The sequence below is a fragment of the Mercurialis annua genome, linkage group LG1-X, assembly GCF_937616625.2.
Source record: "Mercurialis annua linkage group LG1-X, ddMerAnnu1.2, whole genome shotgun sequence".
NCBI classification, from domain to species: Eukaryota; Viridiplantae; Streptophyta; class Magnoliopsida; order Malpighiales; family Euphorbiaceae; genus Mercurialis; species Mercurialis annua.
The window spans coordinates 39,979,756-40,051,844 of record NC_065570.1 but is presented as its reverse complement, the minus strand read 5'-3'; the positions used below and the strand labels follow the sequence as shown (position 1 = coordinate 40,051,844).

Sequence of the window (72,089 nt, the reverse complement as noted above, 5' to 3'; positions counted from 1 at the left end):
ATTCTGGCTCAATCTACGATGGAGTCAGAAATAATAGCGCTAGCTGCTGCTAGTGAAGAAGCAGGATGGCTAAGAAGCCTGCTAGCTGAGATTCCCTTGTGGGAAAACTGATACTAGCTGGGTTGATCCATTGTGATAGTACTGTGCCTATTGTAAAAATTGAGAACCGTTATTATAACGGTAAGAAACGACAGATACATCGTAAGCACAACACTGTTAGAGAATTCATCTCAATAGGAGCTGATAGAGTGGATCATGTACGCACTAATGATAACTTAGCAGATCCTTTGACGAAAGAATTAGCTAGAGAGAAAGTCCATAAAACTTCAAAAGGAAAGGGACTATTGCCTATAGAATGAATCATTCATAATGGTAACCCGACCTAATTGACTAGAGATCCCAAGAAATAGGTTCAATGGGTAATAACAAGTTATGAATGATATGAGCCAGAATATGTAAAGTGAACGCATGATTCCTAAAGCGGTTAGAGGATGAATTAATAGAATCTCTTAATGAAGTCTATACTCCATTTGGAGTGGAGTACCTAGCTACAGGAGTACTCTTGATAGCTTCACCTTTGTGAATGTGAAAGTGGGGCCGCTTCCTATGAATATTTTGAGGCAAATTTCTATAGCGTTTACTAAACCAGGATAGACGTGCAGGGCCATAAATGCACAGGCTTTAGAAAAACACTTATGAAAAGAACGTGTGCGGTTTGATGTCCGAGATAGAGTTCAAGACTACGAGTCACTCTTGTTGAATCAGAATCAAACACACTACACAAACGTTCAAATCGAAAGATACCTTTGTTTATGCACAATCTTAACAGAATTACTCGAGAAACTAATTTTAAAATTCAAAGTGGGGGATTGTTGAAATAAATTGAATTTGGAAAATAAAATAAAAGAAAGTGCCTTGTTATTTGAAATGAGAATATGGAGAGTTTATGTGTTGTCCCACATTGCTTAAGAGAACTCAAGTTATTGGGTTTATTAACTTGAAATTTCTCATTTGGGTTTGGACCCCAAAGGGTACCCAGTTTTTGAACGAGCAAGTAGTTACATCCTACCGTATTTACCACACACGCGCGTGCCGTCCGTCCGGTCGGCCCAGTCAGGGTTGGGTGGGTGGTTCGGTTCGGTTGGCACTATTATTTTTTGATACGTAAATATTTTTTTATGTAACAGATTTTTATTTTTCAAATAAAACAAGAAAGAAAGAATAATACAAACAAGACAGAAATAAAGAAAGAAAAAACGAGTAATACATAAGTATTTTCAGAGCTGCTTTCACAGTGCAGTGAGTGTAGTATATACAGCTGTTTTATCCTAAAGACACCGCGGTTGATAGCCAGCTTTGCACCACCGAGCTGTGCCGCGATACGTCTAAACGAGAGCGACCCAGTCCGCGACTCAGCCTTATTGTAATTCTTTTCAGTTTCAACAATTGTTCCAACATATTTAATATAAAAATTAATATATTATGTAATCATATATATCTTCATCATATTAATCTAATCGCAATTACAAAATAAATTATTGAAAGTTTTTCATGTAAGCTGAAACCAAAAGTGTACTATGTTCCCAATCAAATTCATCATTCAAATGTTAAATATTCTTTAACTAAATTTAAATTTGTGCCATTTAATTCTTAGAGGAGAATAACGAAATTCTATCAATTATAGAATGCCCATTTCAAGAAATATTTATTGAAATAATAAAAACAATTATCCATAATATTTCAACAATCATAAAATAGTTATAAAACATTTATACACACCATAACTCAAAAAATAATCACCAAAATAAAACTTTATTTTATCAGAGTATAAATTAAGTCTAGAAAATTCAATAAATTATTGCTAATTTTCTAACACTTAAATACAATTTCTATGAGTTTTCCAATTGAAAATTCTTTAAAAATTGCATTTTTAATCAATTAAATAATTCATAAAATTCAAAATATATAGGTAGCAAAATAATTTTCTTCCACTGAAATTCAACATTATTTAAAATAATTTCTAAAATTAAATATTATTTTCATATTTAACTTTTGTCAAAATACTTTTATTCTAAATTTATAATTAATTATAGCTATAAATTCAAAAATTATTATTTTTATTTTGAAAAAATATATAAAATAATACCAAAAATTCAGAAATTAATTTTACAATTTGTCAATGGTGTTTTACATAAATTTGGACCTCGGCAGGAGTAGGCACGCGCCACCTATGCGCATGGGGAATATTACTGCACGACTGCTTCTGCAGTCAGTGTGACGCGCACCGGCAACGCATGTACTTTACCATCCTTATGCACCTCCGTCAATTTTCCTACTTCCCAATTTGTGGCTATTCTGATTATCAGATTTAAATTCCAACATCGTTAGTTGGATGTTTGAATTACAAACTCAATTGAAGATAGTATGAAATATTTTTTATCTTCAATAATCACACCCCCTAATCTGAAAACTTTTCAGATGTTTCATTTCATGTGGGCATGTTGTGAGCGGAGCAGGATTCAGGGGCCGCTCGTCCAAGGCTTATTGCTGACTTCTCGATCTGGAAATGGTTTGAAAAATGGAGTCACCACCTAGTTTAACTAGGAAATTATAATACCTCAAATATTTTAAAGTAATTAAGTCGTGCCACATGTCATAGGATTACGATAAATTAAATTAAGAAGGATTTAATTAAATTATAACGGGAATTTGGAATAATTTTTACTAAGCGAATTAGCAGGATTTAAGGAAATAACTTCAAAAATTAATATAAAATAGAATATAAATCCCGAGTTAATAATTATTTCGCCAAAGTCCGCGAAATATTTTATAATATTTATGGTAAAAGTCTCGAGTCAATCGGAGACCGTTTAAAATTTAGACGCGGATAAGTTTTGAACTAAATTACAACTTTTGAAAGTTTCAAGGACCAAAGTGCAATTTAGCCAAATATATATAAGAAATGAAATGAGAAAGAATGGTCCAGAAGCTCATATTCCTATCCTTCATTATCACCATCATCAGATCATCGTTTCTTCGCCTAATCTCCGTTTCTCGTCCGTTTTCGACGTTCTATAGCTCGAATCGATCGTATTTCAACGGGGAATCACAGTAAGCATGACGTTTTGCCTCTTTAATGGATGAATTTGATTAATATCAAGTTAAAGTTTTAGCCTATCGAGCAGTTTTATCGTTTTAACGATTTAGGTTCGATTTTTAGCATTTTGAGATTGGATTCCGCGTCATAGATGACGTAGAGCGTTGTTTAGATGTCGGAAATGCAAAATTAGGTCGGAAGCACGTCGGAATCGAGTTCGGGGTTAAAAATACCCGTTCTGTGCGTAGCATAGTTCCACTGTCCGAACGCACAGCACACTGTGCGCTCGCACAGGTGTTGTGCGATCGCACAGTGAGACCTGCGCTCGCACAACAGTTCGCCTGGCCGTTTTATTTTCAAATCGCATCCTATTTTCGCGTAGTGTTATCGGAATTGATTAGTTTATCGATTAATTATCGATTAGTTTGAGTTAATTAACCTAACAAGGCTAACTGAGAATCGTTTCGGAAAAGAGATACGAACCGTAAACGAGTTAGATACCGTTTATCGGAATATACACGTGAGAAGCACGACGGTTAATAAGAGTAATGTGTCGTTTCTTGAGTCTAGAATCAATCTTAGAATAAGATTCCGATCAAATGTTTTGAAATCATTTTAGATCCGGCGAGGCAAGAAGCAGCTGGACCAGGAGCTCGAGAAGCTTGACGTTTCTGAGCACCATAGTATTTTTGGATAGCGTTTTTAGTGAGTTTATACTAATTTACTTTTAAAGTATTTACACAAGCAAATATTTTATATTGCTTTACATTTGAATTGAATGCTTTCAATGCAATGTTTTTACATGAAATACGTATATATTTGGTTTGAAACCAATATTAATCCGATGGAACGTGCTACCTATTGGGCGGCAATAGGACTGCGTGATCACCAGTTTTAATTTAGGGTTAATGTCATAAAAATTCACTAACTTTACACATTTTCTCATTTTAATCACGTAGTTTAAATTTTCTCATTTTCATGCACGAACTACCACTTTTTCTCAAATTCATGCACGGTGCTGAGGTGTCACGACTCCATTGGTGTAATTCGCTGAGGTGGAGGTTATTTTACACCAATGAATGAGTGCCACCTCAGCGCCGTGTATGAATTTGGGAAAAAGTGGTAGTTCGTGCATGAAAATGAGAAAATTTAAAAAGCGTGATTAAAATGAAAAAACGTGTAAAGTTCGTGATTTTTTTTGACATTAACCCTTTAATTTATTACAGTTGTACATTTGATTATGAATACGAGTATAGAAGTTGGATATATGAATGTGGAAACGAGAGTGAACTCGGTTGAGATAACCTGAGCCCCGTATCTAGTGGGTTGAACTCGGTTGAGTTATCCCGGGGCCCACAATTTGGGATTAAGAGGTTGGTCGTGGCTGACGTGGTTGAGTTATCCCGGGGCCGGACCATTTGGGTCATTTTGATTTGATTATATATGTTTCTCATGTTTGAGGATTAGGGTTTCAATCGAATCTTGTACTTGGCTACATGTGATTTGAACGCTATTGCATTGTTTATGTTTTATATGAATACTTACTAGTAAATATATGAACTCACTCAGTATATTCCCGTATACTGACCCCTCACAGCTTTCCCTCTCAGGTGAAAGAAGTTTTTGAAGCAACGGACTTCTATCTTTGTTCCAGAAGTCTGATATTTTTAAAAGTATGTAAAGATACAATACTTTGCGTCTAGAGCTGCAGTAGATAGATGTTTGTGTTTTATTTGGTATCAAACGGTTTTCGGTAAATGTAATTCTGATGTTTCAAATATATGTATATATTATGTTTTCTGCGCTGTGACCGTTTGTGGCTGCCAGATGACATGTATAGCCTGGCATGTGTACTGCATGACACGTGTATGAGTATGTCATGCATGACGTATGTTATTTGCAAAAAATTTATTTACGTTTTTAGGCTTGTTACGGGTTTTGTAGCTACCACTCCCATTCCCTAGCGCCGGTCTCGGCCCCATGAGATTGGGTCGTGACAATGTTGGTATCAGAGCATGGTCCAGTTACCATTGCTTATGTCGGATGAGTGATCGATTTTCCTAGGATTCTATTGCACCAGATAGGATTCGAGTGTTGTCTTTTTTATATATTCTTTTGATTTTCAAACTTTCAGCCTTCCCTCTAGGATGTGAGTCTGCCGTAAGTCTGTTTGTTTGCATGTGATGAGATGCGCACTATATACGATTACGTTTATGATGATATGTGTTTATGCGACTATGTAACGATGTTTGTCTTGGTCAGGATGTCTGACCAACGACAAGAAGAAGAACGAGCTGCCGCTGCAGCACGAAATGTTATAGAAGGGGCACAAGATGTACAGCCAGAAGCTCAAGATGAGTCTTCTGTTCACGGAGGAGGTGGAGGCCAAGAGGCCCATGCTCAGGCACCTGAGGTGCAAGCACAAGCTCAACAACCTAACGTCGTAGGTTTTGACCAAAATCAATTTCTTACTGGATTTGCGGCTACGCAAACCAATCAGGCTGAAGTGTAGAATATGCATCGTGAACAACTACAGCAGCAACAGTTATGTAATGTTTCTTTCACTGATCGAGATATCGTATTGGCTTACATGCGCCTTAAGCCAACTAAGTTTGACGGCTCAAATGCTCTAGACTTTCTGGAGGAAGTAGAACGTAACGCTCGACGTCTGCAAGCTAACGAGAGGCAGTCCATCATTATGGTGGAAATGTCAATGCGAGGACCTGCAAAGGACTGGTTTCAGCGCCATATCCAGCCAACAATGGATACGATGACCTGGACTGAGTTTGTGAATCATTATAGGGAGTATTTTCTACCGTTTGCAGTAACAGAGAGCTATCGAGGTAAGTGGCTAACTCTGAGTAGAGGCAATTGATCCGTGCAAGAATATGTAACTGAGTTTACTAGGGCGAGTAGATTTGCACCTGATCTGACTGCAGATCTAGTAAGGGTGAATTCGAGGTTTGTAGAGGGTTTAGGACCCGAGTTTGTGAGTCTGACATCTAATATCGGAAGAACTCTGGTGCAACTGATCGACAGCTCTAGGCTGATGGAAGTTTCTCTAATCCGGTTTGGGAGGATTCCCGATCCTTCCAATGTTGCGCCTATAAGAAGTAATACGTTTTGCAGTGTACAAAGCGCACCTACCCAGTCATACGTTGGGAGTTACTCTCGACCTACATCACATCAGCGGGAACGCAAGAGGACTCGACAGGGATCTCGGGTTAGTGCATCTGGCACAGGATTTGGTGCCAAATCCATGAGTGACATGGGAGGCGGAGCAGCTATCTGTCTGAATTGCAACAAGAGGCACTATGGAATGTGCCGCAGTGTCTCTGGAGCGTGTTTTAAATGTGGCCAACAAGGTCATTTTGCTTGAGATTGTCCGAGGCAGATGTCTCAAGGCTCCATGACTACAGTAGTGCAACCTTCCTATCAGCAGTAGAGAACTGTACATCTGGCAACGTCAGGTTATGATCAGACGGGAAGCACATTCACTGGCCAGAGAGGCCGTGGTTATGGGAATCGAGGAGGAAGAAACGGTGGAGGCCGTGGTACTGGCTAGACTTCACAGGCTGGTGGAAGTCAGGCCATGGTTTTTGCTCTGAATCCTCAAGAGGCTCAGGCTTCCAATGCTGTTGTGCAAGGTACCTTTCCTATCGCTTCTCAAGATGCATTAGTTTTGTTTGATCTGGGCGCTACACATTCATTTGTTTTACCTAGCTTTGCCGGTAAGTTAGGAGTTCAACCAACATATCTTAAGAATTCGTTGTCAGTAGCCACCCCTGTAGGAGATGGTGTGGAGGTTAGTATCGTTTATCCATCTTGTCCCGTGAAAGTTCAAGGACGAGATTTACTGGTGGACTTGATATTACTTGAAGTATTAGCTTTTGACGTCATACTTGGAATGGATTGGCTAGCTCAGCACTATGCCAATGTGGATTGCCGAAAGAAGACGATAACGTTCAATACGCCTGAAATTGAACCAATTTCAATCTAGGGTGATGAGATGGAATCTCCTACGAACACTATTTTTGCTCTTAAAGCTTGTCGTATGTTAAAGAAGGGATGTCAAGGATTCTTAGCTATAGTGCGAGATGTGGAGAAGAAAAGCGTAAACTTAAACGATGTACTAGTAGTATTTGAATATCCAGACGTTTTTCCAGAAGAATTACCTGGACTACCCCCAGATCGCGAGATTGAATTCTGTATCGAATTGGCTCCCGGCACGAAGCCAATATCGATACCTCCTTATCGTATGGCACCTGCAGAGCTCAAAGAGTTGAAAGATCAATTAGAAGAGTTAATTGATCGTGGTTTTATCAGACCAGTGTATCCCTGTGGGGTGCACCAATATTATTCGTGAAAAAGAAAGATGGATCGCTTCGACTTTGCAACGATTATCGACAACTGAACAAGGTAACGATCAAGAACAAGTATCCATTACCTAGAATCGATGATTTGTTCGACCAATTACAAGGAGCGAAGTACTTTTCCAAAATTGACTTAAGGTCAGGATATCATCAGTTGAAGATTCGCGATGATGACATCCAGAAGACTGCTTTTCGGACTCGATACGGTCATTATGAGTTTCTCGTTATGTCGTTCGGACTAACCAATGCGCCAGCAGCCTTCATGGATTTGATGAATAGAGTGTTCAAACCGTACTTGGATCAATTCGCGACCGTGTTTATCGATGATATTTTGATATACCCACGTACGGAAGAAGAGCATGCACATCATTTGCGGATAGTACTACAGACGTTAAGAAAGCATCAGTTGTATGCCAAGTTCTCTAAATGTGAATTTTGGCTAACATAAGTAGCTTTCTTGGGTCATGTGGTATCTCAGAGTGGTATTAAAGTTGACCTAAAGACGATCGAGGCCGTAATGGAATGGAAACAACCTGACTCAGTTACGGAAGTTCGAAGTTTCCTCGGTTTAGCGGGATATTATAGACGATTCATACATGATTTCTCAAAGATTGCTGCACCTTTGACGAAGTTAACCCAGAAGAATGCCAAATTTAATTAGAGAGACCAGTGTGAACTCAGTTTTCTGAAACTAAAAGAGCGTCTAACGACGACACCAATTCTAGCACTACCAGAAGAAACAGAAGGATTCACAGTTTATTGTGATACATCAAGAGTTGGACTAGGATGTGTCCTAATGCAACATGGTCGAGTAATCGCGTACGCCTCGCGAAAACTTAAGAAGCACGAAATGAACTATCCTACTCATGACTTAAAGTTAGCGGCGGTGAATTTCGCGCTGAAGATTTGGAGACATTATTTGTACGGCGTCACGTGCGAGATATTTATAGATCACAAGAGCTTAAAACATATTTTCGATCAACGAGAATTGAATCTTAGACAACAAAGATGGATGGAGTTATTGAAAGATTATGATTGTACGATACAATACCATCCGGGTAAGGCCAACGTAGTGGCAGATGCGTTAAGCAGAAAGTCGGCAGGAAGTCTCGCGCATATCGCGAGAAACGTGGCGGAGACCATTAATCAAAAAATTCATACGATGTTCAACCAAGGAGTCAAATTCGAGGTTTCATCCCTCGGAAACCTGGTGGCTCAGTTAACTATACGATCGACGTTGATAGATCGATTAAAGAATTGCAAGGAGACGACCCTCAATTAAAACATCTAATTGAGGAAGTGCAACAAGAAAAATGTCAAGATTTCAGTATCGTTAATGGAATATTGAAATATGGCAATCGATTGTGCATACCAGATATGGAAGATTTGAGATAGAAGATCAGGGAAGAGACTCATGGAACAATTTGCAGCGTTCATCCTGGTTCCACAAAGATGTACCATGATATTAAGACAACTTACTGGTGGAGTGGAATGAAGAAAGACATCGCAGAGTTTGTAGCAAAATGCCCGACTTGTCAGAAAGTCAAGTTGGAGCATCAACGACCTTATGGATTTCTGCAACCGTTACCTATTTCAGAATGGAAATGGGAACAAATCACGATGGATTTTGTGGTCGGATTGCCCAAGACGCTGAAAGGTTTTGATTCCATTTGGGTAATCGTGGATCGTTTGACGAAGTCAACGCACTTAATACCCATCAAGACGACTTATTCTGCGGCGAGGTTAGCTCAAGAATACTTCGATAAGATCGTGAGCCTACAAGAAGTACCAGTATCAATCGTGTCAGACAGAGGTTCCGTATTTACCTCTCATTTCTGGAAGAGCTTACAAGAAGCGTTAGTGGCGCGATTAAACTTCAGCACCGCTTTTCATCCTCATACAGACGGCCAGTTTGAGCGGACGATTCAAACGTTAGAAGATATGCTTCAACTATGCGTGCTAGACTTCATAGGTAGTTGGGATATGTATCTACCTTTAGTCGAAATCGCCTACAATAACAGCTACCACTCGAGCATCGAGATGGCTCCGTATGAAGCATTATACGGGCGTAAATGTCGATCCCCTATCTGTTGGGATGAAGTCGGTGAGCGAAAGCTAACTGGAGCAGAGATAATCCAGATTACGTCATAGAAAGTACCGTTGATCAAGCAACATCTGAACACTGCATCCAGTCAACAGAAGAGCTATGTGGACCCCAAGAGGAAAGACATTGAATTTCAGACCGGAGACTACATTTTCCTCAAAGTATCACCGATGAAAGGAGTGATTCTTTTCGGAAAGAAGGGTAAGTTGGCTCCGAGATACGTCAGACCTTATCAGATCATAGAACGCATAGGCTCAGTTGTCTATAAGCTAGACTTGCCACCAGAGATGTCGCAAGTTCATCCTGTCTTCCATATTTCCATGCTTCAGAAATATGTATCAGATCCTTCTCGAATAATCCAACCGCAAGTGGTGGATGTAAGTGAAGAATTAACCTACGAGGAAAACCAGTGCAAATCGTTGACACGCAAATACGACAATTGCGGACAAAGAAGATTCTGATGGTGAAAGTTCTTTGGAGGAGTCAGTTCGTAGAAGAATGCACGTGGGAAATAGAAGAGGACATGAGACAAAATTATCCATACTTATTCACTCAAGGTACGTGGCTAAAGTTTTAAATTCGAAGACGAATTTATTTTAGGGGGGGTGAATGTAATACCCCAAATATTTTAAAGTAATTAAGTCGTGCCACGTGTTGTAGGATTCCGATAAAGTAAATTAAGAACGATTTAATTTAATTATATCGGGAATTTGGAATAATTTTTACTAAGCGAATTAGCAGGATTTAAGGAAATAACTTTGAAAATTAATATAAAATAGAATATAAATCCCGAGCTAATAATTATTTCGCCAAAGTCCGCAAAATATTTTATAGTATTTATGGTAAAAGTCTAGAGTCAATCAGAGACCGTTAAAAATTTGGCCGCGGATAAGTTTTGGACTAAATTGCAACTTTTGAAAGTTTCAAGGACCAAAGTGCAATTTAGCCAAATATATATAAGAAATTAAATGAGAAAGAATGATCCGGAAGCTCATATTCCTATCCTTCATTATCACCATCATCAGATCATTGTTTCTTCGCCTAATCTCCGTTTCTCGTCCGTTTTCGACGTTCTATAGCTCGAATCGATCGTATTTCAACAGGGAACCACGGTAAGCTTGACGTTTCGCCTTTTTAATGGATGAATTTGATTATATATCGAGTTAAAGTTTAGCCTATCGAGCAATTTTATCGTTTTAACGATTTAGGATCGATTTTTAGCGTTTGAGATTGGATTCCGTGTTATAGATGTCGTAGAGCGTTGTTTGGATGTCGGAAATGCAAAATTAGGTCGAAAGCACGTCGGAATTGAGTTCGGGGTTGACAAACCCGTACTGTGTGTAGCACTGTTCCACTGTGCGAACGCACAGTCTGCTGTGCGAACTTACAGTCTGCTGTGCGAACGCACAGTGAGACGTGCGCTCCCACAACAGTTCGCCCGTCCGTTTTATTTTCAAATCGCATCCTGTTTTTGCATAGTGTTATCGGAATTGATTAGTTTATCGATTAATTATCGATTAGTTCGAGTTAATTAACCTAACGAGCTAACTGAGAATCGTTTCGGAAAAGAGATACGAACTGTAAACGAGTTAGATACCGTTTATCGAAGTATACACGTGAGAAGCACGACGGTTAATAAGAGTACTGTGTCGTGTCTTGAGTCTAGAATCAATTTTAGAATAGGATTCTGATGTGAGTCAAATATTTTGAAATCATTTTAGATCCGGCGAGGCAAGAAGCAGCTGGACCAGGAGCTCGGGAAGCTTGACGTTTCTGAGCACCGAAGTATTTTTGGATAGCGTTTTAAGTGAGTTTACACTAATTTACTTTTAAAGTATTTACACAAGCAAATATTTTATATTGCTTTACATTGAATTGAATGCTTTCAATGCAATGTTTTTACATGAAATACGTATATGTTTGGTTTGAAACCAGTATTGATCCGATGGAACGTGCTACCTATTGGGCGGCAATAGGATTGGGTGATCACCATTTTTGATTTATTATAGCTGTACATTTGATTATGAATACGAGTATAGAAGTTGGATATATGAATGTGGATACGAGAGTGAACTCGGTTGAGACAATTTGGGATTAAGAGGTTGGTCGCGGCTGACGCGGTTGAGTTATCCCGGGGCCGGACCATTTGGGTCATTTTGATTTGATTATATATGTTTGGCATGTTTGAGGATTAGGGTTTCAATCGGATCTTGTACTTGGCTACACGTGATTTGAACGCTATTGCATTGTTTATGTTTTATATGAATACTTACTAGTAAATATATGAACTCACTCAGTATATTCCCGTATACTGACCCCTCACAGCTTTCCCTCTCAGGTGAAAGAAGTTTTTGAAGCAGCGGACTTCTATCTTTGTTCCAGAAGTCTGATATTTTTGAAAGTATGTAAAGATACAGTACTTTACTTCTAGAGCTGCAGTAGATAGATGTTTGTGTTTTATTTGGTGTCAAACGGTTTTCGGTAAATATAACTCTGATATTTCAAATATATGTGTATATTATATTTTCTGCGCTGTGACCGTTTGTGGATGCCAGATGACATGTATAGCCTAGCATGTGTACTGCATGACACGTGTATGAGTATGTCATGTATAACGTATGTGATTTGCGAAAAATTTATTTACGTTTTTAGGCTTGTTACGGGTTTCGGAGCTACCATTCCATTCCCTAGCGCCGGCCTCGGTCCATGAGATTGGGTCGTGACAGAAATGCCTTTTAACCGACTAGATAGCCTTACTCGTCTCCGGTAAGACTATTGTGCATCAGACCAAAGACTAGGGTTCGTGGACATCCCCGAGACTCTTGTGCTTGGCTTATCTATTACCGTCTTTATTTACTAGACATATTCGCATTTTATCTCATCTTAACAGTATATGCAGTTCACATGATATGAAAGCTGTAATAAACGGGTAAGAAAGCAGTAAACACGTTTGACGCGCATATGACTCGATCTGGACTGACATTTGAGGCAAGTATCACGTACTCCTAAACATACATACATCTAACCTTTGAGGTTTTTAGCAAATAACATAAGTCTATCTCGTCTGAATTAATTACATGCACAAAGCCTACACTGGATGTATAAATGTGATTGATTGATTTTATTAGGTGATCTTGAAAAACCTATACAGCCGTTACTACTTTTTTGTATTAGTCCTATGATGTCTAAGTGATGGACTGGAATTGCATTAATGGGCCAATTTTAGGTGATTAGTCCTTTAGCCGGTTATTATTTGATTTGGAATGGAAAGCGGTAAATAGTGTTGGCATGCTCAGGGGCAGTTTGATATACATACAAGGTTAGGAATATTTTTTAACCTCGTTGACTTTGAATGCCTGGCACTCGCGCGGATTTTGACCACTGGTCTGGTCGGAATTGGCTTTCGGTCAGATCACGAGAGTTGTTCTTCTCATCGATCCGGTTCTATTGGTTTTATCCGGAGTCGATTCCGAGTTTGGATTTGCCCGGAATCGGCTTTGGGAGGTGCTGGTTTGCTGGGCCTCGGGCTCGTGGGTCCGGTGTATACACTATGTTACATATTTGGACTTTTGGGTACATTTTACATCGGGTTTGGTCAGTTAAAATAAAATTCTACACTAAATTATCTACGCCTGGGTTCAAACTAGGTCTGATTTGGAGTCCGGATGGACCCGAAAATGCGTTTTGAAGTTCGGATCAGAGTTTGAAAGATCTGGGAGCAATTCTAGAAAGAGGCGACAGCGACGAACACGGCGCCAGCTTAAGCTGCTGGAGCCGGCAGGATAAAGTAGTGGCGTCTCCGGTTTGTTCTGGCTACGCCGCCGGTTATAGCGGCGGCGGCGAGGGTTTTTGACAATAGTTCCGGGATTTTTGTTTTGATTCGTTCTCACTCGTTTCAAGTCCGTTTCTCATGCAAAAGTAGTCAAAATCGCATAAAATCGAACAAGGAATCCAAATATGGCATAATCAGAGTGTTTAAAAGTCATTTAAATAAAAATAATCCTGGGCAGCAAGTACGAAATTTGGTTTTTCATGGCTTAAAGAGTTAGAATCACCTAGAGAAATGCATTCGAAAAGCTTTAAATTAATTGGCTTTCTATGTTTGAGCTTAAACATGGTTAATTACAGCAAATTAATATGTCTATCATCGAATTTCATGACAATTTATTGAAAACACCGAATTGATTAATTATAGCATGATGGAAAAGGCAATAAAACCATCGAAACATGCATCCTCAGCACACAATCACAACAATTATGGCAATTATACATATATTCATGGCAAATCAAAGGAACATAATAAAAGGGTCCTCAGAATTACCGGTCTGAGCTTGGCTCGTTTGTTGGCAAAGTGGATGCAGAATCCAGCTTAGAATCCGTGCAGATGTTGCGTTCTTAGAGAATCAACACGTGTTTTAGTGTTTTTAGGACCAGAATTGATGTGATTTTGTGTGTGTGAGGTGTACAGTTTGGCTATACTATTCCAATGGGGGGCGAATTTTGCTTCTTAATTTCTAGGGTTTATGTGCCACCTCTAGCCAGACTGGCTTAAGGCTGTATTTATAGTGGTCTAGTTAGGTCTAGGGTTAGCTTAAGTGTATTTACAAGTTCGTCCTAGTTAGAGTTTGGTTAGTGGTCGAAGAAGTGTTAAGTGATAAGTCAATATGTATTTAGGATGAGCTTTTAATTAATTAATTAGAATTCTAATTCTAATTTTTGGATTTAGACTTGCTAGCTAAGTAAAAAGGTACTAAAAGACTATTTTGGTGCCTAAAAGTGTCAAAAAGGCTACTAAGGTCCTATGAATTTGGTTATGGTCAATTTCAGTCCGTAAAACTTGCAAATTGGCCCATAAAATTCTAAAACATTGTAATTAGTCAAATTTCTAGACTTAGGTTACGACCTCTTTGGATTTTTATGGGCTATTTACGCCTAATTGCATTTTAATCTTCCAAATTTACAATTGTGCATAAATTACGCGTGCTTAGATTCCAGCAAGCAAATCGAAAACTCGTCACCCGGACAGATTTCTCTGAAAATCATCATGGGATGCTTCAGTTCCTTATCACTTTTTACCTTTCCAAAAAATAGATGTCAACACATATTTCAAATTCACAACTCTCACTATACAAATTAATTTTTCATGATTTTGATGTAATTTTAAAGACGACACTACGTAGTTTTCGTATATGAAATTGTACAAAATTATCAGTTACATACATAGTTTGAAAATCATGTCAAAATTTTCACAAAACACACAAAAAATCGAAATTTCTATAATTGAATGTTCAACTACTCAACTTTGAATAATCATAACTTTCTCTATAATAATCCAAATTTTGTGTTATTTGTATCATTTTAAAGCTTAAAGTACGTACTTTAAAAATAAATAAATTTTACATCATAAAAACGTAATTTGAACATAGCAATTATGATATATATAACATATAAATTTATTAAATACCATAATTCAATCAATCGGAGCATGAAAATCAACAAATAAGCTTTGATACTAATGTTGGAATATGCAGAAATTAAATAGAACGTTCTATATATACCTTCTGTCGATTCCACAAGTTTGACGATTTTGCACTAAGTGTCAAGTATTTTAAAATGAAAAATACTTAAATTCACCACCCAAACTCTTTTATTTTATATATTATGAGAAAAATTTAGTTATAATTAACTTAATCAATAATGTTTATTCATTCAATACACACACACACACACACACACACACACACACACACACACACACACACACACACACACACACATATATATATATATATATAAGGAACTAATAGGTGCTATGAATAGGTGTAACTTTTCATTAAATTATCACGTTTCATGGAGTTGCAACCTTTTATTAAAGATTTAAATAGCATTTTGTCCTCTCAACTTGTAAGCAATGGACAATTAACACACCAATTAATTTTATGGACAAATGAGTAATGAATTTGCTGATTATGGTCAACTAACCCCTTTGACAAATTAGCTTACAAATTGAGGGGACAAATTGCCATTTACGGGGTCAATTAGCTTATAAGTTGAGGGGCAAATTGTCAAAATGGAGGTTAATTGACTATAGTCACCAAATTCGTGCTGATTTGCCCACAAAATTAATTATATGTTAATTGTCTATTGCTAATAAGTTGCGAGGACAAATTGTCACTTAAATTTTTCATTAAATATATTGCACTCTCTTCATGCAAATCTAAATAGTCAATTAAGTTCAAGTCATACGAACACAAATATATTAGTTTGCCTACCAATAATCTATAAGTTGATATATTTGGATAAGGAGAAGAACCACCTTCTTTAATTAATCTAGTTAATGTTAATATAAGGACTAATTACTTAAAAAAAAACCCCACCTTATAACATTTTTTCGTTTATACCCTCACCTAGAAAAAAGTTCATTTGTACCCTTTTTTTTATTTTTTGTTTTCATCTCTACCCTAAAATTAAAATTTTTGACAATTAAATTAATTAAAGGATGAAAACATTATAAATGATTAATAATATTAATTTTTAATTAGAATATAAGCTAAATATAAATGATCATTTTGAATATTTTTCCAAATAAAAAGAGGTCAAATTAGATCTTTAGGGTGGAGACGAAAATGAAAAATCAAAAAAAGGGTACAGATGAACTTTTTTTTATGTCAGGGTATAAACAAAAAAATGTTATAAGGTGGATTTTTTTTAAGTAATTAGGCCTTAATATAAATATGGAAGTAGGTTTAGAATCAATATATCCTGTTTCTCGAATACTATTTTCGATACAGATAAATTTATGATTTGATTTAGCTATTTCAAATTCCAATTTTTTTTAAAAGCTACCAAATTTTTGATTTGGTTGACTTAATCAAGATAAATTTTAATATTGTTAATATAACATTATCTACGAGAGATTCTTAGGTAGACTCAGTCCAGCACGTCATCAGTGGATTAAGCCTATCATAAAATGACACGTCATTAAAATGATGACAACCTTGTAAATTCGTTTATTACTTATTTACACATTTGAATGATAATATTACAAAATTGTCATCATTTTATTGACGTGTCATTATGTGATAGTTTTAGTACACGGATGACGTAGTGTACTGAGTCTACCTAAGAATTTCTCCATCATCTACATATACTAATAATACCGTAAAGGACTTGTCATGTTTCTTTATGAACAAAGAAGAATCTGATTTGCTTGAATAAAGCTTGGTGTTTATCTCACACAACGGATGCGCCACGTCATCTTCACAACAAGCCAATAATTATTTGCGATAGAGAATTTTTATTTATTATTTATTTTTTTATCATTAAACATTTGTACATGGCTAACGCCTTATTAGTTTGTTACACGAATGTCGTGTCGTAACCGTTGCGTTGTATAATTATTGTGAGATATTAATAGGTTTGTTAATTTTATATTCCATTGTCTACTTTCAATACATATAAAATTTAATTAACTTCATATTCCATTGTCTGCTGGCTTGTTTCAGTACATATAAAATATAGTTGGTTTACGTTGTTGATTAGGCTTTTGGACAAGACAAAGCAGTTGAATCAGCTAATCTTTCAAACAAAAATTGTGTTAGTGTGGTCTAGTTAAGGAGATTCTCTCAAATGCATGCTCGGTTTACAAACCATTTTTCTCTCTTTGTTCTGCCTTTCACCTACCTTTGTGCAACGAAAAAGAATCCAGACTCATTGATTTCTGAAAGCAGGGCAATTCTCAAATCAATCTTTTTTGTGGTAAATACATGCATGCATGCCTGATTTGTGATAATTATATTAGAATCTCATGTTTTAAAGTGGGTTTGTGAAGGAACATGAAGGTTTATCAAAGAAGGTGGAAGAAGAATTTGTGGGAGTTGGAAAACCAATGGGTTCCTGTAACGCCCGCACCGCTTAAAGTTTACACCAAAAGGTGCCGCAAACCCACTTCACTTGTTGTTCCAAATGTGGCTAGACGCTTGGATTTCTCGGCCTCTCCCGATTCTACTAGTCAGCCATCACACAATCACTGTAAGTCTACCAATTTTTCTTTTAACATTATATTTTTTGTTATGTTGCTTTAAGAAATCATTAGATATGTTATTCATTAGTTTGAAGTTGATGACTTGGGTCAGTTTTTAATAACTTTTTGTGCAATCAGCAACCAATTTAACCACACTGTTTTATAATGTTTTTCATCTTGAATTAAGGTGATGGACAAAAACATTTGCAAGGTGATTTTGTTTTTGTTAAGGAAAACGAGAAGCTTCATTGTAGTGATGGTTTAGAGCCACCACCAACTCCATCAGTGAAGCAAATTGCGAGGAAAAGACCGAGAAATGATTCGGATGTGAATCAAAGGCCGTTGACAACTAAGAAACTTCGGTATAGGCCTAAGGTTGCAGCTGACGGAACGAAAAGAAGAGGTAAGATCGAACTTGAAAGTAAGGCGAAAAGGAAGCATGCAAGAGGAGAAACGGAGTCCAATATAAAGGGGGAGATGAAGTATGCAAGACAGAGCTGTGATGATGTATCGCAGGATTCAAACCTTGAAATGAAGTCAGGAAAGCATTTGCAGTCTGAACTTAAGTTGGAGATAACAAGGAGGTCCACAAGAATTGCTTGTACAATGAGCAAAACATTTGACTGCCAAACCAACTCCTCATTGACTCATACAAGTTTTCTAAAAGGATGCAGGAGTAAGAGGCAGAGGAAATCAGAAGCATCCATCCTTGCCTTGCATATAAAAGAGAAGAGACATGAAGGGTCTAATCGAAGAAGAATAGAATCAAATGCTATAGTTCCCTATCGAAAATCTCATTCCGCCAAGAGCAGAGACGTAGGTGCTATAGTTCCGTACCAGAGTCCTAAAAGAAAACTAAAAGCACTGGTCCTTCTTGATGATGAGACATTGAGACAGTATAATTTGGTGATGAAAATAGACGATGGCGTGGGTGAGAAACAGGAAGACGAAGAAAGACAGAAGAAGTGGGAAGAGGAAAGAACAATTTTCCTTGCTCGTATCAAGTCATTCTCTTCCAAAATGCATCTCATCTTAGGTACTTTCTTTCTTGAATTTTAAAAAGTTGACAACAAAATTAAATTTCTCACTAGAGCTATTATTCAAAAGAGTGAAAATCATGCAAATGATAGTCTGTTAGCATAATACAAACTAAACAAACGACAATACATCTTTGCAGGAGATAGAAGATTCAAACCATGGAAAGGATCAGTGCTGGACTCATTGGTTGGAGTTTTCTTAACTCAAAATGTTACTGATTTTCTTTCAAGGTAATGACATTCGTAAACCGTCTATTAAACAGCATATCTTGAGACTAAAGTTTTCATTTAACTTTTTTTTATGCATGTTAACAGTGCTGCTTACATGTCACTTGCGTCGAAGTTTCCTATTCGATCAACAAGCAACCAAGAAGCATCTGATGATGAACTAGAGAACGAGTACGGTCAAGAGTCAATTGGAGCTGATTCTGTATACACCGGAACACCAGAGGATTCAAATGGTAATAGATATTATGTAGCTGAACCTGAATCAAAAACTTCAGTAGATGTTGAAGATACTGGAAGAACCATCATTCAGCTAGAACCTCATATAGTACTAACATGTGAAAACCCATCAAGAGCTACAGAGGGCATAAATCCACTATCAAGCTCAAAGAGGTTAAACTGCGGTACATTTGAAAAACCTTGTTCTTCTTCCAGTGCCAGAAATAATTCTCACTTCATCAAAGATAATCAAGCTGAAAATGGTCATGAAGAGAAAGTTTTACTGGACATGGATTGCAGCTCAGTGGCAGAAGTTGAGATTGAAAAAACTCTTAGCAAGGAACAAAATAAGCCTGAAGAGATGGTATGCGAAGATTGTGCTTTGCATCCGATTACTTCTATCTCGAGTATGAAGGATAATAGCTCGGGTGTGGCTTCTGCTATGACAAAAAAGACGAGTAAAGGGAAGAAAAAAGTTGTTGAGGAGAAGAGGAATTGGAATGAGATAGGAAGAGAATATTCCAGACACAGAAGTAGGGCTGCGACAGATTCTGTGGACTGGGAGGCAGTTAGGCATGCACCTCAATCTGAGGTAGCTGATGCCATCAGATCACGAGGGCAGCACAATAATATTGCAGAAAGAATCAAGGTATGAAGCTTGCATTTTCCTATCTTATCATCACAGATATATTTTGAATTCTGTTTCAATTTTCAAATCCCTGACTTTTGCAGGCAGTTCTTAATCACATAAATGAACACCACGGAAGCCTTGATCTTGAATGGTTGCGATATGCCCCACATGATATCGTTAAGTAAGTCCAAATGTTTGTAACAAATATCATTGTTATACTTTTACGAAAATGCTGCTCAACATACTAATTAATCACCAAATAATATTTATATGTTTGAGTATGTTGGACCTTCCAAGATAATGTTTATTTTTACCTTTAGGAAATACCTGCTGGAAATAAGAGGAATAGGATTGAAAAGTGTGGAATGTTTACGGCTTTTGACACTTCATCATAGGGCCTTCCCAGTAAGTCCTGAACATGATTTGTTAATGACCGGTCTTCCAGTGCTTAATTATGAACTCAGCACCACATTTACTTGTCGAACTAGGTTGATACAAATGTTGCTCGGATAGCAGTGCGTTTGGGATGGGTTCCCTTGGAACCACTCCCTGGAAATCTTCAGCTTCACCTTTTAGAAGAGTAAGTACCATGACAATTAACTCAAATAAGCAAATAAAATATTATTAGCAGGCAGCAATACACAACATTTCAATGCCAAAAATCTATACTGATTTGCGCAGGTACCCAGTCATGGACACCATTCAAAAGTATCTCTGGTCCCGACTGTGCAAGCTCGACGAACAAGAACTGTGAGTCTCAATGTTCCACAAGAACTGCTGAATTTCTATATCATTTATATTACATTTATGAATTAGCTATGGCTAGAAATAAGCAGCTTTAACTGAATGTAGGTATGAATTGCACTATCAGATGATAACTTTTGGAAAGGTATACCTTGGCTCCTCGTTATGTCATTTAGATTTTAATTGAATGTTAAATGGTGTCAAAATGTTTTCCCATTTATGCAGGTATTTTGCACAAAGTTAAATCCAAACTGCGGTGTTTGTCCAATGAGGGCAGAGTGCAAACATCTTGCGAGTGCAACTGCAAGGTTTGCGCCTGGTCCATTTAATTATACTAGTTCCTAATGATGACAAATGCTTATCAACAGTTAGAAGTGGATATTCTCATATGGAGTACATCTTGGATACGATGAACATCATAGGCACCTAAATAATAAATGTTGGCTTAATTGAATATTTCCTGTGATCAGGCTTCAGATCCATCCTAAAAAAAGTAGCAACTATTTTAAACCTTTTTAAGTAGAATTAGTGGATTTTTTTGGAAAAAACTAATGCAAAAATCTGAAATTTGAATGCAGCAAAACTCTTTGCTTACCACGCCCATCAGGGAAAGGTGAAGAGATGTTCGAGGTTCCTAGCTTGTGTTTTGAAAACTCTGCTGATGTTGCTAATAGTGCTCTGGTTCGAGATTCAACACCAATATCTACCCAAACTCAAGAACCAGATTTTGCAAACCAGACGTCTGAACCCATAATAGAAGAGCCAAAATCACCACAACTTATAGATGACATTGAAGATTTTGGAATGCGTTATGGAATTGATGAACATATTGTCAACAAGGATGAAGAAATTCCTACCTTAATTCTAAGCAATGAACCGTTTAGGACCAATGTGCAGTGCTTTATGGACAATTACTGGAATATTCACCAACCTGAAGGTTCATCAAGAGCTATAGTGCCACTATCGGTGAATGTTGATTCAGTTCCTGTGCGCAAATTGAAGAATATCAGCCGCTTGCGGACTGAACACCAAGTGTGAGTAGATTTCTAGTTTAGCAAATGTCAGAAATTATTTTATCTGGGATTAGGATGTAATCGACTGAAAAAATAAAATTTATGCATAATGCATGTCAAACAATTTTTCTCTTTTGCAGCTATGAACTTCCGGATGATCATCCACTTCTGGTTGGGGTGTGTTTGCAAATTCTCACTTGATATTAAAAAACTATGTTTATCATTACATACTTAAACCAGGCAACTGAATATATCAATAAAATTGCAGCGAAGGAAACGAGATCGCAATGATCACTCCCCTTACCTTCTTGCTATATGGTCACCAGGTACGAAATAGTATGGTCAATTTATTTAGGAAATCCAATTACGACAACAACAAGCAAACTGTTTCATTTACTCTTTACTATTCTGAAAGAAAAAAATCTAGCAAAAATTAGCGGTATTTCCTATTTTATTCTAAATATTACTCCATATATATTGCTGTATAGTTTAGAAATATGTAATATTAATATATTATTGAACAGCCTACTGTAACATGTATGCATTTATCAAGAATATATGAAAAAAGGAATAACTTTTCCACAGATTATCAACTTGGTATAAGAGCTGGATAACACTTTCCAACCCTAGCCGTCTACCTATAATTTGTTTTTATTCTCTGCGTTCTAGCTGCATCACAACATAGCTAAAACCAGTATTGATGTCAGTAACATGAAGAACATTTCCACCTTGACCATTCAATCCATTCATGTCAAAATGGATGGTACTAATTATCATGTTTGGTCCAAAACTCTAGAGATGCACATTGCTAGCAGAAAAAATATTGGCTTTACAGGAAGAAAAATTGCACCTCCGGAATATGATCCTAGCTATGGTGAATAGGAGGTTGATGATGTTTTAGTTAAGTCTTAGCTTATCAAGTCCATGAGCAATATTTTGATGTCCTAATTTGTCCAGTGCAACTCAGCAAAGGATGTTTGGGATGCTCCGAGAAGACGTTACTTGGATGTGTTTGATTCTATTGTAGCATGTGTATATTTATCAAGAATATATGAAAAATGTATAATGTTTCTGCAAATTATCAACTAAAAGAGGAAGAAGCTTGAAGGCTTTATATAAATTATCTTTTAGTTCTCATTTAATTGTTAACTGATTATGCGTGTGGGTAATCCTTCATAACAGGTGAGACTCCAGGTTCCTGCCAACCTCCCAAGAAAACCTGCAATTTTCAAGGACCTGATCAACTCTGCAATGATAAAACATGCTCTTTCTGTGAAAATGTTCGGGAAACAACAAGTAAAACAGTCCGCGGAACCATTTTGGTAAGCCAAACCATATAGTATGAATAAATTACCTGCAGTACACTAAAACAGAATCGTTATGTTCAAAACTGACCATAATGCAATCAATGAACAGGTACCGTGTAGAACAGCAATGAGAGGAAGGTTTCCGCTCAATGGCACATATTTTCAAGTTAACGAGGTAAACAAATGTATTTAAACTGAGGATAAGATCTATCTGCATAGTTATGAGGACTAACTTGCCATGCATTTTGTAGGTATTTGCTGACCATGAAACGAGTCAAAATCCGATCATTGTTCCCAGGAGTTCAATATGGAACCTACCACGGCGGACTGTATGCTTTGGTACATCCCCAAATACAATATTTAAAGGTATTATTATTACCTCTCTAAATCATATATAATTAAACAATTCCACAAATGACCAAGAAATATTTTGTTCTCCTTTTGGCAGGATGTTCATTGGAGGGGATTCAAGAAAATTTCTGGAAAGGTACGAGTTCTAAACAAAGTGAACTAACTAAAATTACAATTTCACTGAACTAACTAAAACTGAACCAAAAATTGAGATCGTTTACAGATATTCTTTTATTTCAATTTGCTGGATTTTGAACCACATTTTCAAAAAGATCCAAGACTTTAAGTCATTTTAATGAAACAAACTTATTGTGACTTCATATTTAGAGGGTTTAGAATCTTATAATAGAGAAGCTGACATTTATGTACTTTCATATTTTTGAAGGTTTTATTTGCGTTAAAGGTTTGGAGGTAAATACTGGTGCTCCAAAACCTTTAGTCAAGAGATTTCACTGTCCTACTGGTAAGACGAAAACAAGGGTCAGGAAATCATTGAAAGAAGGTGATGCTAAGAGCACCAGAAGCATGAGGTGCGCTGTTGCTTAATTCTTCTATTCTATATAGTATTATTATTTATAAGTTATCAAATCGGAATAGTTTTCAAAATATAAACCTATTCAGCATTTGTGAAATTGTAGTATCGAATCTCACCAGCGAACGTTCGAGCAACGACCTAAGATTTTACTAATATTAAAGTAAATATATGCAGGTAAGTAGGACAAGAATAAAGGAGACTTGGCAGGTGGGCAGCAGAAAGAAGGTAAAGTATACTATCTGATAATGTTAGATTTATATGGAGAAACTTATTTATTTTGTTCCATACAGGTGAAAAGTTTAGTGTATCTGCAGATGGTTGTACTGAATTGGTCTTGAAAGATCGTGTAACTAATGACATTGAATCTTGTTGAGCAATCAGCGTGGCGCTTGGAGGTATACGTCGAACAATTTGATAACCATCCTTTGCTTTGTGAACTCAAAAAATAGATATGAACTGAATAGTGTAAATAATTAAAAAGTATATTCTCATCATGTGGAACCCGAAAATAGAGTTTAGTATTTGTTTAATGGATAAGTTGGTGTATGTACAGATGCTGATCATACCAATGTTTACATTCATAAGAAGCTGGAAAACGAGGGGGAAATATATTTGTGATTCAAGTGAAAGAAGGTGAAGAAAGATTCCGATGTGTGCTAAGGTTATCGATGAAGACGTTGCGAAATCGAAGCGGTAAGTGTTTCTTTCTAGTTTAGCAAATGTTTCTTTGTTTTTGGAGCTGTCTAATAGGTTGAACTCATGTTGAGTGCTTGATATATGTAAATGTATGTGCATAGGTAAATGATAGAATTGTGATGCTTAATTAGCAGGACAATGTGATTTATTTATGAAAATAATGCATGGTGATTAATAATGCAGGCTCCAGGCAATATGGAATTAAAGCTTCTGCAAAGCTAAACACTCCATCAATGAATCAACTCATTCCTATTTCATGATGCATTTCATTTTTTTTCTTCTTATGTCTTTGGTTTGTTGATGAAATTCATTTGGAGATCTAGCTATATCCTAGTTCTATACAATCAGTTATTCTTTTTTTAAATTATGATAAAATTAATGGAATTTGCAAATAAATTTCAAGATGTGAATATAAATGAAATAATAATAATAAATTTTTAAAAATATATTAAATAAACTTTAGATTTGCTTCATATACTTTCATAAGATTCATATAGAGAAAAATTGAAGAGAAAACTCGTAAATTTCATAGAAAAATTCAACTTTGGAGAGAGCAATTTAAAGAGAGAATTTTAGAGCGGGAGAATTTATTTTCAAAAAAACAAATTATGTGAATTTAAAAATTTAAAAATATGAGAAAAATAATTGAAATTTTTTACTGACAATATTTTGTCAAAAAATAAAAAGGATATTTCGACAAAATAAAATATTAAATTAAATTAAAATTGTACCAATTCAATATTCAATTCATATTATTTGGTTTGAAATGAATTTCTTTTTGGATTAATTCCTTATAAAATTGCAACCTTTACACGTTTTTTCGTTTTAATCACATCCTTTAAAAAGTGTCAAGTAAAATCACCATTTATCTTTTTGTAAATCTATCACCGATGAAAAATTCGGTGTTTTTTTCTTTCCAAATAATTGTCCTGATCTGACTAATGCCCTAATTAACACAAAAAAAAATACTTATCTTACTCTTTTTTTGTTCATTCTGATTGTCAAGTCAACAAAATATACCGAATTTTCACAGATTTGCAAAAAAATGAAATGTGGTGATTTTATTTGACACTTTTAAAAAGACGTGATTAAAATAAAAAAACCTGCAAAGATGGTGATTTATATGAAATTAACTCTTTTTTAATGATACCAAACACAAAAGTATATTTAGAAATGAATTTCAAATACATTTTTTTTAGAAATAAAATAAATTTAATTTGAGGATTTAATTAAATAATCCTAAATTTCTCTAAATATGTATACTGTGAGAATGAGATCATAAAAAGCTGGTGCAAATGAAAATAGTTTCTAAAGTTTGAGGGAAAAAAGAAAGAAAGGGTTAATTACATATAAAAGCACCATCTTTACACAAAATCTTAAAAATAACACGACCATTAAAACGTGTTAATTCAGTGCATTACCTTCCATTTATTTTAAAAAACAACATGGGCACTTTTTTAGATAAAATTTTCGGTGGGAGTGCTACATGTCATACCACTTCAGCAAAAACGCCACTAAAAATTGCCGATGTTATTTTTGAAAAAAAATGAAAGGTGGTGCCCTGAATTGACACAATTTAAAGATCGTGTTATTTTCAAAATTTTGTGTAAAGATGGTGATTTTATATGTAATTAACGCAAAAAAAAATTAGTTTTCTAAAGTCAACTCATGTCCTTTTATATATATATATATATGGCCTAACAACCTAAAAAGACCAAACATTTAGCAAAAGTATCTGTTATGTCCAAATCTTTAAAACATCTCGATAATGTCCAAAATTATATTATATAGTCTCAAAGATGTCCCAACCTAAAAGAGTGTGTTGCTGCTTATGTGTCGCTGACGTGGATTGCCACATATTTTTCATGTATGAAAATGTTAGGCAAATATTACAAATAAACCTTTAATTTTTTTCTCTAAAATATATTACCCTTTCAGACTCTAAACCGAGTCAATCAGATCTTTAAATTCCTTAAAAAATAAAAGAATAATATTTTTTAATTTATTATTTTTATAATAAATAAAAATTACATATATTTAAAATTAGTACTAAACTAATCTCAATCAACTTTAATAACTGTATTTATATAAAAATTTATTATGATAATATTAACAAAAAATAACCGGACGTTTTTTTGCTCATCTAATCTAAATCACTATCACATTATCACGGATATTAAACCGTGGGGGTCACTAAGTTATCCCGGGATTACAGAATGAGTACTGAGTTTAAAATTGTTAAATAATGATCACCAGCTTAATCAGATATTTGAACGAGAAGTTACTTTGTCCAAAATGCATAAATTTGCTGCGTTTTTATCTACGTGGCTCGCCTGAAAATTAAACAAATTATCTTTCCTCCACATGTCATCCAATATCTTCCACCTGGTGCCACATAAGCACTCCCCATTCTTTAATATTCAACGGTAGAAAAAAACGGTAATAATTTGTTTTCTTCTTCATTCTCCATTAACGCTGTTCTTCTCCCATAAAATCTTCTGCAACCCTAAGTTCTTTCTATTAATTTTCTCACCTCAAACCCCTGCATCAATTAATTTCGCCCCCAAACCTAAACGAATCCCTAACGAAATCAAATCCAAAACGAAACCCTAACAAAATTGAACCATTACCGGCTGACAAATGGAGTTTAAAATCTCAATTCCCTATTGTGAATGAAATCAGACGGCTGTATTAAGAACATCATGGACTGAGAGTAACCCGGGAAGACGTTTTTTAGTTGTTATGGTTTTTAAGTAATACTTTTGTTTTAAGGGTAATTGTTTAATGTGATTATCTTGTAATTCATCAAACGGAATATGATAACTTTGTATGTTGTAGTCTGGAGGTGGTTGTGATTTCTTCTATTGGATTGATCCACCCTTGTCTCATAAGGCTAAAGCTAAAGCTGTCAAAGTTGGATTATTGAGAAAGTTTGAGAAGGAGGAAGAAAGCAAGAAGATGAAGAAAGCAAGTTGGTTTGGTCTGAAGTATCTGATTGTTTTTGTCGTTGTTTTTTTTTCCTGGGTAGATGCAACTGCAATTAGGACTTAGATGCAGCTGCAATTAGATGGTAAATAGTAGGACTTGGATGCAGCTGCTGCAATTAGGACTTAAATGCAGTAGGTGTTTTAATGTATGTAGGTGGTTGAATGTGTGTAGGTGGTTGAATGTAACTGGAAATTATCTGAATATTAATGAAATTTGTCCTAGCTTATTTGTTTGATGCACAACAATGTTAAATTTAATATAATGCACAAAAATTAAACCAATTGCAGAAAGTATTAACCAAACAATTGCAGAAAGTATTCAACAAATAATTGCACACCAACAAAAACATAAAATTAGATAACATAATCAAATTGTATTCATTACAGAACCAACAAAATCATACATCAACATCAGTTTGAACATGAGGTGGATGTAATATTAAATTTAACAGCACCAACCTAACAAAAAAGAGTTAAATATCATCCATTCTTACACCAATTATTGCTATGGTGCTCCACTGCAATAAAAGTTACTGGTGCCATAAAATAAGTGTTGTTTAATAATATTTTTACACACATCCAAAATCTTGTCCTCGTAGCATATTTTGAAACTTTATCCTCATGGTTTGTCCACTTTACCTGGCGGAACCCAAGCCCTTCTTTTACTTGTTTGACTTGCATTAGGTTTATTGGTACCACTTGAAGCAATGTTGGCCCCACTTGAAGCAGCTTTGGCCCTATTTGAAGAAGCTTTTGTACCAATTGATGTGGTATTGGTACCACTTGAACATGTCTTAACTCTTCCCTTTTCTTTGAATAGATCTGGCCTCTTAAAGGGTGTTGGTTCAGGTGCTTCAAGTCCTAACCTTCTCTTCACATGAAGCTTGTTTGGTCTTGGTGCTCTGAAGGTAGGTGGTTTTTCCATTTGCCTAAGCCTGTCTTCACATGTAGCTCTCTGCATAAACCAAATAAATCATAACAGACACAACAACAAAGCCTCACAATACAAACACAACCTAATTAGATAACAGAAAACATAAACACTTACCATTGATACACTTTGCTGAGAAGGGTTCTCATCAAGTCTAGTAGTAGGATTACTGACAGCTGAAGCTTGTTGTTCTATTATAAAAACAAGTTCATCTACTACATCATCTAGTGCAACATCAAATTCAGGATCCAGTTCAGCAAATGTGCTTGATTGTCTAGATCCAGCATCATTACATCCAGCTTGAGGAGCAGCAGCTTCATGAGGAGCAGGTTGAGGCCCAGATCCAACTTCATGAGGAGCAGCAGGTTCATGAGGAACATGTTGAGGCCATGATCCAGCTTCATGAGGAGCAGCAGGCTAAGTCCCAGGTACAAATACACATTTCCTCTTGTTGTGCCCTATTTTACCACACCTTAAGCATGTCTTTATTTGACCCTTCCTACTCACTTGACCCTTCCTAGTCATACCACGTTGTAGCCTTTTTTGTTCATCTTCTTCCAATCTTCTAAGAAGTTGCTTCCTCCCTCTCCTAAAGTTAACTGGGGCATGAGAAGTTATAGGTGGATCAACACTCTTTGGCCACAGTTCTTTTCTATTAATGGGGCATATAAGGTGGCTATTATAATACCCCAAATATTTAAATTGTGCCACGTGTCGTAAATTCCGATAAATTAATTTATTATGGATTTAATTTAATATTATTGAGAATTTAGAATAAGTTTTATTAAGCGATATTAACGGGATTTGAGGAAAAGGTTAGAAAATTAATATAAAATAAAATATATATCCCGTAATGAAAATTATTTCGCCAAGGTCCGCGAAATGTTTTATAGTATCAGTGGTAGAAGTTTCGGGCCAATCGGAGACCTTTTAAAATTAGACGCGGATGCATTTTGGGCTAAATTGCAATTTTTGAAAAGTTCAAGGACTAAAGTGTAAATTAGTCAATTAAGCCTCGAAAATTGCAATTAAAGGATTATTGATGGAAAATAATAATTTTAGAATTCGTATTATTTATTTGGATATAAATTTAAGTTAAAATAGAAAGTTCGAAAGATAAATGGTTTAAGTTAAAGAAATGAAGGATTGAAATGGCAAATTAGCCAAACATATATGTAAGAAAATGAATCATATGAAGTATCCAGAAGCATGAAGAATGCATCAAAGAGAAGAGAAAAGAGCGATCAATTCCGATTCGATATTGTTCCGTCGTTTCTCGTCAGTTTCCGACGTTCTATTGCTCGAATTGATCGTATTTCAATGGCGAATCACGGTAAGCTTGACGTTTTGTCGTCTGGATGGATGAATTTAAAGTTATATCGAGTTAAAGTTTTAGGCCACAAAACGATTTAATCGTTTTAATGGTTTTGAGATTGAATTATAGTGTTTTAAACTTAGATTAAGTCTTATTAACGCGTTTGGAGCGTTTTCACGCCGGAAGCACGTCGGAATGCCCGGAATTAGATTCTGGGGTGTGTGCGAAAGACTGCACACAAAAGTGTGCGGGTGCACACTAGTGTGGGGGCGTACACAAGATTTTGCGCGCGCGCAGAGATAGCCTACATTTTGAGCATTTCCGACCTGTTTTGACCTAGATTTCCGACTTCAAGTACGTCGGACACTAAAAAGGGAAACACGGATCCAAAAATGAGAAATTGGATATCGAACATAACGTGTTTGATTGGGGTTTCGAGATACAAGGAACTTATGATTGAAAATCAACAAACAAGAGATATAACAAGTATCTCGACTAAGTTTTAGAACATGATCTAAGTTAAGAGTCGTATTTGGAATTCGATCGTGTTAACCTAAGTTTATAACTTAGGGGTTTAGTACTAAGCCTACGTTTATGGATTAAACGTACAGGTAACTCGACTAAATAACTGACGTACCGACAAGCTACCAAGCCGTCTAGCTGGAGTGGCTACGCGATCGGACAACGCATGGAACTTACGCTTGCGGGATTATAATATTGCATATTTGGATAGCGGTCACTGTTAGTTGCATTTTACTTTCGCGTATTGTTTATAAAAGTTATTTTATATACTATGAATTTATACATCGCATAATATATGGTTTGAAGTATCGCTTATCGAATTGCTTTTATTGATTATCGTTTGCTATTATTATCGATTATAGTATCGTTTATCGAATTATTATAGTTTTGAAATCCAGTGTATGATCTGAGGAAACGTGCTACCTATTGGGCGTCGATAGGACTGTGTGATCACCGATAAGTATGTCAGTCTAGCGTGTCTAGATTGTTATCGTGTCATAGAATTATATCGAATATCGAACATCGCTTATCGTATCGTATCGAAGTTGGAATATATATCGAATTGGATACGAGGTTTAAATCGGTTGAACTATCTCGGGACCCGTATCCAGTGGGTTTAACTCGGTTGAACTATCTCGGGACCCACACCTTGGGATTAAGCGTTGGTAGAGGTTTAACTCGGTTGAACTATCTCGGGACCCTACCAAATGGATCGATCGAATTGATTATTATCGTTATGAATCGTATATAAATTATAAATTGTATTGAGTATCGTGTATAGGGTTTCAATCGGATCTAATACTTGGATTATGTAATCGCATGTTATATTATATTTTGACATTGAATATTGATTTTATTTGTATGTTTTAACATATGCGATGTTATGTTTTTAGTAATACCGTTAGTAACTTGCAAGCTCACTCTGTATTTTACCAAATACTGACCCCTCACCTTTGATGTCTTTCAGGTTATTGGAGTCGGATCAGACAGATCATCTCTTTGTGCCAGAAGTCAGCTAGGCTTGCACAAAGCACGAGTCTCTCGAGTGCTGCAGTAGTATACAATGATTATTAGCGACCTAGTATAGAACGATCTTTTCATTTGGGGTATGAGCCTTAAGTTAGGCTATTCTGTTTACGATTATGACCCCTCTGTTCAGGTTGACAAGTGGGCTAGTACGTACGTGGTACGGAAGTGAGATGCCCTTGTGTACTATGTCAACTAATTGGTATACATATATACACATATGACGTTACTTCCGTTTATACATTATATTTTATTTGTTTTATAGCGAAAAATTTATAGTGCTTTTAGGCTTGCTACGGGTTCCGGAGCTACCACTCCTGTTCCCTAGCGCCGGTCTCAGCTCAATATTTTGGGTCGTGACAGCTATAGATCCTTGTATATGTTGACACCCTATAACAGTCATGCAAGTAATTCTCTGGGATGTCATTATTGTCATTCATAGCTGTTATACCATGATGACAAGGTATGCCTGTCAACTGCCATCTCCCACAAGCACATGTCATCTCTTTCTTGTCTACCACAAACTGCCTATCATTACCAAAAACTTGATAGGTATCACCTCCATCAAATTGTGCTCTATAATACCAACTAATTTGCCTTGCTTTTTCAAGTTTTTTTAAGAATCTTAGGGCAGTAAATATTGTTCAATTTCAGCATTGCATCTCTTTTCTAGGGAATCCTAACCATCAACTTGATCATAATCATCTCATTCATGGTTATTATCCCCTTATTCCTATCTTCCAGAATCACATGGTTAAAGCTCTCACACATGTGTGTTCAATAGCATATCATATTTAAATTTTGTTTGAGAATGAGACCTTGTCCATCTACTAGGAACTATGTGAAACAAGTAACCATATGCACCTACATTGATGTCCTTAACGGCTATTAAACATTTTTATAATGCATCATCATAAGTGGCTCTAGCACAAGACCAAAGTGCATCCTTAAGAGCCTTTCCCTTAAACATTTTCCTAAATTTTGCAAGGATATGTCTAACACAAAAATGATGCTCAAAATGAGGGAATAGAATTTCAATGGCAGGTACCAGACCCTATGTAACACAATTAGACAGAAGCATAGAAAATCAATATAAATACCAACCCAGTCATACCATTAATAAGTTACAGTTTATATTTTCAAGTTTACAATTTATAAAGCACCAATCCGGTCATATCATTAATAATTCTAGGTTTAAATTTTCAAGTTTGCAATTTATAAAGCACAAATCAGTCATACCATTAATAATTCACAATTTATAAAGCACTATAACAGTCATGCCATGGATATTCACAAATGCAATTTAAGAGTTCATACCTTCTGCATATCACTCATGAAGCACCATCCATGGCTGTTGCATATTTGCAGGTCATCTGCTAGTAGCCCAAGAAACCACAACCAGTTCTCCTTTGTCTCTATGTCCACAACACACCAGGCTATAGGATAGGTGCAGTCATTGGCATCAATACCCACAGCTGCAAGTAATTGCCCTCCATATAACCCTTTCAACCAGCAAGCATCAACTGAAATTATCCTCCTACAACCATCTAAAAAACCATCCCTCAATGGTGCAAGGCAAACATACATGCCCTGAAACACACCCTCAGCTCTTTTAAACATAACTGTTGAGGTTGGATGTGTCCTTATCAGCTCCAATCTGTAGTCATCTTGGCTCTTTATTTGATCAGCTTCATCACCATTGATCATTAGTAGAGCCATGGATTTTGACCTGTATGCAGTCACTCTACTAATATTAGCCTTCTGATTACTCCTTACTGCTTGCATAATCCCATCTAGACTCAAATTAGGATCAGATCTAAATTGTTCAAGATACTTTTTGGACAGCCACTTGGGATTCACATGTCTAATATTGTGATCTCTGGTACATTGGTGCTCTAGTTTCCCTGACTTTATCTAAACTGTGGTCACTTCTTTTTTCATATGTGATGCCCAAAGGTAGAAAGGACATCCTTTCTTGCAGAAAGCTTTGCATCTAGTCTTGCACATACCGGTTCTTAATTCCATAATTTCTAACTGCCTCTTTGAACTGCCCAAAACTTCTGAACTTCATCCCAATTTTAAGTTTAGGATCATCTATATTCTCTTCATCAAACTCAGAAAATCTATGCCTTAAGGACTCCACATCAGGGTCACTATCTAAGCATGAGTGAAGCTCATCAAAATCAGAATCAACATCTTCATTCTGACTTTGACTACCACCATGAGCAGTACTACCTTGAGCTGTACTACCCTGAGCTCTACCCTGAGATCTACCCTGAATTGTACCCTAAGTTGTACCCTGAGCTGTACCCTGATTAGTACCCTGAGCTGTACCCCGACCATGAGCTTCAGGACCATCTTCATCCACTATCTCATTTACTCCTTCATTCTCTGCCATTTCTCTTTCAACAGTAAGTTCATATTCTGCTTGCATACCCCCATCCTTATTCAAGCTGTGATCAGAGCTGTAGTCAGAGTCCTCCAAACCACTATCAGAGTTGCAGTCAGCACCATCCTTCTCTGGACCAACTTCAATGTCATCAAACATTTCCAAGACAACATGTACATCTACCACCACTTCACCTTCACTCAAACTTAATCCCATTCTTTTAACATCCTCATCATTCGGCACAGGTATTAACTATACCAAATCTCCATCCCAGACATGGTAGTACTTGTATTCTTCTGCCTCTAACCCTAACCCTAGGATTTGATTCTTACTAACAAGCTCATACAATGAACGAGTGGGCACAGTACAATAGTCAATACATCCTATTATAGAGTGATCATAACCTATATCAGGTCCCATTACAATTTTATGAACCCGTATACTGAAATAATCAGAATTTAAAGCTACACGAAGAAGTTGACATTAGGGTTAGAAGAAGAAATACAATAGTAAAGTAAAAGACTATACCTAGTCCATATAGACAAAAACTTACCATAAATTGGAGGTGCAAATCCATGTAAGCGTGTTCTCCATTGATTGTCCATGTCTTCAACGAAGTTAGCAGGTTCAATTTGGGTTTTTTTTTATCGAAGATAAGTAAAATTAGGGTTACAAAAGCAAGAAATTAGGGTTACGATCCAAATAAAATGCTGAATGTATCAACAATTGGATGAAACATGAAAAGGAAGAGGTATTAATTTAGGGTTCATCTTGTTTCAATGGGAGAATAGGAATTGATTTAGGTCTGAAAATGGATATGAAGAGTTTAACCCATTTTTTTCACTGATTAGGGTTAAACAATGGGGAGTGCATATGTGGCACCAGGTGGAAAATATTGGATGGCATGTGGAGGAGAGATAATCTGTTTAATTTTCAGGCAAGCCACGTAGGCAAAAACGCAGTAAATTTGTGCATTTTGGACAAAGTAACCTCTCGTTGAAATATCTGGTTAAGCTGGTGCTCATTATTTAACAATTTGAAACTCAGTACTCATTCTGTAATCCTGGGATAACTTAGTGACCCCCATGGTTTAATATCCACATTATCACACCTTAAGCATTTCTTTTTTTTTCTTAACCCACCGCCACAATCTTCCTCTGCGTCCATAATCTTCATCATCTCCAAAAATTCCTACTGCCACTTTTTTATTCTTCTTGCTCTTCTTCGGCCTCCACCGCCTGAGCTTCCAACACCACAAGCTTTTTAGCGCCGTAAGCTCTAGCGATCCGTTCGCCGTTTGTTGTTCACCGGCGTTCGTTCTCCGCTTGCGGCCATCGTCATCTTACCGTCGGCATGCTTCGTACAACTTTTGTTTTTGAATTTTTTTGGTTTGTCAAGGTTTTGTAATTTTGTGAGATTTTTAGGATTTGAGATTTTAGTTATACGAGATGAGTTTAATGTATAATGTATAGATCTGTAATCAGTTAAAATTAATTAGGGTGAGATAATGGCAAAGAAATAAATCAGGATTTATCGAATGCGTTCAATTGATTTTGAAAGTGGCTGATGGGTGATGGCGGAAGAGCCCGAGTTAGTGATGAAGCCGGTGTCGACGACGGTAGAGAAGCCATTAGCAGCAGCAACAATTTTTTAATATTTTTTTATGTAAAGCATCTATTATTAAAAATGAAATTATTACTGTTAATTATTTTTTGGATTACGAATGATTATTTGTTGATGTTTATATATATATATATAATATTATTATAACATATTCTCTTACAAAATTTTTTGATTATTATTTTCAGTTAACATATATAATGTAATATTGTTATTATGACGAATAAATTTATATATAAAAATAAATAACTAAAGCTGATTGAAATTAGTTTAGTCTTAGTTTACAAATTAAATAATTTTAATTTTTGATTTAGAATTTGAGGGGGGGGGGGGGGGGAAGCTTTAGAGAAAAAGTTTAAAGGTTTATTTGTATTTTTTGTTTTACATTTTCATATATAAAAAATAGGTGGCAGTCCACGTTAGTGACACATAAGCAACATGACACTTCTTTTTGAGTTGGAATATTTTTAAGACATTATAATATGATTTTGGACATTATTAATACGTTTTGAAGGTTTGGACATGATAGAAATTTTTGTTAAAAGTTTGACCTTTTTAGATTATTAGGCCTATATATATAAGCGACTCTAACTGCTAAAGACAACAAATTTTTTTACTAGGCAACTTATATGATTAATTGTGGCTCAAGGGCGAAGCTAATGTGATTTGAGATTTTGCGTATTATTCAGGGGGATGTTTTGTGAACTATACACGTTGGAGTGACATTTAATTGTGCATAGAGGTGGCAGTTTTCATCCGTACCCATTTAAGATGTTTACGTATTTACCTCAAAAAATAAAAATAATTATTTTTTTTATCTCAAGATGAAAAAGTTTTAGAAAATACTCCATAATTTTTTCAGATTTATGTTTTTACTTTCAGTTATAAAATAATTATGATTTTACTCTATTATCATCTGGTTATCATTCTGATTTCATAAATCTTTTTATAATTATATTTTTGCGTACGTTATCATCCAATTATTATAACCTTATCATATTTCATTATCATCTAGTTATCATACATCAATGTTATGATAACGCCATGATAATATAATGATACTGACATGATTATTAGACACTATTTTATAATACATTATTATAGATATTATCATAAATATTATCATGACATTGTCATATAGGTACCATAAATATTATCATCTCGGTATCATATGATAATGTTATGATAACGACATTGATAATATTATGATAAAAATATGATAATCAAACACTATTTTACGCATAATTTTTTTTCTGCATTGTTATGATAACAACATGATAATATATATCAGAGGTTGTTTTTTTTATAAAAAAAAATCATTTTTTCTGCAGTGTTATGATATGCAGCGATACTCATATGATACTCATATGCTATTTTTTTTTCAGAAAATTGTTTTTTATGCAGAAAATTGTTTTTTGTGCAGAAAATCATTTTTCATACAAATGTTTAGATCTAAAATTGCAAAAAATCAAAGAGTAATTTATTTAGATATGAATGTTAGTATAAATCGTATTAATCACCACAAATTAAAAAAATCACTAAAATCAACTATGAAAAGAACGGCGGAGCGACGATGAATGATGGCGGAGCGACGGCGAACCGATGAAAGAACGACGAAGAAGAAGAGAAGAAATAAAGAAGAAGAAAAAAAAAATGGCGGAAAAAAGTCAAACAGAGAGAGAGAGAAGAACACAGTGACAGTTGTCACTTGTGAGTAAAATAAATATGATTAAAAAAAGTTAGGTAAAATTATATTATAAGCATGTGTTAGAGTAAAAAAAAAAGAAAATAAGAAAAAAGGTTCAAAAATGACCCTCATGTATACTCTCAGTCTCTTGTTGGCACCTCATGTATTTCAGATTGAATCTTAGTTTAGGAGTAGAATTGACATTAATCTCGATTGGGTCTCCTTTCCAGATTAATATTGTTAGTTAAATTGAACGGCGGTAACGTCATTCACAATTTGGGTTACGTCACTCAGATTCGTGTTACGTCATTCAGATCATGTTTACCTCATCCAGAATCACCCCGGTTATAGCATCAGTACCTAAAGTTACTCAATTATAAATTCAAAAATTCAAGCGTCGGTGAAAACCTCGCGAACATCTTCTTATCTCAAATTTCTTTCCCTGAATTACCTGCGGGTTTGAAACAATACTTTGAGCTGTTTAGGCTCACTGTTAAAGGGAAGATGACTTTCTCTAATAAGCTATTAGACATTCAATGCCTCAACTTGGACATATTATACCTTATATACTTCTAACAATCAATTTTCTTAATAATATCTGTCTCCTTAAAGTTGTGCATAAAAAGAGGCATATACATAAAAGAAAACCTCAAACCAATAAAACATGCTTAAAATTGAACTTTGAAAGAAACAACGGAGAGCCGAATAGGGGTGAGCTCGGTTCGGTTCAGTTTGGTTTGGCAATTTTCAGAACCAAACCAGTTGAGTTCGGTTTGGTTCGGTTCGGTTTGGTGAGCTCCCAAATCTTTCATCTCGAATTTACCACTTAGCTCTAATTTCAATTTGTTGATCTCACACGTATCTTTAGCTGCAATAAGCTTATCATCAACATAGAGCAATAAATATACAAATGAGCCATCTGCACATCTTTTAAAGTACACACAACTATCACATTGGCTCCTGAAATAGTTGGGATTCACCATAAAGGAATCAAACCGCTTATACCATTGTCGAGGAGACTGCTTCAAACCATATAAGGATTTCCTCAACAAACAAACATTGTCTTCCTTGCCTTCAATTTCAAAACCATCAGGTTGTTGCATATAAATTGTTTCCCCGAGTTCACCATGTAAGAAAGCAGTTTTAACATCTAATTGCTCGAGCTCCAAATTATGCATAGCAACTAACCCAAGCAAAACATGAATAGAGCTATGTTTAACAACAGGTGAAAAAACATCATTGAAATCAACTCCATGTACCTGAATATAGTCCTTTGCAACCAATCGTACTTTGTACTTGGCATTTTCAACACCTGAAATGCCATCTTTCCTTTTGAAGACCCATTTGCACCCAACAAGTTTCTTATCTTTAGGCGGCTTGACCAAAGTCCAAGTTTTATTTTTATGAAGAGACTTCACCTCTTCCTGCATAGCAACTATCCATTTGGCAGAATTTGGACATCTAATGGCTTCTGAATATGTTGATGGATCACCAATTCCATCTGTTTCTTCTGCCGCTGCTAGTGCATAAGTAACATAATCATTAAGACGCACCGATTGAGTTCTCGTTCTCATGCCCCTATTTTTGGAAATTGAATAGTCTTCCACTTCTGGTGACTTGTTTGCCTCATCTGAAATAGGTACTTCAACTGGATCTGGATGCAGATCATTTTGCGAAGCATTTGTATTCTCCACCTCAACTTCCACTCGACTGCTTGTGTTTTCTGCACCCGTAGAAGGATTAGAAGACTCCTTTTCCGGGTGAAGCATAAATGATTCATTAAACATAACATCCCTACTGATTATAGACTTAGGAGACTTCGGATCAGGTAACAAGACCTTGTATCCTTTTACGCCAGAAGGGTAGCCAATGAATATACCCTTTTTTGATCTAGGCTCCAACTTGCCTTCATTGACATGAATATAGACAGGACATCCAAATATCCTCAACTCTGAATAATCAGCCGGGTGACCAGACCATACTTCTTCTGGAGTTTTACAATTAATTGAAGCATTGGGAGAACGATTTACCAAGTAGCACGCTGCAGAAGCTGCTTCGGCCCAAAAATCATTTGATAGCCTAGAATTGGATAGCATGCAACGAACCTTTTCCATCAAGGTTCTATTCATCTTCTCGGCCATGCCATTCTGCTGTGGAGTGCCTCGGACTGTAAGGTGTCTAACAATGCCTTCATCCTTACAAAATTTATTGAAATCACCATCACAAAATCCAAGCCATTATCAGTGCGAAGGCATTTAATGTTCTTTTCAGCTTGTTTTTCAACTAAAGCCTTCCACTGCTCAAAAGTGACAAACACATCACTCTTGTGCTTTAGAAAGTAAACCCATACCTTCCTGGAGTAGTCGTCAATAAAGGTTAGCATGTATCGAGCACCACCTTTAGAAAGAACTCGTGCTGGTCCCTAAAGATCCGAATGGATGTAATCAAGAGTACCTTTAGTTCTATGAACCCCTAAGCTAAAAATGATTCTCTTCAGCTTTCCAAAAAGACATTGTTCATAAAACTCTAACTTGGATGTACTTTGACCAGAAATAAGTCCTCTCTTGCGCAGCATTATCAGACCTTTCTCACTCATATGTCCCAGCCTCATGTGCCATAGTCTGGTGACATCTGAATCTGACATGGACGATGATACAGCAGCTGTACCAGTAATAGTAGATCCTTGCAACACGTACAATTTACCTATTTGACGTGCTTTCATCACTACTAAGGCACCTTTCACAACCTTCAAAACGGCATCACCGCGAACGAACTTACAACCACCAAGATCTAAAGTGGATAAAGAAATAAGGTTTTTCAACATATCAGGAACATGTCCCACTTCAGTCAAAGTTCTAACTACACCGTCGTGCATCCTTATTTTGACTGAACCAATACCAACAACATTGCACGGTTGATCATTTCCCATCAAGACAACTCCACTATTAACCGGTTCATAAGTGGAGAAGCAATCTTTGGTAAGACAAATGTGAAATGAACAACCAGAATCTAAAATCCACCCTTTCATGGACATAGCTCTATTGTCAATGACTGTGAAAACATCACATTGAACCTCATCTTCGACAATGTTGGCTTCAGCGGGTTTCTCCGGAGTTTTATGATCCTTTTGCTTATTTTTCAACTTAAAGCAATCAACTTTAATGTGTCCTTTCTTCTTGTAATAATTACAAGTCAAATTTCTGAGTCTAGATTTGGATCTAGACCTTGCATGACTACTGTTGGTAGAATCTCTATTGCAAGATCTTCCTCGAACGATAAGTCCATCGGCAAGACTATCTAAGCTGCTACCAATAAGCTCATTATCCATGAGTTCTTTTGAAAACAGTGACGATTTTACCTCTTCAACAGTCAGCATCTGCTTGCTGAAAATTAAAGTGTCGCGAAAATGCATATAGGATGGAGGTAACGAACGAAGCAACATAATGGCTTGATCCTCTTCTTCATACTTAATCTCTAAATTTTCCAAATCCATCAAGATGGATGTGAAATCATCAAGATGAGATTTCAGAGTTGTACCTTCTACCATATAGAGCATATGCATACGATGCTTCACAACAAGCTTACTGACGAGGTTCTTTGGCATGAAAAGCGATTCAAGCTTTTCCCATAAATCTGCTGAAGTCTGCTCATGTATGACTTCTCGCAAAACCTCATTTGACAAGCATAATTGAATGGCAGTTAGGGCTTTTTCATCTAACTCCTGCTTTTGTTCTTCTGTCATAGAGGCTGGTAACTTATCCTTTCCATAAAGTGCTTTCTGCAAGCCATTTTGTGTCAAGAGCGCACGCATCTTAACTTGCCATAGGGCAAAACTCATACTGCTATCATATTTCTCAATATCAAATTTTTTCGACGCCATAATAATCCCCGAAAAGTATAATAACAGCTCTGATACCAGTTTGTTAGGACTATTGATGCGGAAGAATATTTATTCGGGAATATAAACGACAAAAATAGAGAAATAAAATTGACACAAATGATATACGTGGTTCGGCGTAAGCCTACTCCACAGGCGAAAGAGAAGTAAAATCCACTAAATGAGATAAGGAGTACAAATGGAGAATATCACTTAAAACCCAAAAACCCAATTACACTAGAATTGTGTAAATCTCAAAATGTACTAGTAAAATAACTCTAGGAACTAAAAGAGTATTTTACTAGTACCTAAAAGAAAGACCCACTACTGCATATCCGCTGTTTTGCGACGGACAATTCCGTCGCAATTCAGTCATATTCCGTCGCAAATACTGTGTTGCGACGGAATTTGTCCGTCGCAAAATGTCTGGTCGCTAAAAGATTAGCGACCAGAGTGTCGCAAAAATGGCGACGTACAGGCCGTCGCCATATCCAAACACACCGTCGCCAATGTCGTCTCCCAAAAAATGAAAATGGGGACGTATTGGCGACGGGTTACAATATTTTTGCGACGGATGTTATCCGTCGCAAAATGATGCAAGTTTGCGACGGAAACATATCCGTCGCAAACTTGCCTCATTTTGCGATGGCAAAGCTTCCGTCGCAAAATGGAAATATTTGAGACGGAAAAGCTTCCGTCGCAAAACACGTCGCAATTTGGACAGAAATTTTGTATTTTTCGTCCGTTTCCGTATTCAATTCACGACGATTATAATCTGTAAAATCTATTATTTGCAACTCTCAGTAAAACTCAATTTCCAAAAACGAACGATTTCATTTACATATCGTAAGAAAATGTGTAAAACAAGAAAACACAAAATGTATGAAGTGACAAAATACAAAATGTCAGAAATACAAACATGACACTACAAAGTCGGAGTGTCGTCATCGTCTGAAGGACCTGAGGGTGGGCGATACTGCGGAGGAAGAGTCTGCATCATCTTCGCCATCTCGGCCTGAATAATCTCGGCCATCCTCTCATTGGTTCTCGCCTGCTGGGCACGGAGATCCTCCACCTCAGTGGTAATCTGGCGCAGTCCATCCTGGATCCCTGCCTGCACACGCCGCTCGATCTCCTCCTCAGTTCGCTGTGACTGTGTGGACCTCGTCCTCGCCCTACTAGACGTCGTCGTATCCACGTACGCACTAGTCGCTGAACCCAACCCGTAGACACGCCGCTTCTTGTTGACGCCCTCGATATCCAGAAATAGCTGGGTCTCGTCGACTTCCGTTGTGCTAGAAGAACCACCATCTCCGGTCGGCGACTGCGATGCAGCAGCAAGTCTCTGAGCAATTGCATCCTACAAAAAGATTGAAAAACATATCACATAACGGCTAAAAACGTATAACATATGAAATGTAAGTATAAATCCTAACGAAAATTCGGCAGCATTTCCTCTATAATTTGATCAACACCCATTTTTCAGGGACATCCTGCAAACATATAGATTTCATATACAACCCACCGGCTGTTAACACACCTAATCTAACATTTACAATTTAAATTAAAACACATTTTACACTAATTTAATCTAACACTTGAGTAAAGTAAAACAACTACTAAAATTATATAGGTTTATGACTTACACTCATGTCTTGGGCCCTCTTGTCTACCATGACACCCTTATCAGCTTTCGTGGAGTGCATCCGAGTATACAGCTCTGTTGCGGTAGGCTTGCGGCCGAGCTCTTCAGCCTAAAAGAAAAATATTATAGCTTGTTAGTTCATCAGAAAATTAGAAAATAAAAGATAGTTGTAAATAAAAAAGAATTCTAGAAACAAACCAACACATCCATATGTCGGATGGCGGAACGGGATCCTCCTGTATGGCGTACTGGTCCGGAACCGGCTCCAGCAGGCTCGCTCATCCGATTAGCGCGAGCTACATCGGACTTCTTCTTCTCGTCCTCTGACGCCCAGACGGCCTGCCAGGAATCCCAGATATCTTGACTGATCGAGGTATGTCTTCCGTCCTTCTCTCTCATCCTGTGAATAACGTCCTTGTATCGGTTGGCAGCATGCGTCATGAATACACTTTTGATGACATCGTCGCTAAAATCCGCAATATCCCACCAGTATTCCTTCCGCAAAACATAAACACCAAGTTTCAGTTAGTAATTTTGCATTAGTCTAAATTCGAACTTTAAAATGAACAATTTATTACCTTAAATTCCTCCCAATAGAAATCTCTCTGCTCTGCATTCAGAAACCGCCAGGCTCGCCCATTCTCGAACCAGCACTTTCTAAAGATCTCCCGCATAGACCGGGAGATTGGTCCAGAGTTCAACAGCCTCTCCCTGCGAGGTTACATCAAACTTTTACTTTCGATAGTAAAACGATAAAAAAAAATTAAACTAAAAATTTACATTCTTACCTGCTGGCGTCTGGGAAACACAGTGCCCTCCCCTGAGCATCCAGCTCTGCAGGGGGCTCTCCTGGCTGTCGGGGCTGAACAGGGGGTGCCGCCTCCACCTCCTGCTGCTGATCCTGAACAGGGATGTCCTCAACAGGGGCACGCACAGCTGGGTTACCCCGACCACGACCTCTAGTTGGGTTACCCCGACGTCCCCGACCTCTAGTCGGATCACCTGAACCACCCTGCCCTCTCATACCTGCAGACATTAAAATATGTTTCGTTCCACATATAACTATTTAACAATTATAACAAAACATTACAGAAAAATACATTATAAAAAAATACATTTAATAATATAACTAATTCATTACAATAATAATAGAATACAACTAACAAAAACTGCAAAATATCAAATACGTCAGTCAAGTTGTTCTTCATCTTCGTCTGATGAGGATGGCGAAAATTCTTCTTCTTCATCTTCAGCAGGAGGGATTTGCAACGCATCTTCGTCGGCCACCTCATTCAGGTCAGCTAAATTTGTGGGATTGTCGTCCGTTTCAACTATAAGGGGATTTTCTTCAATGTCCTCTTGAAAGGCCGGGATAATCGCATCGGGCATGTCAAGTTCTGATCGTGCCTTAATTTTGCAAACTGTCCACCAATTTACTTTGTCCCGTTTTCTACTTGGATATGGAAGGTAATGAACTTGGTCAGACTGTTCTGCCAAAATGAACGGTTTGTATTTATTGTACCTGCGTCTGTGATTAACATCTACCAAGTTGTATCGATTGGTAGTGTCTGTGCCTGTATCCGTAGGGTCGAACCATTCGCATTTAAAAATGACGGTCTGCTTCATTGGTAGAGCTGGATACTCTAACTCAATTATGTCCGTTAACACTCCATAAAAGTCATTTTCACCCTCAACATATTCTGTTCCCCTTACGCAGACACCGCTATTCATTGTAAGTTGATCCTGCCCATATTCCTGAGTTAGAAATTTGAAGCCGTTTACATAGTATCCCTTATATGTGGTGACCTTTCTACACGGTCCCTTTGCGAGACTCAGAATAAACGGATTAGTACAGACAGTTGGATCTTTCACCTGTGGGGAGTTAGAAATTTGTAAGATTTATAAACCTTATTATAAAAATGAAAGTCCATTGTTGTAAGATACGTACATATTGTTCGAACCAAGAGGCGAAATCACTTTCCAGCACTCTTTCAATTTCTGTTTCACTTATGCCACTGTTCCTTTCGCGCAATCCGGCCACAAAAACCCTTTAAATGGAAGAGGCCCAAACTACATCAAATTCTAGCAAATATGTGAAATATTACACTATATTTATATGCTTACTTTCGATGATCTTCGATTTCGGAAATTCAGAAGAACATAGGTCCGAGCAGCGATGATCTCATCGTCTTCAAGATATCTCCTACCGCTACCACGCAACGGCTTTCCCTTAGGTTTAAAAATTCCCAGTATGTCGGCATCTTCATCAATATCCATATCACAAGTTTCATTTCTTCCCAAACGCACGGGTAACATCGGATCACCTTCAGCAAAATAATAGGATGCAAATTTAGCGATTTCTTCTTGCAGATATCCACTACTAATGCTCCCTTCCACCCCGCCTTTATTAGTGACCCTTTTTTTCAATTTACTCAAATATCTGTAACCGGATATTAATATTAGTAATATGAACAGATGGATTCGAGAAAAAACCATGACTAATTGATTACCTTTCAAATGGATACATCCAGCGATACTGAACCGGTCCTGCCATCATAGCTTCATACGGAAGATGCACGGGGAGATGCTTCATAGAGTCAAAAAAGCTGGGTGGAAATATACGTTCCAACTTACACATGATTTTTGGGATCTCAGTTTCCATACGGTTTAGATCTTCCTGTGACAGTGACGTGGAAGTTAACTCCCTGAAGAAGATACTTAACTCTGTTAGAGGCTCCCACACGTTTTTCGGAAGTAGCTCCCGAAGGGCGATTGGCAGAAGTCGTTGCATAAAAACATGACAGTCATGACTTTTCATTCCATGCATTTTCAGCCCCTTTAGATCAACACATCTAGACAAGTTTGACGCGTACCCGTCTGGAAACTTTATTTTCTGAATCCACTCAAGCAAAACTCGTTTTGAATCCCTATCCAAAGCATACATTGCCTTTGGAAATCTCCCAGTTGCCGGATCTTTAGCTAACCCTGGCCGATCACAGATGTCGTTCAACTCTTCACGAGACTTTGCATGGTCTTTTGTTTTCCCGGGGACATTGAGAACGGTATTAAAAATGTTATCGAAGACATTTTTCTCAATGTGCATGACATCGAGATTGTGACGTATTACATTCGTTCTCCAATAAGGCAAATCCCAAAAGATACTTTTTTTATTCCACCCATGATCTTTTGACAGTAAAGCATTAGTAATTTTTGCACCAGGCTCAAATGCCTTCTTAAACCCCAGTCGATCAATCTCTGCTAACAATTCATCTCCAGTTCTCACACCTGCAAACCTTTTGCCGATCTCTCGTTTCCCCTTACGGAAATCAGTAACATTTCTACGGAATTGGTGATTTGGATGCAAAAACTTGCGATGGCAATCAAACCACGATTGTTTACCGCTTTTATCCTGTGTGAATGCATCAGTGTTTTCCATGCAGTACGGGCATGCTTTTCTATCAGCAGTGCTCCAACCAGACAACATAGAATAAGCGGGAAAGTCATTTATTGTCCACATAAGAGCCGCTTTTAGTTGAAAATTCTGACGCTTATGAACGTCATATGTCTGGACTCCACATTCCCACAGTTGGTTCAACTCTGCAATCAGCGGCTGTAGGAAGATATCCATTAGGTGTTTCGGGTTTCTAGGCCCTGGTACCAAGACCGTTAAAAACATAAACTCATCCTTCATGCACATGCATGGGGGGAGATTGTACGGCGTCAAAATGACCGGCCACGAGGAATACTGCTGCCCAAAATTGGTAAATGGCTGAAACCCATCGGAGCATAAGCCTAATCTGATATTTCTCCCTTCATCGGCAAACTCAGAATGCAGTTCACTAAAACGTTTCCAAGCCGGAGAGTCGGACGGGTGGCACATCTTATCACCATCCATCTCGTGGTCTGCGTGCCACGTCATATGCCGAGCAGTGGCTTTCGAAGCGTACAACCTCTGTAGCCTCGGAGTTATTGGAAAATATAACATTTTACTATATGGCACGTTAGCCTTTCTTTTTATGGATTTTCCGTGGGTCACAGGTTTCCACCGCGCATAATTGCAAACTTTGTAGTGCGTTAGATCCGCGTCCTCCCCCCAATAAATCATACAGTTATAGAAACAACAGTCAATAACCTCAACCGGCAACCCCAAACCTTTGACCAGCTTCTTAATTTTAGCAAAATTCGTTGGCATCTTGTTGTCCTCCGGGAGCAGCTCCTGTATCAATCCGCATACGTCGTCAACTAAAGCTACTGAACCCTTATGTTGACACTTGATCTCCATCACTTTAGCAGATGCAGAAAATGGAGAGTGTCTGCTATTCCCAGGCCATATGTCTTCTTCAGCCGCACGCATCATATCATAAAATTTTTGAGCTTCAGCATTCGGGAGCTCATCTTCAGGAAACGTTATTTCTGGACCGACCGCATCAAGAATCATTCTTTGAGCGGAACTGAAATCACATGGCCCCTCATTTTCATAGTCGAACTCAACATCCTGCTCTGGTAACTGTGCAAGGGGAGGGGGGTTCAAAACGCTCCCCTCGCCATGAAAAACCCATACTTGGTAACCTTTCACGAACCCATTCTTCAATAGATGGAATTCAACCTCATCGACATCCCGATAGCTTGTATTTCGACAACCTCTCTTAGGGCAGGGGCATTTTATCTGTATCCCACTCATACAAACCGGATGCCGTAATGCAAACCGGATAAACTCCTTCACATGATCCTTGTACCCTGTGGTTAGCAACCCGTTTGTGTGGCTCCTGTACATCCAACTGCAATCTGTGTCCATTTTTGTAGCGCGGATAATTAGAGATGGGGCTTTCACTCGAGATAAGCAAAGTCAATGTAATTGACTGCTGAAAAGGTAGGGCCCTATCCCATTCGCAAAACAGGCGCCCCGTAACTCGGCCACGATATATGCCTAGCAACGGAGAAAAATATTTGGCAGCCTTCCGGCTTTGTTCACCCTCAGTGCGATATTTAGTATATTCGTTGTAACGCTAATAATATATTCCTCGAGGAATAAGCGTTACAAAACATATACTAAACATCCACCCGGAGCACAAACGCTGGAAAACTACCAAATATTTTTCTACCGCTACTAGACATATATGTTTTTTTCGTGATCGAGTTACGGAAGCACCAGTTTTGCGAACTGTACAAACTGTACAATCCCGTGTCGTTCAATCTCTTGAACACACGGGACGGGAACTCTACGGCTAGGTTTACGATTTTATTCGGTGGGAATAAAATCGAGGTTTATTTAGGTTGAATCTTATCAATAAAATCTATTCCAACTAAATTAAATCAAATCAAATTAATTAAGCGATAAAACCTACTTGTTGAAGGGCAGAACCGCAAAAAGAAGGTGAAACGTCCGGATCAATCGGAACCACGGTGCGCGGGCTATCAGCGACTGTCAGACCTATCATGGTAAATAAAAACACGTATTAATAAAAAAAATAAAAAATCGGCAGCACTTCCCCTAAAAATGAGCATCACCCATTTTTCAGGGAAGTCCTGCAAGAAAATAACAATACACAAATGTACCAAACTTATCGCAAATAATTGAAAGAGTAATGGATTATCTTAAATTATTATCTAATCTAATTAACTAATTAAATTAAACATAAATTGTTAACATTTAAACAACTTATAATATAATCATCAAATTAACCTAATTTAATCAACTAACAATAATAAAAATATTAACAAGCGACTTTATTAAACAATTTTTTTAAAAACAACATAATTTTATTAATAGTTTAATAATACTAAAAATGAATTCAACATAATTTGCATTAAATTAACCTAATTATTAAATAATTTAAAAACAGAAAAATAAATTAACTATTAAATAATTTAAAAACAGAAAATTAAATATAAAATATACTATAAGTTAATTTAAACTAACATAATAAATTTAACATAAACTAACCTAACCTAATTTAAACTAACATAATCAAATTTAACATAAACTAACCTAATTAAACCTAAATTAATTAATTAATCTATATATATTAAATTAGATTAATTAACCTAAATTAAGTAATTAGTCTATATATATTAATTAATTTAACATAATCAAATTAATAAATATATTAACTGATTTAATAATAAAATAAAAAACTAACCTACAAACGGAAGCGAGCAACAGTGATCGGCAGAGGACGGCAGAGAGGAGGAGAAGGACAGCGGCGAGCGGCACACGGCGAGCAGCAAACGGGAGCAGGAAACGGCGACTAGGGAACGGCGGGCAGTGAACGGCGAGAAGGGGACGGCGATCAGGGAACGGCGGCGAGCAGCGAACGGCGCCGACCAGAGAACGGCGGCAGTTTTTCGGTTTGGTTTTTGGCAAAAAGAAGAATAGAAGAAGAAGGGAGCAGCACGCGGTTTTAATTAGGTTAAAAAATTTGCGACGGACTCCTTTTGTCCGTCGCAAATGGTGCTTAATGAAACGGTGTGTTTCATTCAGCACAGTTTGCGACGGACTAAAGGAGTCCGCCGCAAATATCTTACCCTGATTTTGCCGTCCGTCGCAAATATGTTGAATGAAACGGTTCGTTTCATTCAAGAATGCATTTAGCGACGGATATTGTTAATCCGTCGCTAAATAATTTGGGATTTAAAATGGCGGGAGTTGTCCCGCCACGAAAGCGACGGATCTGCGACGGCTATTCTCATCATTTTCAATGGAATCAGCGACGGATTTGTCTTCCGTCGCTGATTCCGTTGCAAAAAAGTTTAAATAGCGACGGATTTGACATCCGTCGCAAACGTCCGTCGCAAAAAGTCAGATTTCTAGTAGTGACCTCACTCAAGTGTTTTCCAATTGCTAATTGATATTTGCTCTTCTCAATTTCTTACTCCACCATTATGCTAGTCTATTTATAGCAAAACATATTTGGTCACCAAGCATGAAAGAATGGCTAGGATTAGGCTGTGGTCTCCAAGTCAAGTTGTGTGACCAAGATAATATAACAATATATATTTAATCTTAAATAAAAAGAGTTACGTATGACTATGGTGCTATATATAACATAATTAATAAGTTAAAAATAAAAGGCTTAAATGCACCAAAAATCACCAACTTTCGCGTGTTTTTAGTATTGAACATAATCTTTTAATTTTGGCAAAAAAGTACATGAACTTTCAAAATTTTACAATTAAAGACACCGGCACCGTTTTGGATGTAAAACGGCACCGTTTTACATTAAAACGACACCGTTTTAGATGTAAAATAACACTAATTTTTAAAGGAAAACACACGTGGTCTTAATTGCAAAAAAAGGCTTAATTTTTTAAAAAAGCCCACCTTGTATTGTTTTTTCGTTTATACCCTGAACTTGTAAAAACACCATTTGTACCCAATTTTGAGTTTTTATGTTTCATCTCTACCCAAAAGCATTAAATTGTACTCTTTTCATTTGAAAAAGAGTTTAAAACAATCCTTCATTTTTAACTTATATACTAAATAGATATTAATGTTTTTAATAGTACAAAAATACCATTTTCTTCAAAAAATAAAAATAATAATAATTTTTTAAATTTTTTTAAAAATATTTCCGAATTATTTTTAATTTTTTTGATTTTTTTTAAAATATTTTCGACAAAAAATTAAAAATAATAATAATTTTTTTTATTTTTTTTATTTTATAAAATTAAAAAAATTAATTAATTATTTGGATGTATTTGATTATTTTTAAAGTTTAAGGACTTATTTGTATTTTTAAAAATAGAAAAAAGTATGTTTTAAACTCTTTTTTAAATGAAAAAAGTACAATTTAATGCTTTTGGGTAGGGATGAAACATGAAAAGTCAAAATTGGATACAAATTGTGTTTTTACAAGGTCACGGTATAGACGAAGGAAAAGTGCAAGGTGGGGGTTTTTTAAGAAATTAAGCCCCTATTAGAAAGTTCATCTTAAATATGCCAAAATTAAAAGATTATGTTAAATACCAAAAACACGCGAAAGTTGGTGATGTTTGGTGCATTTAAGCCAAAATAAAATGCAAATTCATATCTTGAACTTTTCTGAGCCAAAATGTTTGACACAATGCTTCCAATGTTATTCTTCTACATCATCAGGTTTATTCATCAAGCGCTTAGTATCGGTGTTATAGCTCTTATAAATACCATGCGATTTATTTTTCCAAGTCTTGTAAATGCGTTGCATGGTTGTTATGCAAAAATTATTTAATCTATCATCCTCCTCCGAAATGATGAAATATTCCTGTTAAAATAAAAAATTAAATTTACAGCCTGACAAAAATATACAATAGAAACATATTATTATGTTAGTTAATTTTTAAACTATATGAGATGCTCTATATTTAATAAAAATAAAGACATGTACGTACCTTTAATTCATTCATCATTTGTTCACCCACTCTCTTATATGCTTCATGTCAATTTTCAACATCTAAAAGAGCTACAGTCCTCACCACATAGCCACAGTAGTTGGACAAATGCCTTGCATTATCTCCAACTGCACGATTAATATTCTTAGCCATAGTAACAATCAATTTTACTTTCTTGTCTGGAGTTTTTTCGTCTAAAATTATGCATTTGTATTTTCCTCTACCTTTTCTCTTCAAATTGGAACCTGTAGCTATATATTAATTAAGACATTGTAAACATTTGATGTATACTTTTATAAAATATGTCTTAAAATTATTAAAGTTTGACTTATGTATACTTGATGTGTTATTTTCTTCCCATGTATTAGCTGCTGATTCATGAATATTAGTGATAGGCTCTTCTATTTCCATGTCATCAGGTGCTTGTGTCTTATCATCATCTTCATCCACAAGTTGTGATGGTATTCTTTTGTTGTTGGAAAATCCTTCTGTACCTCTTACCCTTTGTTGACTTAGACTAGTAAATGTTATTTCTAAAAAAAATATTGTAATTTCTATCCATGATATCCAAATAACAAATAAAATTACATGAATTTCAAGCCTTATCTCTTTCTCTTTCTTGACTTGAATTATCGAATGTCATTCCTAAATAATAGCAATCACCGAATTAAGTTAAGCAAGTAAAATAATGATTCCAATATCTCAATTGATTTATATGTAAACTGGAATAATATATAAAAAAATGTCGTGTGTTCTTACCTTAGCAGTTTCACCTATTTCCCTTTCTTGACTCGTACTATTAAGTGTATTTTCTAAATTAAAATAAAATTTAATTTTAGTTTACAATCATATAATTGAAATAACACATCAGCTTTAAACAAATTAAAAATAACATATCAAATTATATAAAATTACAGCCCTATCTCTTTCTCTTACTTGACGTGGAGTACTAAAAGCAAATCCTAAATAATAACAATCACTAATTTTAGTTCGAAAAACAAACAAATATCTAAAATATATCAAATGAGTTATCTATAGCTGAAATAACAAATTAAAAATATCAACTATTCTTACCCACAGTTGCTTCACTTCTTTCCCTTCCTTGACTATTATCAGTAAGTGTAATTTCTAAAACACAAACTAATTTTAATTTATATCTTAGAAAATGAATTAACATACCAAATTACGTAAATGTACAGCTCTATTTCTTTTTCTTGCTTGAATTAAATTACTTGAAGCGATTCCTAAGTAATAACAATCGCCAATTTTAATTTATTTAGCTAACAATATTAACTAAACAGCATCAAATGAATTATTTATATTGCTAAAATAATAAATTAAAAAAATTATATTCTTACTCTTAGTAGTTTCATATCTTTCTCTTCCTTGATTCAGATTAGTAGGTGTCCTCTTAACAGCTTCACCTCCTTTTTTTTTTTGACTGAAATTAGTAAATGCAATTTCTATAAATAACAAAAATTTATTAACTTATAGCTCTCGTACTGAAATAACATATCAAATTTGAAAAAATGTATCTTTTTCTTTTACTTGACGTTGAGTACTAAACAATTTCTTAAATAATAACATTCATCAAATTAGTTTAACAAGCAAACAAACACCTAAAATTATCTATACAACTTAAATAACAAATTAGAAATATTATGTATCCTTACCCTTAGCAGTTTCACCTCGTTGCCTTCCTTGACTATTATTAGTAAGTGCAATTTCTAAAAAAATAATAAAATAATAAAATAATAATTTTAATTTTGTAGCTCTAAAACAGAAATAACATATTAAAATGAATAAATTTTCAACCTACCTCTTTCCCTAACTTGACTTGGATTAGCAAAAGCAATTCCTAAATAATAATAATCACCGGTGTTAATACTTTGCAAACAAAATCATGATCTCTATAATTAAATTATAAAAAAATGAATATTAAATACTTGATATTTTATTTTTCGCGAAACTTGTAATTTGACGTGATTTGTCAAGCTGGCTAACGAGATCCTCCATTTCCATATCATCAGATATATGTGTATCATCGTATGCAGCTAAAATAGGCAATTTTTTGGTCTTGTAACTTTTTGCATTATCATTATAGTTAATATTTCCTCGACCTCGACCCGCCATCCTATCATGATAAAAACAAGTTAGAAAATTTATTACCAATCACCAATATATTACGATGCATAGAAACAAAATATTATCTTGTAATTTCTGTTCATAACCAATATAATGTAACTTTTAAATTGAAAGTTAACAGCTAAAACACAAAAAAGTCATGTAATGTCAAAAACACACAAACACTGCCAAATTGAATATGGTACTAAAATTGGTCAAAAAAATGATACTAAAATATAAATGATGTTCCTACTAAAAAGAAAATAAAAAAATTAATCTGGCATATAAGATTGATCAATATTACCAGTTTCATCTTCCATTCTAAAAATATTTAATTGTGCCAAATCATCGTCGTCGTCGTCATATATGATGTTGTCGGCTATAGATACATGCTTTCTTCTTTTATATCTCGTGGCACCTCAATAAGAATTGCATCCCCCAATACATGTAATATCTCGTAAGATTTTTAAGGAATAGTTCGTACCGGAAAAATTTGGAGTTTAGAAATTCAAGTAAGAAAGACTGAAAAGAGATTAGACTTTAGAATTTTGACGGGTCTTAGATAATTTAAGTAATCGAGAAAAATAAAGTTTAAGTTAAAATGTCATTTTTATAGAGTATTTATTAGCGGGATTAAAAATAAATAAGAAATTAGTCCTAGCTAATAAATTAAGTATCCAAATAAAGTATACAAATGAAATTACTACAAAAATTTATTAAGTTTAAGGAAACGATTCGGATTTGACACGAAAATAATTACGGAAATAAAATTTTAAATAATAAAATTAATTAAAATCCATTTTTATACTAAAGCCCATTACCTAAGCCCATGACCCATTACCTATTAATTGATAATATCATTATTATCAATCATTATCACCAAAATCTTCTACCATAAGCCACAAAAAGAAAAAACCCTCACCCTGTCAATCCTTCCATTGCCGTGACCTATCCCCACCTCATACTCAAAGGAATTCAACTCTAAAGCTTATGATTTTTGGAGGAATAACACTCACTAATCAAAGTTAATTACTTTTCTTTCATCAATTTAAGGGTTTGTTGGTTTAATTTGGTTGTTTATGGATTAGAAATAGGTTAGGTTTGTGAGAATAATTGATGAATTTGGATGATAAATTTTCAGCTCTAATAAATGATGAATTATGTTGCTAAATTGATGAATTTAAGAGGTGATTTTGAGCTGAAAATTGGTAAATAATTAAGGGAGGTTATGGCGGATGTTTGGTGTGAAATTTCTGAAAATTAGGTGGCCAGAGAAAGCTCCGGTGAGCAGCAAAACGCTGCTCACTAAGAGCAGCCCTTACGGGCAGTAGCTCTGCTCTAAAAGAGCAGAGCTGAGGCAGCCCTCGGACGCCGGGGGAGAGGGAAGTTCGACGTGTATCGGTCCTCGTTTGTATAGTTTTTGATAGATGCGATTAAGCGCAAGTTTGACGGGTTATTAATAATGAATGAAGTTAATGGAAAATGATTTATAAAAGGGTTTAAGAAATGGAAAAAAAATGTATGAATATACATTTTTAAAATAAGTTAAGATTAGTTATTAGTTAGTTAAAATGATATTTAAAATTAGTTAAAAAAATGGATTTGTTAAATGTCGATTAAGAGTTCAACGTGAATTGAATACTAACATAACGTTGGTTATTTGAATAGTTGAGATAAAACTTGGAACGTTTTGGTTGTTAATAATTTTATCGATAATTAAGACTTTATTTATTAGTACGTCAAGTTGCTAGAAGTTTTATAAACTTCTATTCAATAAAATATTGAACTTAGGAGTGTGTGAGATTGGAGATAGAAGTTGAACTAAAGTTCAACGGAAATAATTAAGAATTATGAGATCTTAAAAGGATTTACTTAGTTAGTTTTACGTCGAGATTAGACGCAGTTAAATTATAGCGAATTAAGTTTGCGTTTTACCTTAAGTCTATAAAGTCTATCGAGTTAGAATCTTATTTAAGTTAATTTACATCTTATCTAGATCCGGCAAGGAACGCAGCTAACGGACAAGGAGCACCTTAAGCTAGACGGCAGTTAATCGATCGAGGTTTTAGGAGTAGCAAGCGGTGAGTTTATATATGTTTACATTTGACGTATTAACTGTGCATTACTTTTAAATGCAAAACTTTTATATAAATTGCATAGCATTGTTTTATTATTAAAGTTTATTGTAAATGACATGCATCATTGTTTTGAAACCAATGTAAGTCCGATAAAACAAGCTTTCCTATTGGGCGACAATAGGAACTGTGTGATCACCAGTTTTGATCCGAGCGCTTTATGATTAGAGATGTGAAATCAGAAGGAGTATTATGTTTTTGATAGATACAAGAGTAACTCGGTGGAACTATCTCAGGACCCGTATCTAGTGAGTAACTCGGTCGAACTATCTCGGGACTCACACCTTGGGATTAAGTAGTGGCATGAGTAACTCGGTTGAACTATCTCGGGATTATGCCATATGGTAGCGGTAACTCGGTCGAACTATCTCTAGACCGTATCACTAAGGATTAAATGATATGATGTTATATACTATGGTTACAATGATTCTCGAATATGAATGATTTATTTGGGTATAAGGTTTCATTCGGAATTTATATTTGGATGCATATGAATAAATATTTATAGCATTGTTTTGTTTTAAATAATACTCACTTGTAAACTATAAACTCACTCAGCGTTGACTGACCAACAAATAGTCTTTCCTTTCAGGTAAAATGTTTTGACGTGACGGACTTCTATCCTTGTTCAGAAGTCCGTATTTTGGAAGAATAAGAAGATGTCGATCGATAGTGCTGCAGTAGATGTCAAGTCCTAGTTATAAATATGGCTTTGTTGAACGGTTTTAATATTTTATCCGAACTCTGATATGTAAATAAAGTTTTAAACTGCGCTCTTAACTGTTTACTTTATTTTGCAAATCGGGCTATGCTTGATGTGTGACATCGCAAAATAAGACCCTGACTTATCGTGCATCGCTTCGGACGATGCTACAAGTATTGTAAATATTTCAAGTTTATGAAAATGTTTTATGAAGGATCGTTTTGTTAATATTATACATTATATTGCGAAAAAAATATTTTACTCGTTTTTAGGCTTGCTACGGGTTCCGGAGCTACCACTCCCGTTCCCTAGCGCCGGTCACGGCTCGAGATTTCGGGTCGTGACAAAGTTGGTATCAGAGCAATGACTTAGATTCGTAGACCACTGCCTGTATACATTTGAGGTTGTTTGTACCTAGGATTGATGAAGTCATTAGGTTAAGCTAGGAACTACTGCAGCAATATGATTCGAGTCATGTCATTGGTTTGCCTTGCTTATTTTTTTTAAATTTTTAGTTTCCCTTTTTAGAACGTGCGTTTGTCTTATATGTGTGATAGATATGGTATATTTAGGTGCGCTTGCCTATAGGGTTGACATATGCCTGGAAGTAGACTAATCTCGGAAAAGACTATTATGTTATTGTTGATCGTAGTATGGTTTACTTTGATCAGATGGCTGATCAAAGACAACTTAGGGCCCATGTTGCCGCACAACGTGAAGAAGCACCACGAGTGTCACAAGGAGAAGAAGCTGAAGAAGCTCAAGATGAGTCTTCTGTCTATGGAGGACAGCGAGAACCAGTTGGAGAAGCCGGAAGAGGCTGAGGCCGTGGAAGAGGCCGAGGTAGAGGCAGGGGCCGAGGTAGAGGTAGAGGCCTAGCTGTCAATGAGTAGGAACCAGTACAGGCACCAGGAATGCCTCAACCAGCGAATCATGTAGGTTTTAGCGTGGATCGGTTCTTGACTGGGATTGCAACTATGGCAACTGCTCAAGCAGAGAACCAGAATATGCAGCGAGAACAGCTGCTACAACAGCAGCAATGTTTGGCTGAAAATGCTGATCGGGATATTGTATTGGCCTATATGCGCCTTAAGCCAACGGAATTTGATGGTTCCGGAGATGCACTAGACTTTCTAGAAGAAGTGGAACGTAACTCTAGACGTCTCCAAGCCAATGAGAGGCAATCTATCATTTTAGTGGAAATGTCGATGAAAGGGCCAGCAAAGGACTTCTTCCAACGTATAATCCAACCGACAATGGGTCAAATGACGTGGGCTGAATTTGTTAATCAATTCAGGGAGTATTTTCTTCCATATTCGGTGACGGAGTTACACCGTGATCGATTATTCAATCTGAGCAAAAGAGATAGGTCGGTGCAAGAATATGTTACAGATTTTACAAGGTTAAGTCGATTTGCACCTGATTTGATGGTAGACCCGGTAAGGGTGAACACTAGGTTTGTGAGAGGCTTAGGGTTTGACTTTGTGAGCTTAATGGCAGATGTGAATAGGGATTTAGTTCAACTGATAGATAGCGCCCGCCAGATTGAGACTTCTTTGATTCAGTGTGGACGAACTCCCAGATCCTTCTGGTCAGGTACCAACCAGGAGTGAGTATGCTCAAGCAGTACAGAGTGCTACAGTTCAGTCCTTTACTAGGAATTTTCCAAGACCCCAGCGTAATCGGGATCGTAAGAGGGGCAGGTATAGTAATAGAGCTGGGACTTCTGGAGCAAAGTTTGGTGCTAGGACTACGGGTGGAACAGGAATGGGAACACCCCTTTGTCAGAATTGTAACAAATGGCATTTTGGGGCATGCCATCTTGCTACGGGAGCATGCTTTAATTGTGGCCAACAATTTGCAAGAGAATGTCCAAGGCAAGGACCTCAAGGGTCAATGACTATATTGGCTCAACCATCATACAATCAACAAAGACCCGCGTACCCTACAGCATCTGGATATGGGCATACGGTAGTACCTTTACTGGCCAGAGGGGCCGAGGTTATGGAAACGAGGAGGAAGAAATGGTGGAGGTCGTGGAGCTGGTCAGACTTCACAAGCAGGTGGAAGTCAGGCTAGGGTTTTTGCGCTGAATCCTCAGGAGGCTCAGGCTTCCAATGCTGTCGTGCAAGGTACATTTTCTATTGCTTCTCGAGATGCATTAGTTTTATTTGACCCAGGTGCCACTCATTCGTTTGTTTCAACTAGTTTTGCTGTTAAGTTGGAAAAACAACCTGTTTATTTACGACACCCTTTATCTGTAGCTACCCCAGTAGGTGAAAGTATAGAGGTTAATATAGTCTATCCTTCTTGTCATCTGAGCGTCCAAGGGCAAGAATTGTTCGCAGATCTAATTTTGCTAGAAGTATTAGCCTTTGACGTGATCCTAGGAATGGATTGGCTAGCTCAGCATTATGCTAACGTAGATTGTCGTAAGAAGATAGTCACGTTTAGGCCACCTGGAGTTGAGCCTATTTTAATCCAAGGTGAAAAGTTAGAATCTCCTATAAGTATAGTTTCGGCTATTAAAGTGTCACGACCCAATTTCATGAATCGTGACCGGCGCTAGGGTATGGGTATGGTTGTACCAAAACCCGTAGCAAGCCTCGCGGAATCAAATAAACATTTAAACCTGCAGAAAACTGCTCGGGGGAAACCGAGACTCCAACCTAAGTCTAGCAATTTATAATACAGTTCTAATATAAATAACTTACGTATCTGAAATATTCCACCGCATGCCTTAAATATAATACTAAAATATTCCAGTGTAAACATGGCAACAATAATTAATCGATTAAATCGACAATCCCAAAGTGCAATAACAAATGTAATATATAAACTAGTTCTACTGCGGTCTAAGAGTTCGAAAACAGAATCTAGTTTAATAACAATAAAACCTCTGAGGAATCAAAAGAATCAGAGTGGACCAGCTTTCAAATCATAAACCTGAAAAATTTGGGAAAACAACGGGGTCAGATATACTGAGATGAGTTCGCAATACTATTTACATTTATTAAGTTTAAAACCCTTAAATCAAAACATTTTTATACTAATATAATATGATTATGGAATAACAGTATTGAAATGATCCCAGCGTAAGTATGACATAACATACTGTAAAATAAACCCAGAGTGGACGGGAACAAATCCTCGTCAAATTACCAGCGTAAGCAAAACCATAGTTTGCCGATCCCAGAGTATATACCGGTGCACATAGTCTCGATACAAGCCTATCGAGCATCTCGTTTCAATCCAGATCCATAATCCGTAAAAACAGTTCAAAACACTTATAATACTAAAAATACGATGCGGTACTTAATAAAGCGGTAAATAGCACTACAAACTCACTGCTTGCTTATCCACGTGAATCTTGACAAACAGCTAACCCTGCGTAGACTCCGAAGCACGAGCAGTCGACGGGTCTAAAACAATATATAAGTTAAAATCCATCCAACCCCTAACTCTAAGAATACTAGACACCACATAGGACTAGCACAATACCGAGTCAAGCATAAACGTAGAAAGAATAGAATGAACAATTAATCATGTAATGACCCGAGTAAAACTGAATCACATCGAGTAACACAATACTCAAATAATTAAACAAAGTCTATTGGGTTTCCGCTTTAAAATCTGTTCCGAAAAATATTACTTAAATAATAAATAAATAATAACTTAAATCCATTTCCTCAAATATTGGGTTAGCCGAGTTACCAATAACTACCAAGCTACCTCACATGTCGGGTGACCCAAGTCTAACCCGACCCAAAATATTTTATCAAAATATAAACCAGAGTTTATAATTCCAAAAAAAGTTACTTTGATAAAATAATTATAATCATATCCAATTATAAACCATAGTTTATAATTGTAGAATTAGCTTTGATAAAATAATAAATCAATTTTTAAAACAGAACCCAATAACTTTAACTTCAAGTAACCCAAGTTACAAATCAAAAACTTAACTAAATTAAGTTTTAAAAAGTTTAGGGACTAAACTGAACTTTGGCCAATTTAGGGACTAAACTGTACTTTAGCCATTTTAGGGACTAAACTGTACTTTAGCCAATTAGGGACTAAACTGTACTTTAGCTAATTTGATATCCGAAATCAATATAATTGCTTTTGCTATAATTTAAAACAAAGTACAAAGTTATTTACCAAAAGTTCACTTATATAAGTTATAAAAACGTTCAAGGGACTAAATTGTAATTTAGCCAATCTACACGATAAATTGGTATACGAAATTAAATATAATTACCAGAGTAATTACATTAACTTAAATTATAAATTTCCATCGTTTACAATATTCGATTATAAATCAAGTCGAAATCCTAGTTATTATCAAACGATTAGTAAAATTTAATTTAAGGGATCTATTTGATTTAAACAAAACAAATGAGTGATTACTTAGCAAATTAACCATCCTTTCAATTAAAGAAATAGAACCAATTTTCCCTATCATGAACAGAGACCATGTTTACAGCAATTGAATCAACCCCACAAAATTCCCGCCTAGAACTAAACTTATGTCCCTAAGCAGTAAACCCAAGATCCCATTAAATTCACCATCTCTTTAACGAATTCAACAATCCTTACTTAATAAGATATGCATACTCAGTATTGTTTAGCAAGACAATGTCATCTAAGAACCTTGTACAATATGCTTAACAATGGCGTATAAACAATCAAGATGAACCGTACAACGATCCAAACAACGGACTCAACACGGCTTAAACGACCTAATTAAACAATTCTAACAATCACGAATGCTATAATCATAACAGAAATCAAAGTCATGGCCCAAGGCAATGAAAAGAATCGGCAGAAAACAAATTCAATAAGAAACAGAACCAAGCTAGCGTACCAATGCGATGAAACGGCGGCGATTGAAACGAGACCGGCGGCACACCGTTTTGCGAAATCAAATAGTAGAAACGTAGAGAATTGAGTCTAGAACGTCTGAGATCAAGCGGAATCAATTTCGATCTAGAAACGAGAGAGAATGATCAAAAATACGGAAAGCCGTTCAAAACCAAAAACCGAAATCAAAGACAAACCATACCGATAATTTTTCTCAAACTTTGGGAGCGATAACGATCAACGATTTCTCAGCTAAAATGGGAGATGATGGAGGCTAGAGTTTGTTTGTAGCATGAAGAATGAAGTAGAGTTAAAGTTTAGGTATTTAAGTAGGTCGATTAGGTTAGAAACGGGTGACAAAAATACCCCCCCGCACTGGTATAGCTGTTCTCGAACGAGAACAGCAATTTAAAGCTGGTTCTCGTTCGAGAACCCTGGTCTCGAACGAGACCAGTCTTTAAACACTGAGTTCTCGTTCGAGAATTGGAATTCTCGAACGAGACTCAGCTAAATTGCTGGTGTCTCGTTCGAGAATTCCAATTCTCGAACGAGACTATTCGAAATTGAGTAAGGTCTCTTTCGAGACCTGATTAAAAGGTGGTGGTTCAACCTTTTGGTTGAACCATCAAAATAAAAGACCCATACAAAAACCTGAAAATTGAACCGATCCAAAAATTAAACTACGAATCGAACTGCCGACCGAAAAAAACTCAAATTATTTCTGAAAACACATTTTGAAAAACTTAAATTTTTTTCCGGGGTATTACATTCTCCCCAACTAATTATAAATCCGTCCTCGAATTTAAAACAAAATCATCGACGTACCACATAACATAAAGTTACATGTACAGCTGGACAAAATGTAAAAAGACGATAAGAAAACGCATCCACAAGATACCCAATGTAAACAATGTCAACAAAACAACAAAACTGCAAACGACCTAATTTTGCTATGTGAGCGTCCAAGGGCAAGAATTGTTCGCAGATCTAATTTTGCTAGAAGTATTAGCCTTTGACGTGATCCTAGGAATGGATTGGCTAGCTCAGCATTATGCTAACGTAGATTGTCGTAAGAAGATAGTCACGTTTAGGCCACTTAGAGTTGAGCCTATTTCAATCCAAGGTGAAAAGTTAGAATCTCCTATAAGTATAGTTTCGGCTATTAAAGCCTGTCAGTTGCTAAGAAAGGGTTGTCAAGGATTCTTAGCGGTAGTAAAGGACATAGAAAAGAGAAGTGACCAAGTGCAGGATGTACCAGTGGTATCGGAATATCCTGATGTTTTTCCGGAAGAGTTACCAGGATTACCACCAGATCGAGAAATTGAGTTTTATATTGACTTGGTTCCTGATACAAAACCAATATCCATACCCCTAAATCGAATGGCGCCAGCGGAACTAAAAGAACTTAAGGATCAACTGGAAGAGTTACTTGATCGTGGGTTCATTAGACCAAGTGTGTCACCATGGGGTGCACCAGTGCTACTTGTTAGAAAGAAGGATGGGTCACTTCGACTATGTATAGATTATCGTCAGCTCAAATACCCACTACCAAGGATTGACGATTTGTTTGATCAACTACAAGGGGCGAGGTATTTTTCTAAGATTGATCTTAGATCTGGATATCATCAGTTAAAGATTCGTGAAGATGATATTTCAAAAACGGCTTTTCGAACTCGGTATGGACATTACGAGTTTTTGGTGATGTCATTTGGGCTGACAAATGCACCAGCGGCTTTCATGGACTTAATGAACAGGATATTCAAGCCATTTTTGGATCAGTTTGTGATCGTTTTTATTGATGATATCTTGATATATTCGCGTTCGGAGGAGGAACACGCGCATCACTTGCGATTAGTACTCCAAGTGTTAAGAGAGCATCAGCTTTATGCCAAATTTTCCAAGTGTGAATTTTGGCTAAGGGAAGTAGCATATTTGGGGCATGTCGTATCTCAACATGGGATTATGGTCGACCCAAAGAAGATTGAAGCGGTGTCGGAATGGGAACGACCTAAGTCAGTTACGGAGATCCGTAGTTTCCTGGGATTAACAGGATACTACCGACGATTTGTGCAAGATTTTTCAAAAATTTCTGCTCCGTCAACAAAGCTAACCCAGAAGAATGCTAAGTTTGATTGGACAGATAAATGTGAAGCCAGTTTTCTCAAACTGAAGGAGTGCTTAACGACAGCACCCGTGTTAGCTTTACCCGAAGGAACAGAGGATTCACAGTTTACTGTGATGCTTCGAGAGTTGGATTAGGGTGTGTCCTTATGCAGCATGGTCGAGTAATAGCTTATGCTTCTCGCCAGCTGAAAAAGCATGAAGTGAACTATCCAACTCACGATTTAAAATTGGCGGCAGCGATTTTTGCATTAAAAATTTGGAGACACTACCTGTATGGAGCAAAGTGTGAGATATTCACGGATCACAAGAGTTTAAAGTATATATTTGATCAACGAGAACTAAACCTTAGGCAGAGGAGATGGTTAGAATTGTTGAAAGATTACGACTGTACTATTCAATACCATCCAGGGAAGGCCAATGTAGTGGCTGATGCCCTGAGTAGAAAGTCTGCAGGTAGCCTTGCGCACGTTACGGTAGTATGGCGAAGGCCGTTAGTTAGGGAAATGCACAAGTTGTTTAATCAAGGAGTTAAGTTTGAAGTTTCAAACCTTGGGAATCTGTTAGCTCAGTTAAGCATTAAACCGACATTGGATGACCAAATCAAGAAATTGCAAGTGGATGATCCTCAACTAAAACGATTAATGGATGAGGTTCAACAAGGAAAGAGTCAGGATTTCAACATAGACAATGGAGTGATAAGATATGGCACAAGGTTATGCGTGCCCGATGTGGAAGGATTAAGAAAGAAAAATAAGGAAGAAACCCATGGAACTGCGTATATTATACATCCTGGATCAACCAAGATGTATTATGACGTCAAAGGAAGGTATTGGTGGAATGGGATGAAAAGAGATATTGCAGAGTATGTAGCCAAATGTCCGACTTGTCAGCAAGTTAAATTGGAACATCAACGACCATATGGATTCCTACAACCTTTACCCATTCTAGAGTGGAAGTGGGAAAGGATTACCATGGACTTTGTGGTCGGTTTACCTAGGACGCAAAAAGGTTACGACTCTATTTGGGTAATTGTGGATCGTTTGACAAAGTCGGCACATTTTATCCCCATAAAGACAACATATACTGCAGCAAAATTGGCACAAGTGTATATTGACAAAATTGTCAGTTTACATGGAGTTCCTGTGTCAATTGTATCTGATAGAGGTTCGGTTTTTACTTCACGGTTTTGGAAGAGCTTACAAGAAGCCTTAGGGACACAAGTGGATTTTAGTACTGGTTTCCATCCTCAGACAGATGGTCAGTCTGAAAGGACAATTCAGACATTGGAAGATATGCTCCGATTATGTATTTTGGATTTTGGAGGAAGTTGGGATACCTATTTACCTTTAGTGGAGTTCTCATATAATAATAGTTATCATTCGAGCATTGAGATGGCTCCTTATGCGGCTCTACACGGACGTAGATGTAGATCTCCAATTTGCTGGGAGGAAGTTGGGGAAAGAAAATTAACCGGAGCAGAGATTATACAAGTTACCTCGGAAAAAGTACCAAAGTTACCTCGGAAAAAGTACCATTAATTAAACAACGCTTGAATACTGCTTTTAGCCGACAAAAGAGTTACGCAAACCCGAAGAGGAAGGATATAGAATTTCAAGTTGGAGACTACGTTTTCCTCAAGGTATCACCTATGAAAGGTGTAATTCGCATTGGAAAGAAAGGAAAATTATCTCCAAGATATGTGGGTCCATATTTAATCGTGGAGCGTATCGGAAAAGTGTCTTATAAGTTGGAATTACCACCAGACATGTCACAGGTTCACCCTGTGTTTCATTTCTCTATGCTCCAAAATACATATCAGATCCCTCCCGTATTGTCCAACCACAAACAGTAGAAGTGAGTGAAGAATTAATGTATGAAGAGGAACCGGTAGAGATCGTTGACTCACAAGTGCGAAAGTTACGCATGAAAGAGATTCCAATGGTGAAAGTTCTTTGGAGAAATCATTTTGTCGAAGAGTGTACGTGGGAGACAGAAGATAGTATGCGACAGAGATATCCGTACCTGTTTGACCCTGGTATGTAACTAAAGTTTAAATTCGAGGACACATTTATTTTAAGGGGGGTGAATGTAATAACTCGTAAGATTTTTAAGGAATAGTTCGTACCGGGAAAATTTGGAGTTTAGAAATTCAAGTAAGAAAGACTGAAAAGAGATTATACTTTATAATTTTGACGGGCCTTAGATAATTTAAGTAATCGAGAAAAATAAAGTTTAAGTTAAAATGTCATTTTTATAGAGTATTTATTAGTGGGATTAAAAATAAAGAAGAAATTAGTCCTAGCTAATAAATTAAGTATCCAAATAAAGTATACAAATGAAATTACTACAAAAATTTATTAAGTTTAAGGAAACGATTCGGATTTGACACGACAATAATTACGGAAATGAAATTTTAAATAATAAGATTAATTAAAGTCCATTTTTATACTAGAGCCCATTACCTAAGCCCATGACTCATTACCTATTAAATCATTATTATCAATCATTATCACCAAAATCTTCTATCATAAGCCACAAAAAGAACAAACCCTCACCCTCTCAATCCTTCCATTGTCGAGACCTACCCCCACCCCGTATTCAAAGGAATTCAACTCTAAAGTTTAGGATTTTTGGAGGAATAACACTCACTAATCAAAGGTAATTATTTTTCTTTCATCAATTTAAGGTTTTGTTGGTTTAATTTGGTGGTTTATGGATTAGAAATAGGTTAGGTTTGTGAGAATAATTGATGAATTTAGATGATAAATTTTCAGCTCTAATAAATGATGAATTATGTTGCTAAATTGATGAATTTAAGAAGTGATTTTGAGCTGAAAATTGGTAAATAATTATGGAGGTTATGGCGGATGTTTGGTGTGAAATTTCTGGAAAATAGGTGGCCAGATGAAGCTCCGTTGAGCAGCAAAACGCTGCTCACCAAGAGCAGCCCTTACGGGCAGCAGCTCTGCTCTAAAAGAGCAGAGCTGAGGCAGCCCTTTGAGGGCTGCAATTGCAGCCCTCGGACGCTAGGGGAGAGGGAAGTTCGACGTGTATCGGTCTTCGTTTGTGTAGTTTTTGATTGGTGCGATTAAGCGCAACTTTGACGGGTTATTAACAATGAATGAAGTTAATAGAAAATGATTTGTAGAAGGGTTTAAGAAATGGAAAAAAATGTATGAATAGACATTTTTAGATTAAGTTAAGATTAGTTATAAGTTAGTTAAAATGATATTTAAAATTGGCTAAAAAAATTGATTTGTTAAATGTCGATTAAGAGTTCGACATGAATTGAATACTAACATAACGTTAGTTATTTGAATAGTTGAAATAAAACTTGGAACGTTTTGGTTGTTAATAATTTTATCGATAATTAAGACTTTATTTATTAGTACGTCAAGTTGCTAGAAGTTTTATAAACTTTTATTCAATAAAATCTTGGACTTATGAGTGTGTGAGATTGGAGATAGAAGTTGAACTAAAGTTCAACGGAAATAATTAAGAATTATGAGATCTTAAAAGGATTTACTTAGTTAGTTTTACGTCGACATTAGACACGGTTAAATTATAGCGAATTAAGTTTGTGTTTTACCTTAAGTCTATAAACTCTATCGAGTTAGAATCTTATTTAAGTTAATTTACATCTTATCTAGATCCGGCAAGGAACGCAGTTAACAGACAAGGAACAGCTTAAGCTACACGGCGATTAATCGATCGAGGTTTTAGGAGTAGCAAGCGGTGAGTTTATATATGTTTACATTTGACGTATTAACTCTGCATTACTTTTAAATGCAAAACTTTTATATAAATTGCATAGCATTGTTTTATTATTAAAATGTTTATTATACATGACATGCATCATTGTTTTGAAACCAATGTAAGTCCGATGAAACAAGCTTTTCTATTGGGCGGCAATAGGAACTGTGTGATCACCAATTTTGATCTGAGCGCTTTATGATTAGAGATGTGAAATCGGAAGGAGTATTATGTTTTTGATAGATACGAGAGTAACTCGGTGGAACTATCTCGGGACTCACACCTTGGGATAAAGTAGTGGCATGAGTAACTCAGTTGAACTATCTCGGGACTATGCCACGTGGTAGCGGTAACTCGGTCGAACTATCTCTGGACCGTATCACTAAGGATTAAACGATATGATGTTATGTACTATGGTTACAATGATTCTCGAATATGAATGATTTATTTGGGTATAAGGTTTCATTCGGAATTTATATTTGGATGCATATGAATAAATATTTATAGCATTGTTTTGTTTTAAATAATACTCACATGTAAACTATAAACTCACTCAGCGTTGACTGACCCCCAAATAGTCTTTCCTTTCAGGTAAAATGTTTTGACGTGACGGACTTCTATCCTTGTTCAGAAGTCCGTATTTTGGAAGTACGTAAATAAAAGGACGTCGATCGATAGTGCTGCAGTAGATGTCAAGTCCTAGTTATAAATATGGCTTTGTTGAACGGTTTTAATGTTTTATCCGAACTCTGATATGTAAATAAAGTTTTAAAATGCGCTCTAAACTGTTTACTTTATTTTGCAAACTGGGCTATGCTTGATGTGTGACATCGCATAATAAGACCCTGGCTTATCGTGCATCGCTTCGGACGATGTTACATGTATTATAAATATTTCAAGTTTATGAAAATGTTTTATGAAGGATCGTTTTGTCACTTGGGATGCTAGCACAAATTTCTCTTCTGTATCAAGTTTGCGCTTACTATTAACACTAATAAGCCCAAAAGCATCCACTTTATAACTTGTGCCCTTACGTGCGACATCCCACCAATCACACTTAAATACTACGAAGCGATTTGAACCTACATATTGCAACTCATATATGTCGGTTAAAACACCATAATATTCTTAATTGGAGGAAACATCATCCCCTCGCACCATAACACCACTATTTTGGCTTTTTCTAATAACTTCACAATCACGAGTATGAAACCTGAAGCCATTATTAATATATCCATTGTATGTCCTAATAATTGTTGAAGGGGACTGTGGTAAGCAAATAAGGTCATCATCCACAATTCATGTCTTATGTAAACATGCCACCTAATATTAAAAACAAATTGATAATATAAGTTAATAACTTATATTAAATTAAATATAATAATAACTGATATAGTTAAAAAAAATAGATTCATACATGTTCGTGAAACCAATTGTTAATTTTTTTTTGTGTCACCCCATAATATTGTTTTTTAATACAGCAGCTAACTCACTCTTACGTTGCCTGCAAAAGTCATTTACATAAATATGGATCATATATATTCAATTAAGTATCAAATATAATTTAAACTACTTACACAATGAATGACAGTACTTCATCACAATTGTATAAAACATATGAATGGCATTGAGCAGTCTCTGATAGAGTAAGTCGATGGTGATTAGATTTTCCAAAACCTCGACCAACCTCTTTAAAAATCTCTAAACCTACCTTCTCGGAAGGAGAATTATCACTATCGTAATTACGAGGCATTCGGTTATGTTTAATGTCAACACCAACCAAGTATCTAGAACAGAATGTTAGGCACTCGTTAACTAGATAGTCTGCTGTAATTGAACCTTCAGGACGTGCCATTTGCGAACATACAATTTTAAAATGCGCAAGTACCTATAAATAAAGCAATTTATTAATGTAATTACTTAATCACTTATGTAGTAATTTAAATAAAAATTTATTACAAAAAATTACCTTTCTATTGGATAGATCCATCTATATTGCACTAGACAGCCAAGTTTGGCTTCCATTGGCAGATGTACAGCTAAATGAACCATAACATCAAAAAATACAGGTGGGAAAATCATCTCAAGTTTGCACAAAATGTTTATAATCTGAACCTGTAATTTGCCGATGCTTTCTAAATCAATGGTCTTGGAACATTAGTCTTTCAAAAAAACACTCAACTCGACCAAGGGTTCATAAACGTTTTTAAGAAATAAACCGCGAGTTGCTATTGGAAGAAGTTGCTCTAAAAATACCTGGCAATCATGACTTTTCATGGATGTAATTTTCCATTCCTTCTTATTAACACATCGCAAAATATTTGATAAATACTCATCCGGTGACTTTAAATTGACTAAGCAGTTGCACAATACTGATTTTTCCTTTGAGGATAGAGTTTAACATGCTGTAGGAAAATGCACAGTTGCACCATCAATTCTCAGATGAAGTTTTGGCCTTATGCCCATTTTCAACAAGTCATAGCGAGAGTTCTCATTATCTTTGTTCTTATCCTTATGCTCCATCAATGTACCCAATATGTTATCGCATATATCTTTTTCAATATGCATAACATCTAAGTTATGACGCAATAATAATGTCTCCCAATATGGCAATTGATAAAATAAACTTTTCTTCCTCTAATTATAAACACTACTAGATGCATCATACTTTTTCTTCTTACTCTTACCAAATGGACATTGTCCAAACTGTTAGTGATATGCACTAGGTCAATCATGTTTGACCATGTTTTGACTTTATCATTTTATTATTTATTGATTGGCAGTTTTTATCATTTTATATTAATGATTAAAATACTTGAATGGTTAATTCTTTCTAAGGTCATCGAGTATGTGACTTGATAGTAGAACCCTTAGGTTTAATAAAAGAATTATATACCATCTATCCCTAGTCTTAATAGAACATTGAAACTAGTATGATGTTGAATGATGATTATGTTTTACTAATCATGTATATGAGATATTAAGTCAAATCATAGGTGCTATTTGAGAAATAAGGCACTAGATGACCCACTGTGAGAATACTACATAGATCACTGTCATAAGTAATTCTCATTACAGTTCTATTAGTATAATCCTTTGACCTTGAAATCATCATGGATTTCTACATAGCTATTTCATATTTTGATACAGTCTTACATTATCTTTAACAGGATAATGGAATAGATTGTCATTGGATATGAAAGTAACTATGTGAGAAATGTGAGTGACTGAGAAGGAATTTGTCCCTCATTTATTTGAGTAAGATATCTATGGGCCCCTTGAAGAAGATAGACTGAAGAAAATGCATGGCCATGCTAATTGATAAGAAGTTATCATTTTCAGTCTACTTAGAGTCAAGAAACTAATGATTGAATGTTATAAGGATGACATAACTATGCCTTATATTCAATCTGGATATCGAGAGACAAAGGGATTAAAATATTATTGTAAATGGTTAAATCGGATTATCGATATTCATATAACTTGGGTAGTCATAATGTCTTGCTAGAGGCCACTTATGACTTGTGGGCTGAAATAGGGATTTCGAGCCTACTGCCAACGTTATACGAACCTACAGGGTCGCACACTAAGAACAGGCCCAAAACAGTTATGGGTTGTACAAGCCCAAAGTGATTAAGTGATTAATTATATATATATATATATATATATATATATATATATATATATATATATATATATATAATTCGTAATATATATATATTAATAAATATATATATTAATTCGAAATTTAAGGATAAGTGTTTTACTTAATTTATTATTTCTGGAAGATAATAAATATAGTAATTAATATATATATGGATAATTATTAAAAAGGAGTTTTTGATAAACATAAACTTGTAGAATTGCAATGAGATTGAAATTCGAATTTGTCTCAAACCCTAGTGTTATTTATCACTATAAATACTCATTAAGCAGTTGGTTTGAGGATCACGAAATTCATTATTCACTAAATCACTAAAATTCGAAATTGCTTGTGAAGCAATAGTGCTAGCACACAAGCACTAGTTTTGGCTAAGGTCTGTTCGTGTGGATACTCGTAGAGGACGCGTTCTTTTGGAGGCGTTTCTGATCCGAGGCCAGGTATCACCAAAGTGAACCACCTCCTTCCTTCCTACATTGCTGTTGAATTCGACATACAAGTAAGTAATTATTCTGTTAATTCGAATTACATGGATCTTGGTTTGGGTTTTTAGATAAATTTTTGAAATTCCGCTGCGTTATGAACCTATAAAACCCAACACAAACAAAGAGATCTCCCCTAATACTTCTTCACCACTCAAAGGATTTGGACCATTTCTTTTCTCCTTAGTACGATCGAATAACTCACTTCTCTGGCGCCATTTATGAGTTCGAGGCAAAAACCTACAATGACCCATATAACAGATTTTTCGAGCACCTTTACGATAACAAGAAGCAGTTTCTTTAAGACAACAAGGACATGTCATGTGTCCTTTGGTTGACCATCCAGACAGGTAAGCATAATTCAGAAAGTCACTGATAGTCCACAAGATTGATGCACGTAAGTTAAAGTTTTCCTCACTGTGTGCATCATATGTCGCAATGCCTTCATCCCATAATTGTTTCATCTCATCAATTAGCGGCTATAAAAATACATATATATCCATGCCAAGTGATTTAGGTCCGGGAATGAGTAATGATAACATGGAGTATTCAGCTTTCATACACATCCATGGTGGTAAATTGTAAGGAACAAGGACAACAGACCATAGACTGTGCTGCGAGCTCATGTTTCCAAAAGACTGAAAACCATCACAAGCTAATCCAAGTCTGACATTACGTGCATCGGCAGCAAAAGCACTATGCTTTTCATCAAAAGACTTCCAAGCAATAGCATCGGCTGGATGTCGTAGTTTTCCATCTTGTGTGCGGCCATTCTTATGCCATGTCATATTTATAGCCGTTGTTTTAGACATGTTTAACCTTTGAAGTCTAGATTTTAAAGGAAAATAACACAATACCTAATGGGGATTTTTTTTTTACATAAGAAGAGATACTACAAGATTTCCATATAGAAGAATGACATGTTGGGCACTCTTGTGAATCAGCATATTCACCCCAATACAATATGCAATCATTACAACACACATCAATCTTCACATAATCTAATCCTAAATAAATTATAACTTTCTTGGCATCATAATAGGAAGCACGAAGATTCTCACCCTCATGATAAGTTTTCTTTAAAAAGGACTATAACATATCGACTGATTTATCACTCCATTGGCATAAACACTTAATATGAAGAAGGTTAACAATAAATGACAATTTATTGACGGTTTTGCAATTTGGGTATAAATTTTTTTGGGCATCTCCTAAAAGCCTAAAAAATTTAATTGCATCAGCGTTAGGAATTTGAGAGCTAGAATTCTCATTAAAAGAAAAATAACATGTTTGACCATTAAAATCTACATCCATATCTGCTACACCACATGCATCATGAAGCATACCAAGAAAGTCATTATATTCTTCATCATGATTATTTCCAGCTTTGTCTAAATTGATTAATGTCTCACCATGAAAATTTCATATATTATAACTTTTATTGATGCCATTTTGAAATAAATTTAATCTAACTTCATCCATATTCTTAAATACCACATTTCTGCAACCATTACAAGGGCAAT

The 72,089-nt window shown here is 36.1% G+C and overlaps 3 protein-coding genes across 3 annotated transcripts; 1 reads left to right on the top strand and 2 right to left on the bottom strand.

Moving 5' to 3' along the window:
- Positions 1-17,417: 17,417 nt before the first annotated feature.
- On the top strand, positions 17,418-24,683 carry LOC126681947 (transcriptional activator DEMETER-like). The gene is made up of 20 exons (XM_056106294.1): positions 17,418-18,633; positions 18,775-18,865; positions 18,950-19,727; positions 19,811-19,890; positions 20,030-20,114; positions 20,198-20,289; positions 20,391-20,459; positions 20,562-20,598; positions 20,679-20,761; positions 21,032-21,487; positions 21,607-21,643; positions 21,735-21,792; positions 22,649-22,788; positions 22,883-22,948; positions 23,025-23,139; positions 23,222-23,260; positions 23,510-23,654; positions 23,834-24,054; positions 24,213-24,352; positions 24,539-24,683. The coding sequence occupies exons 1-18, from the start codon at positions 18,075-18,077 to the stop codon at positions 23,835-23,837; spliced, it is 2,934 nt and encodes a 977-aa protein (XP_055962269.1). The 5' UTR covers positions 17,418-18,074; the 3' UTR covers positions 23,838-24,054; positions 24,213-24,352; positions 24,539-24,683.
- Positions 24,684-41,619: 16,936 nt separating this feature from the next.
- On the bottom strand, positions 41,620-42,811 carry LOC126665331 (uncharacterized). Its single transcript, XM_050358101.2, has 3 exons — positions 42,553-42,811; positions 42,356-42,463; positions 41,620-42,069 (listed from the first exon to the last, which is right to left on the bottom strand). Exons 1-3 carry the CDS (start codon positions 42,793-42,795, stop codon positions 41,635-41,637), a joined length of 786 nt encoding a protein of 261 aa, XP_050214058.2. The 5' UTR covers positions 42,796-42,811; the 3' UTR covers positions 41,620-41,634.
- A 24,740-nt stretch (positions 42,812-67,551) lies between these two features.
- On the bottom strand, positions 67,552-71,030 carry LOC126669032 (uncharacterized). The gene is made up of 7 exons (XM_050362313.1): positions 70,670-71,030; positions 68,845-68,996; positions 68,680-68,766; positions 68,425-68,571; positions 68,001-68,311; positions 67,903-67,927; positions 67,552-67,689 (listed from the first exon to the last, which is right to left on the bottom strand). The coding sequence occupies exons 1-7, from the start codon at positions 71,028-71,030 to the stop codon at positions 67,552-67,554; spliced, it is 1,221 nt and encodes a 406-aa protein (XP_050218270.1).
- Between the last annotated feature and the right edge of the window lie 1,059 nt (positions 71,031-72,089).

What these genes read in the sequence shown, in the direction of transcription:
- LOC126665331 (XM_050358101.2), bottom strand. Translation starts at nt 42,795, where the DNA reads ATGACGCATGCTGCCAACCGATACAAGGACGTTATTCACAGGATGAGA. An exon ending in TCCGACATATGGATGTGTTG is followed by an intron (nt 42,464 to 42,552) that starts GTTTGTTTCTAG and finishes TTTTTCTTTTAG; the next exon opens with GCTGAAGAGCTCGGCCGCAA. An exon ending in AGAGGGCCCAAGACATGAGT is followed by an intron (nt 42,070 to 42,355) that starts GTAAGTCATAAA and finishes ATCTTTTTGTAG; the next exon opens with GATGCAATTGCTCAGAGACT.
- LOC126681947 (XM_056106294.1), top strand. Translation starts at nt 18,075, where the DNA reads ATGAAGTATGCAAGACAGAGCTGTGATGATGTATCGCAGGATTCAAAC. An exon ending in AGATGATAACTTTTGGAAAG is followed by an intron (nt 20,599 to 20,678) that starts GTATACCTTGGC and finishes CCATTTATGCAG; the next exon opens with GTATTTTGCACAAAGTTAAA. An exon ending in CCCAAATACAATATTTAAAG is followed by an intron (nt 23,140 to 23,221) that starts GTATTATTATTA and finishes TCCTTTTGGCAG; the next exon opens with GATGTTCATTGGAGGGGATT.
- LOC126669032 (XM_050362313.1), bottom strand. Translation starts at nt 71,030, where the DNA reads ATGAAACAATTATGGGATGAAGGCATTGCGACATATGATGCACACAGT. An exon ending in GTTTGTGTTGGGTTTTATAG is followed by an intron (nt 68,997 to 70,669) that starts GTTCATAACGCA and finishes GTCATAACTTAG; the next exon opens with ATGTTATGCATATTGAAAAA. An exon ending in TGAAAAGTCATGATTGCCAG is followed by an intron (nt 68,572 to 68,679) that starts GTATTTTTAGAG and finishes TAATGTTCCAAG; the next exon opens with ACCATTGATTTAGAAAGCAT.